The sequence below is a fragment of the Taudactylus pleione genome, unplaced genomic scaffold (genome assembly GCF_031769625.1).
Source record: "Taudactylus pleione unplaced genomic scaffold, aTauple2 ptg000290l, whole genome shotgun sequence".
NCBI lineage: Eukaryota > Metazoa > Chordata > Amphibia > Anura > Myobatrachidae > Taudactylus > Taudactylus pleione.
In genome coordinates this window covers 4,565,249-4,637,337 of record NW_028284692.1, presented here as the reverse complement: position 1 = coordinate 4,637,337, position 72,089 = coordinate 4,565,249, and the positions used below count along the sequence as shown (strand labels likewise).

Genomic DNA, 72,089 nt, shown 5'->3' with positions numbered 1-72,089 from the left:
CACCCCTGATGGACAGAGCACCCCCTGGACAACACTACAGCACCTCTTTAGGACTGGGACACTGCACAGGACTTTGGAGTGGACACAGCCCCTATGGAGAACTGACTGCACAACACAGTCCAGCCAGCCCCTATGGACTTTGAAGTAGTGGACACAGCCCCTATTAACAACAGCAGCACAGCACAACACAGCCAGCCCCTATGGACTTTGAAGTAGTGGACAACAGCAGCACTACACTACACTACACTACACAGCCCTAACTCCCACCCTCCCTCTTCACTGTCCACAGCCGAGTGAGAAAATGGCGCCGACGTGGGTACCTTATATAGGATCCAAAACCCGCGAGACTCGGAAGGCGGGAAGATGACGTTTTGCCTCGATTTCAGAATCCGAGTCAGGCGGGAAAAGTCGAGCCTGACTCGGATCGGACTCGGATCGGGGGGGCTCGGGGGGGTTCGGATTTCAGAAATCCGAACCCGCTCACCCCTAATATAGACAGGTGTATGCCTTTCAAAATCATGTTCAATCAACTGAATTTACCATAGGTGGACTCCAATTAAGCTGCAGGAACAGCTCAAGGATGATCGGTGGAAACAGGATGCACCTGAGCTCAATTTGGAGCTTCATGGCAAAGACTGTGAATACTTATGTACATGTGATTTCTTAGGTTTTTTTTTAAATTAAATTTGCAAAAAAACTTTTACATGGGGTATTGTGTGTAGAATTTTGAGGACAAAAATTTATTTATTCCATTTTGGAATAAGGCTGTAACATAACAAAATGTGCAAAAAGTGAAGCGCTGTGAATACTTTCCGGATGCACTTGTATATTTGTTTATAACACTGGCTATCCATTTCTTCTAACTGTCCTGAATTAGGTTGGACAGTAAGGGCTACGCCCCTCTGTCACAATCAGGACAAAGGCTGGAAGGTTGAAATGTATGTCTTGTTCACTGCTGCGGATTTGAAATGGCCCTCTTAGAGAATGGGACGTGTGGGGTCCCACTCATTGGAAGCATTAGTCAATCTCCTGTTGCTTGTGACCATGTCTCCACAATGCATGACTAAATGCATGCTCCTATTCCCAGTGGCGTCCCTCCCTGCACTGACACCTGGTACAGGAAGGGCTAGAGTGTGCGCGGCAAAGCTGCTTGCCGACAAAATGGGGGCGCAACCTCCTTGGTAGGGGTGTGGCCTCACGGGAAGGGGGCATGGCCCAGAGAACCACAAACCGGCGTTCTTCTCACTCGGGTGGGGGGGAGATTTGCTCTGGGAAAAATTCTACGCAGCGCATGAGCCAGTGAGAATGGGATGGGCGCTTGGAGACTACACTTGGGGCACCTCCCCTCTTGAACTGCCCCTGAATATACTGCTTTACCTCTGTGCCACCTAGCTTTTTTTAATAACCTTTACCACCAATGCTAAAATGTTAAATTAATATATGTTTACTCACAGCACTAAAGAGGGTTTATGTATTGTAATTCTGCACAAAATGTGGATTATATATTATTGTTGAGATTCTCCAACCAGTCCCAATGGTTTCTAATTTTTCACTATGCTGTAAAACAATGAATAATGGTTTTATTAGCAGTGTATATATAATTGGTGATAGTTTTGCTAAATTAAGCTAGGATCATTCAGTACTAACAAAGAGATATCACCATATGAGACCAAGTAATATAGATGGTAAGTGTTATTGTTGTAACTTAGTGATTCTCAATCATTTTTTCACAAGGTAGCCCCTGGCATCCCATTTTTATTATTTGTACCCAAACATTTCTTATGGATATACTGTAATTGCTCTTATAAGAAAACTTTAGGCGTCACTATTAGGGGTGAGCGGGTTCGGATTTCTGAAATCCGAACCCCCCGAGCCCCCCCGATCCGAGTCCGATCCGAGTCAGGCTCGACTTTTCCCGCCTGACTCGGATCTGAAATCGAGGCAAAACGTCATCATCCCGCCTTCCGAGTCTCGCGGGTTTTGGATCCTATATAAGGTACCCGCGTCGGCGCCATTTTCTCACTCGGCTGTGGACAGTGAAGAGGGAGGGTGGGAGTTAGGGCTGTCTAGTGTAGTGTAGTGTAGTGCTGCTGTTGTCCACTACTTCAAAGTCCATAGGGGCTGGCTGTGTTGTGCTGTGCTGCTGTTGTTAATAGGGGCTGTGTCCACTACTTCAAAGTCCATAGGGGCTGGCTGGACTGTGTTGTGCAGTCAGTTCTCCATAGGGGCTGTGTCCACTCCAAAGTCCTGTGCAGTGTCCCAGTCCTAAAGGAGTGCTGTAGTGTTGTCCAGGGGGTGCTCTGTCCATCAGGGGTGCTCCCCCCAAGTGCTAAAAAAATAATATATTTTCTGTGTTTGTGAATTGTGTGCGCAGTAGCCGCACGTGCATCAACAAAGTAGTGCCAAGCGTGCGCCTGTGTCATAAGTAAAGGGCCGGCTGGCTTGACCGTTAAGGGTGCTGTAACCCCTGAAAGTACACTCCAGTCCAAACCAAAAAAAAAATTATTTTCTGTGTTTGTGAATTGTGTGCGCAGTAGCCGCACGTGCATCAACAAAGTAGTGCCAAGCGTGCGCCTGTGTCATAAGTAAAGGGCCGACTGGCTTGACCGTTAAGGGTGCTGTAACCCCCGAAAGTACACTCCAGTCCAAACCAAAAAAAAAATTATTTTCTGTGTTTGTGAATTGTGTGCGCAGTAGCCGCACGTGCATCAACAAAGTAGTGCCAAGCGTGCACCTGTGTCATAAGTAAAGGGCCGGCTGGCTTGACCGTTAAGGGTGCTGTAACCCCCGAAAGTACACTCCAGTCCAAACCAAAAAAAAAATTATTTTCTGTGTTTGTGAATTGTGTGCGCAGTAGCCGCACGTGCATCAACAAAGTAGTGCCAAGCGTGCGCCTGTGTCATAAGTAAAGGGCCGGCTGGCTTGACCGTTAAGGGTGCTGTAACCCCGAAAGTACACTCCAGTCCAAACCAAAAAAAAATTATTTTCTGTGTTTAGCCGCACGTATATATCAAATCGATATAACATAAATGGAGGACCAAACTTTCTCCGATAAAAATAAAATAGAGAAGGATCAAGAACCACTTCCTCCTAGTGCTGAAGCTGCTGCCACTAGTCATGACATAGACGATAACATGCCATCAACGTCGTCTGCCAAGGCCGATGCCCAATGTCATAGTAGAGGGCACATACAATCCCAAATGGCAAAGTTCAGGAAAATGACCTTGAAAAAGACATTTAAATCAGCTGAAGAGAAACGTAAACTTGCCAATATGCCATTTACGACACGGAGTGGCAAGGAACGGCTAAGGTCGATCCCTAGTATGTTCATGACTAGTGGTTCAGCTTCACATGACGATGGAAGCCCTCCTCCCACTAAAAAAATCAAAAGAGTTAAGCTGGCAAAAGCACAGCGAAGAACTGTGCTTTCTAAGAAGATATCACAAATCCCCAAGGAGAGTCCAAGTGTGGTGGTGGTTGCGATGCCTGACCTTCCCAGCACTGGACGGGAAGAGGTGGCTCTTTCCACCATTTGCATGCCCCCTGCAAGTGCTGAAAGGAGCACCCACAGTCCACTTGCTGATATGCAAATTGAAGATGTCACTGTTGAAGTACAACAGGATGAGGATACTGGTGTAGCTGGCACTGAGGAGGAAGTTGGCGAGGAGGATTCTGATGGTGATGTGGTTTGTTTAAATCAGGCTCCGGGGGAGACAGTTGTTGTCCGTGGGATGAAAAAGCCCATCACGGTCAGCCTGGGCAGAAGACCAAACATTCCACCTCTTTGGTCTGGCAATATTTCTATCCAAATCCGGACAACAACTGTCTTGCCATATGTACCATATGTAAAGGTGAAATAAGTAGGGGTAGGGACGTCAACCACCTAGGAACATCCTCCCTTATACGGCACCTGCAGCGCGTTCATAAAAAGTTACTGTCAAGTTCAGAAACTTTGGCTAAGACCGTAAGCAGTCCAGGGACACCTAAATCCCGTTGTCCTGTTGTATCCAAGCGCCTGCAAACCACACCGTCAACTCCCTCCTCGTCAATTTCCTCCTTAGTCAGGATCGGAAGTAGTCCTGCAGGCCATGTCACTGGCATGACTGACTCTCCTATCCGGGATTCCTCTGGAGGATCCTGCATTGCTACGCCTACTGCTGCCGCTGCTGCTGTTGCTGCTGCTGGGAGTCGTTCATCATCCCAGAGAGGAAGTAGGAACACCACTACTTTTACTAAACAATTGACCCTCCAACAGTCCTTAGCGAGGAGGATGAAGTATGACAGCAGTCATCCTGAAGCAAAACGTATAACTGAGGCCTTGACTGCTATGTTGGTGTTAGACGTGCGTCCGGTATCCGCCATTAGTGCAGTGGGATTTAGACAATTGATGGAGGTAGTGTGTCCCCGGTTCCAAATCCCGTCTAGATTCCACTTCACTAGGCAGGCGATACCGAGACTGTACAGAAACGTCAGAAAAAGTGTCCTCAGTGTCCTGAAAAATGCCGTTGTACACAATGTCCACTTAACCACGGACATGTGGACAAGTGGAACAGGGCAGACTAAGGACTATATGACTGTGACAGCCCACTGGGTAGATGTATCACCTTACGCAGCAACAGCAGCAGCGTCACCAGTAGCAGCATCTCAGAAACGCCAGCTCGTTACAAGGCAGGCTACGCTGTGTATCACCGGTTTCAGTAAGAGGCACACCGCCGACAACCTCTTAGAGAAACTGAGGGAAATCATCGCCCAGTGGCTTACCCCACTTAGACTCTCCTGGGGATTTGTGATATCTGACAACGCCACCAATATTGTGCGGGCATTACATCTGGGCAAATTCCAGCACGTCCCATGTTTTGCTCACACAATAAACTTGGTGGTGCAGAATTTTCTGAAAAGCGACAGGGGCGTGCAGGAGACGCTTTGGGTGGCCCGAAAAATTTCTGGCCACTTTCGCCATTCAGCGACTGCGTGCCGAAGACTGGAGCGCCAGCAAACACTCTTGAACCTGCCCCGCCATCACCTGAAGCAAGAGGTTGTGACGCGGTGGAACTCAACCCTCTATATGCTTCAGAGGATGGAGGAGCAGCAAAAGGCCCTACAAGCCTATACATCCACCTATGACATAGGCAAAGGAGGGGGTATGCACCTGACTCAAGCGCAGTGGAGAATGATTTCCGTGTTGTGCAAGGTTCTCCAGCCCTTCGAACTTGCCACACGTGAAGTCAGTTCAGACACTGCCAGCTTGAGTCAGGTCATTCCCCTCATCAGGCTTTTGCAGAAGCAGCTGGAGAAAGTGAAGGAGGAGCTAAGACGGAGCGATTCCGCTCGGCATGTGGGACTTGTGGATGAAGCCCTTCATTCGCTTTGCCAGGATTCCAGGGTGGTCAATCTGTTGAAATCAGACCACTACGTTTTGGCCACCGTGCTCGATCCTAGGTTTAAAGCCTATGTGGTGTCTCTCTTTCCGGCCGACACAAGCCTGCAGAGGTGCAAAGACCTGCTGGTGAACACACTGTCAGCTGAAGCGGAACGTGACACGTCAACGGCTCCTTCTTCATTTTCTCCTGCAACTGGGGCTGCCAGGAAAAAACTTAGGTATCCTAAGCAACCCGCTGGCGGTGATGCAGGGCAGGCAGGACCAAGTTTGGACATCTGGTCCGGACTGAAGGACCTGGCAACAATTTCTGACATGTCTACTGTCACTGCATATGATACTGTCACCATTGACAGAATGGTGGAGGATTACATCGGTGACAGCATCCAAGTAAGCATGGCAGACAGTCCATACCTGTACTGGCAGGAAAAAGAGGCAATTTGGAGGCCCCTGTACAAACTGGCTCTATTTTACCTGAGTTGCCCCCCCTCCAGTGTGTACTCCGAAAGAGTGTTTAGTGCAGCCGGGAACCTTGTCAGCGAAAGGCGTAGGAGGTTGCTTCCACAGAATGTGGAGAAGATGATGTTCATCAAAATGAATTATCAGCTCTTCCAGGGAGACCAGCCTCCAGAAGGTACAGAGGGACCTGTGGTGGTGGATTCAAGTGGGGACGAGTTAATACTTTGTGAGGATGAGGATGTACACACTGAAGAGGGTGAGGAAACGGTGGATGAGGAGGATGAGGATGACATCTTGCCTCCATAGAGCCAGTTTGTGCAGGGACACATTAATTGCCAGCTTGTTTTGTGGGGGCCCAAACGAACCAATCATTTCAGCCACAGTTGTGTGGCAGACCCTGGCGCTGAAATGATTGGTTTGTTAAAGTGTGCATGTCCTGTTTATACAACATAAGGGTGGGTGGGAGGGCCCAAGGACAATTCCATCTTGCACCTCTTTTTTTTCTTTGCATTATGTACAGTTTGGGGCCTAGTTTTTCAAACTGCCATCCTGTCTGCCACTGCAGTTTCACGCCTAGATGGGTCACGTGTTTGTGCCGCCCACTCGTGTCGCTTAGCATAGTCATCCAGCTACCTCGGTGCAACGTTTTGGACATAAAAACACTATTGTGAGGTGTGAGGTGTTCAGAATAGACTGGAAATGAGTGGAAATTAAGGTTATTGAGGTTAATAATAGCATAGGAGCAGAAAAACCTACAAATTCTGTGATTTTAGCTGTTTTTATGCTTTTTTTAAAAAAAATACAGATCCAAAACACAAAACCCAGAACCCAAAACACGGAAGGGTGGTTTTGGCAAAACCAATCCAGATCCAAAACACGAAGAAAGATCCAGATCCAAAACCAAAACACAAAACACGAAAAGTGGCCGGTGCACACCCCTAGTCACTATATATGAAAGCAAAAAAATGTGCTAAGAACAAGATTTTTTTACAAAATATGTCACAAGAACACATTATACAAATATATTTCTCACATATTACAAAATATAACTTGTCTAATAACTACAAGCCACATAAGCTTTCTTGGTATTTTTGTAACAGGCAATGGGGCAGATGTACTGTATTAAGTCCTGGAAAGTGATACAGTAAATTGGAGAGTGATAAAGTAATAACCAAACAGCTCCTAACTGTCACTTTTCAAACACAGCCTGTAACATGACAGTAGCAGTGGCGTCACTCACCTTGGAAAGGATAGTAGTGCTACACCGCGCGCCGGTAAAATGGCTGCCCCAATCCACGTTTTAGTGACTCCGGGGGTCCCGGAGTTGCGTACTGCCCCCAGGGACCAGTCTGTGTGCAGTGCCGGCTCCCTCATTGTGTTATGAACTGAGTGCTACACGTAATGCTACAGTGCAGCACCTGGCTCCTGTCACTGAGGAGGAGTCGGCACTTTGGTGTCACCCCTCGGCGGGTGACACCCAGGTGCAGCCCCCACCCCGCTTATGATGCCAATGGTTAGGAGCTGAGTATCTGGTAGTTTATCACTTTCCAATATATCACTTTCTGCAGCTTAATACATCACCCCCAATATCATAGACTTATTTCATAGTCACATGACCTGCATTATGGGCATGATCCAGAAGTGCACTCAGTCGCCACCGCAGCTGCAGCTTTTTGTGGTGACAATATGTAAATGCTAGTTTCTGCCTTTCCCTTATGCTCCTGAATGTGCAAGCCCTGAAACACCCATATTCAGCATTGCCCCATGGTGTAGCACTGCCGTTGATTCAAGATGTTCCACCATCGGTGCACCATCGCATGAAACATCAACACTTGCACCTGCCATAAGGCAGGTGCAGTTTCTCCATCTGAACATGGCCTCTATGGCTGCGGCTCTGCATATGAGAATGCAGCCACTATCACTGATACGTCAGCAACACTCCCTTCGCACAATTTTTTTTGTGTGTACACTTCAGGGCACCTCACAGTCACCACCCAGGAACAGCCACGGTATTCCTTCGCTATCTCTGTTACTAGCATTCCCATTAGCAACAGCGCACTTGTGCATACACACATGGTATCGCATGCGCCATAGGGGTTTTCAGAATATTTTGCGATGCACTGTAGCAAATGATTACTCAACTACATGAATATCGGCATTGCATGAACTTAGCATGCACCACTGATCAGGTCCTATGAGTGCTGTGTCAGAAATGATCTGGATTTCACTAATCCAGATAATCTCTTTTATACAGGAAACACCAGTGATCACTGTGATGTGTGTGGGTAGAGATCTCTAGGACACTGCTTTCCCTATGTGTCTACTTATAACCTGGATGTCTCCTGCCCTACCATTACAGAATATGTGTTGCAAAACCCCTGAACATCACAGCAAGTACCCAAGGTTGTAAACCACTGGTCTAACTGATTACTTCATACATTTTATTGAGTTTCTTCCCTCACATTGTACCAGCATGTCAAATGGATGCTATGCTTTCTGGCACTGATTTCATTTTTAAAAAAATATTTTATATAGCACCAACATATATCATTGTGCTTTACAATTGGGAACCCAGCAATAAAACAAGACTGGGTATTAACAGACAGTGGCAGTGGCTTCCCGTTGGAAGCGCTCCCTGCTAATCACATGCTGGGCAGGCAGTACTAGTGGGAGGTGTATTCTTCACCTGGGAATACCAGTCCGGACTGTGATAACAGACACACTTCAAATGGGAAGCCAAAACCTACTGTTACCGCAGCAATATCCGTCTTCTAAGGGCTGCAGCTTATGCAGTCACTAGAAGCTTGCTTCTTGTTTTGTGTGCATGTGCATATTTACAGACCCCCCAATGAAATGGAAGTAGGAGACAGCTGGAAAGAACACAAGTAAATTTTATTTGAACTGGGTTGAGAGAAGGTAATTAGTTAGAATAGCTTAGGGATGTTAAATGGGTGATTCTAGAATTTGATGGTAAACTCCAAAATCTGTACTTATTCTATTTCTAACTGATAAAAGCAGTATAGTTATCGTCTTTTCTTCATAGGGGTTTATAAACCCAGTAAAACGTATTTTGGCCTGCTGTCCTTTATTTAAATTGTGTAATGTTTCTTTTTCTCTTTTTACAGATATTGCTGACATTTGATACCCAGCTGAAGTACTTATTTTTGTTTTGTTTTTTGTTGACATATAATACAGGAAAAAAGGATGGAAAAAAAGATTTGTTTGTGCATCTTTTCTTACTATAACAAAATGTCTTCATTTTCTAAAGTATATAATTTATTTTAAAACCAAAATTAATGCTCCTGGTGCCTATGTTTTATATCAGTTGAAAATCTATAGTCACAATTAAAAATATATATATATTATATATATATATATATATATATATAAATATTTAATGTATATAGTATATATTACATTTTAAGCTGCAAGTCCTCAATACAGGGGTTTTGTGAATACCCATAGGTTAACCTATAAAGAGAAATTGTTTAGAACTGAGGGGACTGCGCTCATTTTCTTCAACAATTATGAGATGGAAGAAAATTGAATATAGCAATCACAAACTCCGTTATATAAAATAATTTCTTCACAATAAATAATAAGACTTATATACATATACCTAATGAAATATGCAAATATATATGCAATAAAATTTGTGATAAGAAAAAAATGGTAAGACTATAGTAAATCCAAGAGGATATTGGAACCTACATACACATAATGATAGTAAAAATGATAAATATTTCCTTATGTGTGCACACATCACTAAAGCATGTAATATTTTGTGATCACTGTTAGCTTGACAATAAATAATCCAATTATAAGTTCCACATCCGAATCCTGTTGGACTAAAAAAAAAATCGGGCAAGCAAAAATATATCAGGAGAATGTTTCCAAAGGTACCTGTAGTGTCCGTGGAGTGACAAATGTGATATGACACTCCGCCAGCTGGTATCGGATCTGGCTTACTATATCTCCAAAGCAGCCACCGGAGCTGAGTAGACACTGCACCGGCAAATCCTTTGTCTCCAGTGCTCAACGGCTAGTGGTGCCGCACTACTGACACTGACACCTGTAGTATCCGTGGAGTGACAAATGTAATAGGGCACTCCGCCGGCTGATGTCGGATCTGGCTTACTGTGTCTCCAATGCAGTTGCTGGAGCTGGGTAGACGCTGCTCCAGCAAGTCCCATGTCTCCCGTGCTCAACACTTGTAATGGCGCACTGCTGACACTAGCGCCTGTGAATTGATCCAGCCAGCTGATGGACGTATTTTCATCCTCTTAGGCCACTTGATATTAGGTGCTCCTTTTAACATGCTTGTCCCATACAATAATAGTATCAGCCAGTGGGTCCCCTGACACCCCTATATAATGGGGGCTTTCTCAAAGAGGGATATAGGGGCGAAACACGTCAGAGGACCCCCTGGTTGATACTATTATTGTATGAGACACGCACGGCCATTTTCTGGTATTTTGAGCAGCGCTGAGAGACCAGACGCGGGACCGTGGAGAGGTAAGTTTTAGATAATATGGGTGCACCCATTATAGATATGCCTTTGTTGGGTATAGCATGTGGCAGAGATCCCAGATCATCTCATTAACGAGGAAAAAGCCAGTAATAATATCACTGTTATTTCATACCATACTCAGGGTGCTGTTATGATGCATGAAGATAGTGATCTCTATGAGAATGCTTACCCTGTGTATCTAAATAACTATTTGTCTTTAGATGGAGCTTGGTGCCTGACAACATTCAAAATACTATTTCAAACAGCCAAAATGTATGTGTGTGAGTGCTTAAAAATATAAGGTGTGTTAAGAGTATAAATGACTATGAATATTTTAAATTTATTGATCACATAATAAGTGTGGAGCAGGTATCAGCATAATTCCTATCCAACTGGTAAAGCGTTAAATGAAAGGCTGTGATGTAAATTAAAATACCCAGAAAGATATTCTCCTGAATAAAAGGGGGTTATTTGCATATTGTCCGTAGAGTATAGCTTAAAAATTTCCCTAAGCTGCAAAGATGCAGGTGTTGGAGAACAACGTTCATTGAGCATAGGTAAATTTACCTTGCTTTATGGGTGCTTGTATTAACACACCTCAAAGCTGCACTGCAGCAGATTATACTGTAGTGTATGACTGTATTCACAACCTACATTTAGAGCTTGACACATTTTGCACTTTAGGTCAGGGACGTCTTTAGAAAGGAGGGGGCCCGTGTACATTTCCCGTCCAGGGCCCCCTCCTCTCTTCTCGGCGGCCAACAGCTGACTGACGCGGCTGGCCGGCCACCAGAGAATTAGTAGACTCTGGGCACTAGAATGTGCCCGGAGTCTACTGCGCATGCGTGAAATGCCGGAAAAATGGCACTGCACCCATTATAGTGGTCCTGCTTCAAGTGTATGCATAGTTGCAGACACATTTTGGTTAAAAAAAAGCATACTTACGTGTGTATGTTTAGTCACGCATATCTTAAGTTATGTCCAACTCAAGGACAACAGTATCTCTGCTGTATGTCAGACACAAAATAGAGGAAAAAGTAGCAAGATTGAGGAAATAGTACAGTATGCAGTTTGTGTAAAAAGAAAAAAAAAAGACAGGTCCGATACGAGTGACCCTCGCCATAAATCATTATGCTTTATCTGCGACTTTATACCAATTCCTTTGCACAAATAACCTAATTCTAGATACATCTACACTAAGGACCTGATGGATCACTATGCTTCTAGAAAGCACGCACCACAGTTGCTAATATCAGCGGTGAAATGCAAATGTTTGCAATCACATTGCGATCGCAGCCTGACATAAGGACGTCCACTTCCTCTTCCCTACATCCATGGACTTGGGCAATATAGCGAAATAATCGGTAACATTGGACCCATACGCACAATTAAGGCAGGTCAGACCTCACTCAGGAATTGCTTACTTCAGCACATGCTATGAGGCCTCAAGCTGAGTATGGTATTGCAGTGGATAATTTATACACGCCCATGCAACGGTGTTGCAACTAGGGATGTGCAGGCTCGGATAGGTTCGAGTTTGCACGTGGTGTTCGGATTTTTCCCTCCAAAAAAACGGAACTCAGAAAGAGGCAAAACGTCATCTTGCACGGACGAACATCGTCCAGGAATATGATGTTCGTCCGTGCAAGATGACGTTTTGCCTCTTTCTGAGTTCCGTTTTTTTGGAGGGAAAAATCCGAACACCACGTGCAAACTCGAACCTATCCGAGCCTGCACATCCCTAGTTGCAACGCACTGGCATGCCTGTGTTCGCCTGACCACCCCTGTCACCACCCACAAACGGCACTTCCTGTCAATCAATGTGCTCTGGGTCTGCGTAGCCTCTGCAAATGCAGTTCCCATCGCAATTGCTATGCGCAATGCAAATTAATTGACCGATTGCGTGCGTCTTTGCTACTGCGATCCTTGCTGAATCAGGCCCTAAATGCGTACTAAGAGCCTGATTCACTACAGATTGCAGTTGGGTATGCTAATGCAATTACGCACGCAGTTCAACTGCAATAGTATGCTAATCCATTGCGATCCATATCCCGTCGCAGCACTACACAGGGACGCCCACTTTACCTTACACACATACGTACTATTTAGCAAGACTGCAAAACCATCAGTACAATCGAGTACCATCGCAGCCTCACGCACACTTGCACAATCTCTGACCTTACTCAGAAATTGCTGACTTCATCACACGCTATGAGACCTCAGGCTTTGTAGGCCATCGCAGTGGCTAATTTATGCACGCCCCAGCAACGGTGTCCGAACGCACTTGGACGCCTGCGTTTTGCTGACCACTTCCCCGTCACCTCCCCCAAATGGCACTTCCAGTCAATCACTCTGTGATGGGTCTACGATCGCAGCCCCGATCACAGCGGCCAGTTCGCGCATGCGCAGAATGAAACAATCGCCCGATTGCGTGTGTAATCGCAGTTGTGTACAGTAGTGAATCAAGCCATAAGACACAAAATTAAGGAAAAGGTACCAAATTGAGGAAAAGGTATGCATCACAGGAATCACTACCGTAGGTCACGCCAGGTGTCTTGCTCCATGTGACGCAAAAAGGATATGTGTATATGAGGACACATCTGTAGTATAATGTAATGAAATGTCCTCTACAAAGAAAAAATAGTGTATTGCAAAAGTGCATTTTTACATGTATCGCACCATGTTATTGGGGCCTACACTTGTTTTCTTTCAGTCATTACAGAACTTTATTATAAAAGATTCTTTTCTCTAGTGTCAGGATGAGACATTTCCTTTTTATCCCAATTGAACATAGGCCAAACACGCCTGGATTGCAGAGGTGTAACTAGGGTGGATTGCGCCCAGGGCACATAAATCCATGGCACACTGAAAACTTCTGGCTGAATTCTAATAATGGTGCTGAAATAAACACACACCGAATACAAATATTAGGCTACAACCCTGAAGCTTTAGGGTTTTTGATATAGTGAAATTGCTACAAGCTTAGCTGAAATGTTAGGCCATACAAAAATTGTCATCTGCTATATTAGTCTGTCACCATCTTCATAGGATTTTCAAATCCAAACTGAAGACGTTAGTAAGGCCAAGTACAAATGTTAGAGGTAGTTAAAGTGAAAGCTAAATATATTATTTTAATTTTAAATATATATGCATACACACATTGGGCCTGATTCATACTCGCCTACCCTCCCGATTTGGTCGGGAGCCTCCCGAAAATCGGGTGCCTCTCCCGACTTCCCAGGAAGGCAGGCAAGCCTCCCGGCTGCCGCAAACCCCTCCTAAGCCCCCGCAATTACAGGTAAAACCCGCGCAGCGGGGGGGACGGTGACGCGATTACGGAATCGCATAATTTTGGCCCCGCCCCCTGCTTCACACTGCCTGTAATATCAGCAGTGTGTAGTGGGGGTGGGGCCAAAATGGTGCGATTGCGTGGCTCCGCCCCCACCGCGCCCGCAAACACTTGTCGTCTGGCCGGCCCCGCCCCCGTTTGCTGGCCACCCCCACCCAGTTATGCCGATCCGGCTGCTCCCTCCCGGAAGGGGCAGCCAGATAGTCGGCAAGTATGGCCTGATTCTGAGGTGGAAGCATACTTGCCTATTCCCCCAGAACAGCCGGAACGCTCCTGAAAATTAGGTGGCACTCCCACCCCCCCTGGTAGAGTGGGCAAGTCTCTGGAGCCTGGTCATGCCTGCCCCCACTTCCCGCGTGGGCGGTCTGGATGACCTTTGACGCTATTCACTGCATAGGTGGGTCCTTCCCAGGTGTACAAGTGTGCATCTGAATGTCCAAGGGCTGAGAAGCCCCACTATGAGCATCTTTGAATATGCGTCTGAGTTTGCAATCACTTCAGTGACACGACCGCAACACTCCCATGACACACCCATAAGGTGGACCATCTCCGTGCGTCCTCTTAGGTACCTCCACGTAACCTCCCTTTAGACATTACTGAGACCGTGCCTCTCAATCACAACTGTGACTGTGCGCATGGACTCTGGCCCTCATTCAGAGGTGGTCGCTAGGGCGCGATCGATCGTATCATAAAAGAGCAAGAAAATGCAAATCATGCGCAAAATCGCAGCGCACATCGTAAGCGAGTAAACTCCCATCACAATGAAAACACACCTCCTGAGTCTCGTAAAGGGGTGAGCGAGGACTACAGTCGCAGAAATTTGTCGGTCGCTGGCGCCAAGCTATGTGACCATCGTGGTTTTTTGGCAGAGTCAAGTTTCCACATCTGCACTTTCGATGGTTCTTTTGCCTATTTCGATGCGGATGCAAGCAGCGTGCAATTGCTTTGGTTTTTTTTGTCTTTTCTTCTAATGTAAATTTAGCATGTGTTTTTGGATGTTTGGTTTAAGAAATCTGGCTATGGGCTTTATTATTAAAAAAAAAAAAAAGCATGCTGGGATGTGTAGTACCACAAACCTAAAAAAATATAAAAAAACATCTCCAAAAACATGTATTTAGCATTTGAACCAAAAAAAGGGAATTATGACTATTAATTGTATTTTAAATGGTTTTGCAAACAAATGTAATATAAATATCACATACCGAGACCAACCAAATGTAATGTCCTTTTAAAAAGAAAAAAAAGTCAATTAACGCAACCACTTTGCTAATATACATTGCAATGACAAACACCTGTTACTTTGTTAATTGACTCCAGACATCGGCAGAGGCAGAAACCATCGCCTGCAGTCGCAGTGCTTGAGGTAGACCCTGGGCTCACTCAAGCACTACGAGAAGTAGCATCTTAAAGGCTGCGGTATGACGTGTGCGATGACCCGCACACGCCTTTAAATCTCTCTTTTTACGACAGACACGCCTGCGTTCGCTGCGCCACGCCCCCGTTCACATGCACCTTCCCGTTACCACCCATAAACAGAACTATCTGTCAATCAGAGCTACGACCAAGTAGTGACTGATGACAGACTCCATTTAGCTCGCAAGAACTGGCTTGTGCACGAGCAATGACGACTACACGCATGCTCACATGACAAAAAAAATCGCTCGTTGCGATCGACCGTGCCCTAGCAACCACCTCTGAATGAGGTCCTCTGTGCGCATGGACTCTGGGTGCATGGACTCTGTGGACGGTAATGCGTACGCAGCCGCGCATTCCCACACTCGCAGGTGTGAAAATATGCTAATGTTAGCAAAGATCACCCGAGCATAAAGACGCCCACTGCTGCCTTCATACTATAAATATCGGTAACATCATTTTACCCTTGTGGCAGGTCTGACCTGTCGCAGCCTAGGGAGCTCTTCTGCCACGCAGGGCTGCATATTCACTTGCAGTGGCTAATTTATGCACGCCCACGTAATGGCGTTCAAACGCCAAGGCACGCCTGTGTTTCCTTAACCACCCCCCGTCAACACCCCCAAATGGTCACTTCCTGTCAATCAATCTGCAATGGGCCTTCATGGTCTGCAGCCTCGGATGGCGATTGCTGCGGGATCGCAGAGCTGCCTTCGCGCACTGCAATGCATGCACGATGGCAAAAAATCGCTCAGTCAGTGTGCGAATTGCAATAGCATCCACCTCTGAATCAGGCCCTCTTGGTGCATGGACTCTGGGTGCATGGACTCTGTGCGGATGAACTCTGGCCCTGATTCAGACCCGCTCGCAGCTGCTGGCCGCTCGCTGGGTCTTGGGCGTTTTCTTTTTATTTATTCTTTTGTTCTCTGGTCGCTCGCAAAGCTGTGGGAGACCACCCACAGCTTGTGCGAGTGGCCAGGAGACCATTGCGATAATCGCGACCATCGGCCTTGCGATGAGATCCTGTGGTAGGGTCTAGGCTGCCGCAAGGCTGAGTGGATTCCCTGCTCAAATAGAGCAGGAAGTCCACTACTGACATCAGTAGTGATGTCAGTAAGGCCTGCTAACAAACGCCAGGTGTTTCTAAGGGAACGCCTGCGTTTGTCTGGCCATCCCCCTTACCCGCCCACAAAATGGGGCGAGCTGTCACTCACCATCGACAGCCGTCCAGTCTTGTTGCGGCGCATGCGCAGGGCACAATCATCAGGCTGCTTGCGAGCGGCTCTGAATCAGGGCCTCTGTGCGCATGGACTCTTGCCCTGATTCAGACCCGCTCGCTGCCGGAGGCAGCTCGCAGGTCTGAAGGGGTTTTTGTCTTTTTTTTGGGACCGGCCCCCTGGCCGCTCGCTAAGCTGTGGGTGACCACCCACAGCTTTTGCGAGCGGCCAGGTGATGGTCGCGATCATCGGGCTTGCGACGAGAACCTTGTGGTATAGTCTCGTCTGCCGCAAGCCCCAGTGAGCTTCCTGCTCTAATAGAGCCGGAAGCTCACTACTGACATCACTGGTGATGTCAGTGGGGCCACCCACAAACAGCCTACAAAACGGGGCGAGCTGTCAACATCGACAGCCGCCCCGTTTTGCTGCGAGCCCCGGAGCGAGTGATTTCTTTCTACGCTCCGGGGCTCGCACGTGCGCACTGCCCGGCCATCGACCTGCTTGCGAGTGCATAGCGCTTGCGAGCGGGTCTGAATCAGGCCCACTGTACGCATGGACTCTGAGTGCATGGACTCTGGGCGCATGGGCAGCGTGACTTAGATGCATGCAACAACTACACATTTCCATTCCAGGTCATCTTGTATTCCTGAAACAACATTTACAAGTCTCCTGTTTCCATTATTGGAAACTCTGGGCCTGATTCAGAGTTGGGAATAGAGTGTGCAGAGAGATTTAGATTTGGGAGGGAGGTGTCCAAACTGACATCTAAATTGTAGAGTAATAATAAAGCTGTGCAGTATTTGTGGGCTACATGTAAAAGCAGCCAGTATTTACACTACATGCAAAAAAAAATGTGTATTTACACCCCTTGCATTGCAACATGGTTTGTCCAGGTACACAGTTAAGTGCTATCTCTCTCTCTATTCCCAACTCTGAATCAGGCCCTCTATCTGCTTTTATCAAACACCACCTACTCCAATATCCCAGAAAAAATAGAGAATTTAACAATTATTTACATCCAGAAAGACTCTTACGGTAATTCTATCGGCACACCTGCGCCTATGACTCATACCTGCGCACCTGCAACTATGAGATAATTATCTTTCTACTAGAACATACCATTGCCTTACGGTAATACTGAATGGTTACCTTTTCTTCTGTGTATATTGATATATTATCATAATATAATAAATACACAATAATTTATTTTAAATAAAAATATTAACTAATTATTAACTACTGGTTTAGTATTCTATGACCATTTGTGGTGTTACTCATAAACGAAGGCCAAAGAGAGCTGAGGATTGTCCATCAGTGCCAGCCAGCACAAGCCCATCCACTATTTTGTATAAGCCTCTTTCTAGAGGAAGCATTTCTGTATTCAATGCTCTATTTGTGGTTACCTAGAATATTTACCACAATAACACATTCATCTTAAGCTTAGTGTCATTATATAATAAATAATAACATAACGTAGATTCTGAAAACACCTGTAGTTTCCCTCTATTCATTAATGGGCTAACCTTCCTGTCCCTGTAGCTTTACACTGAATAGTTGCATAATGAAATGACTTAATTTCATAGCACAAAGCAGTAATGTTGACAGTGTTATTTTATAAATACCTTCTAGCATAACAAGGTTTTTATCCAAATGTAACTGCCAGTAAAATTAGACAAAAGGTGTGTATGAATATTCGCATTGTTGGCTCCAGTGCAAAGAGAGGAGAATCCTCTCTAGCAATGATGCTGGTGGGGCATAATCCAAAATAAAAAGAATTATGCAATGGATTTATTACATAATAAACAATTTAATAGAATATTGAGCAAATACATACCTCCCAACATGACCCTCTCCAGGAGGGACACAATGCTCTGGTCCTGGACTTCCCTAGTAAGAGGTGGGGCTGCAGCGCAGTTCAAAATTCAAATAGGGGAGCCACACCAACTGTCATTTCACTCGCTGCCCAACATCACTGGCTGGGACTCACTGGCAGTTGGTGTGACTCCCCTATTTGAATTTTGGACTGTTCTGCAGCCCCACCTCTGGAGCCATCACCAATCATAAATTACCAGGGAAGTCCAGCACCAGAGCATCGTGTCCCTCCTGTAGAGGGTCATGTTGGGAGGTATGCAAACATTGTATTTTTCCTAAAACTAATCCTTAAAAAGTACTGCTAATTTATTCATATGTTTTTCATTTATAATAAATTTAGTTTAAGAGACCTAGCATGAACTGCGTGTTTCAGCGCTAGGCTTCTTAGCTCAGAAATTGTTTGAGCATAACATTACCCCCATCTTTATACTGCATGCAGACCACAAGCTGCTCTTAGAGGCAGAATGTGAGTGTGCATACAGTATTTGGGGGTCTATTTACTAAGCAGTGTTAGGAGACAGAGTGAAAAGTGATAAGAAAGTGATAAGGGTGCCAGCCAATCAGCTCCCAGCTGTCATTTTTCAAACACAGCCTGAGATGACAGTTGGGAGCTGAGAGGCTGGCACCTTATCACTTTCTTATCACTTTTCACTCTGTCTCCTAACACTGCTTAGTAAATAGACCCCTTGCTGACTTAAACGTCAACGCACTTCACTTTTGCATTCAAAGGGGTATATTTACTAAAGTGCAGGTTTTAGAATAGAAGTGGAGATGTTGCCAATAGCAACCAATCAAATCCTACTTAACATTTATCTAGCACCTTATAGAAGATAAGAACACCGTAAAGCAGCTGCAATCTGACTGAGCCTGGTTAAACCCTGAGGTTGTAGCTAGAGATGAGCGGTTCGGATTCTGTGGAATCCGAACCGCTCCGAACATTGGGGATCCGAGTCCACCCGAACCCTGTTCGGGTGTTCACCGCCTGACTCGGATCCCCGTTCGGGGCCGAACGGCGGCCGCCTGATGTCGGATTCTCACTAGAGAATCCGACATCAGGTCTCCTCGCGTGTAGGGCAGAGCGCAGTGATAGCGCTCTGCCCTACACAGACACAGACACACAGCCGCCAGCGCCAGCTGTGTGTTTGTTACAGCAGCCAATGAGAGTCACACAGACTCTCATTGGCTGCTGCACGGAGGGAGCCGGCTGGAGCTCACACATGAGCTCCGTCTTCCGGCTCCCTCCTCAGCGTGTGACAGAGCGGACGGCGCGGGAGCGGGGATACAGGTAAGTTTTATTTTTTTTATTTTTTTACTTGTCAAAGGTCCGGGGGCGCTACTGGGGGGGGGGGTCTGCACTACTGGGGGGGTCTGCTACTGGGGGGGGCTATACTACTGGGGGGGCCATACTACAGAGGGGCCTGCTACTGGGGGGGCTATACTACTGGGGGGGGTCTGCACTACTGGGGGGGGTCTGCTACTGGGGGAGGCAATACTACTGGGGGGGCCATACTACAGAGGGGCCTGCTACTGGGGGGGGCTATACTACTGGGGGGGGGTCTGCTACTGGGGGGGGCCATACTACTGGGGGGGATCTGCACTATTGGGGGGCCATACTACAGAGGGGCCTGCTACTGGGGGGGGGGGCTATACTACTGGGGGGGTCTGCACTACTGGGGGGGGTCTGCTACTGGGCAGGGCTATACTACTGGGGGGGCCATACTACAGAGGGGCCTGCTACTGGGGGGGGCTATACTACTGGGGGGGGTCTGCTACTGGGGGGGCCATACTACTGAGGGGCCTGCTACTGGGGGGGGCCATACTACTGGGGGGGCCTACTACAGGGGGGGCCATACTACAGGGGGGGCCCATACTACAGGGGGGGCTACTACTGGAGCAGCCTACTACTGGGGGGGCCTGCTACTGGGGCAGCCTACTACTGGGGGAGCCATACTACTGGGGGGGCATACTACTGGGTGGCATGCTAATGGGGGACATACTACTGGGGGGGCCTGCTAATGGGGGACATACTACTGGGGGGGCCTGCTAATGGGGGGCATACTACTGGGGAGCATTCAACTGGGGGCACTGCATAGTGGACCGTACTACTAAGGGGACTGCATAGGGGGCACCACTGCTGGGGGACATTGTGTAAGGGACACCGCTACTGTGGGCATTGTGTAAAAGGGTCACTACTGTGGGCATTGTGTAAAAGGGGCACTACTGTGTGTCGTAACATAAATAAGAGACACTACTTTATGGTGTAATGTGAATCAGGCCCTATGTGCGGTGTAATGCTAATAAGATTGTGCACTGTGACTCCTAGGGCCGTAGCCCACTTTGTAAACAAGTACTGTGACTCTGCTGGCCGTACCCCACTGGGTGGGTGCACTACTTTTCATTTCTGCCACTGCTGTGTGGCAATGTGTCATAGATGTGCTTTATACTGTGGTGTCTGTGTCGTTGTGCCGCTGCTTTGTCGCTTAGTAACCAGTCAGCTCACTGCAACCTTTGGCCAATAATGTTGAAAACAATATTATAAGCTGTGATATGGTCTAAATTGACTGGAAATTAATGTTATTGAGGTTAATAATACTCTAGGAAGAAAAAAAAGACCAATTTATGTGATTTTAGCTTTTTTTGTCAATTTTTGTAAAAAAATCCAAATCCAAATCCAAATCCAAATCCAAAGCCAGTCACCGCAGTTTGGCAAATCCAAATCCAAATCCAAAGCCGGACGACGAATTAGAACCAAATCCAAATCCAAATCCGGCAAAAATGGTCCGGCGCACATCCCTAGTTGTAGCACAGGGTACCTTTAAGAATTATGTGTTTTTGGTGTCAGGCATTTAGAGGTAGCCTATAGGGTTCTTGGGGGGTATGTCTTTGTTCTAATATTAGGACTGGAAAATCAGGAAATCAGAAATTTCCAGCCCAGGAGTCAGGGAAGTAGTCTGTGTTATTCATTGTATATTCAGTGCATATTTCTTGCTTCTTGATTTTCATTTTTCATTTTCAATCTCTATTCCTTCTCCTCTTGCCTCCTTAGGGGCCTATTCATCAACACTAAAATAACGTTTTTAAGGACATTTTCCTTAAATAACGTTATTTTGGTATTCATGAACAGACTTAACACAGGAGATATCACAGATATCTCCTTGCTAAGTCCCCCTGCGTTAATTTCCACACTCCCCATACATTAGTATGGGGATGTGGAAATTATGGTATTCATCAAATTCCGAAAATTATCAATTTTCGGAATTTGATGCAGTTACTATTCGCCACTGTGAGGTGGCGAATAGCAGAATCCACTAACCTGTATCAGCGTGTGCAGGTCCCCCGACGAGTCCCTCCGGCGCTCTGCTCCGTCCTCAGGCTCCGGAGGCTGGTCTGTCATGTGTGCTCCCCAGCAGAGCACAAGAAAGTTTAGAAAAAGAAAAAAACATTTTTTTTTTTTTTCTAATCTGTCATGTGGTCTGCAGGGAAACCACATGACCAGCAGGACGGAGCCGGAGGCTGCTGCGCGGACAGGTAAGTCGGGGGGAAGGTGAGCGGAGGGGGTGGGGGGGGGGGGAAACTTACCGCATCTGTAGGCAGTGCTGCGCATGCGCTGGTTTTACAGATGTAACAGCGCATGCGCAGCACTGTTTCCAGATGCGATAAGGTAGTGTAGAGAGGGAAAAGTATCTATTTCCCGAAAAGCTGTCATCGCAAAAATTACAGCTTTTCGGAATAGATACTTATGGAGAGGTGGAATGATGAATTCCACCTATATTAGCTAGAACTCCATGAGAGTTCTAAAGCTAATTATCTCCATTGAATTTTTACGTTTAATGAATAGGCCCCTTAGTCTGCTGTTATTTCATCCTGTCATAGTTTTTCCACTCATTTGATTTACTGCTACCTTTATTTTTTCTCTTTCCCTCTCTCTTTCCTTTACTCCTTTCTTTTGTCTCTTCCTTCCTTGCTATTATCCCTTCAACATGCCCCACCGTCCCCAAGCTAAACAGCCCTCCCGCTTGGCTTCTGCTGCCAGAGCAGGGCCCGAGGACAGCTGCGCGGCAAGCGGTCACTTGTGGGACATGGGTAGTGACCGCAGCGCCGGGGTCGGAGGCAGCTTCAGTGGCCGCGGCTCCCGGCGGTGTTCAGCTGCAGCTCGCCCCTTCTTGCTGCCTTCTAATAAGAGACGCAGCCCGTGCGGCGGCTGCGGACACCTCTCAGTCACCTGCCATGAACATGGCTGCAGGGTAGGCAGTACTTCTGCTCTACCCTGAAATCAGTGCAGGGCCAGGGCCACCCCTGGCGGCTTGGTTGCCGCTTACTACGGCCGCGGTCAGGAGGGGGTGGGGCTAAACAGCCAGCTAATACTGTTCCTGGGGACTTCGGGGAGGTGAGGGTGCGTGGCACTGCGGTGCTTGACTGTAGTGGGTGCTTACAGGCACCTGTGAAGCAGCCTGGTGTTCAGGCTGGCTCCATTTTGCAGGGGCGGCCTGCTGCTGCTCTGCAGACTGGTGTGATGGCTTCCCACAGCCAGCTAGGTCACACTGCCCCTTTATATAGTGTAGTTGCTGGGTGATCGGCATTTGCGCAGGGGCGGATGTTGCCGGGAAATACATCCGTCCCTCCATTGCTGCAGCGTGTCAAGCATGCACGTTTGCGTCAATCTCGTATTTTTCCCAGGCGGCTTTCATTAGGTACTATTGCACCTATAGCACAACAGGTTCCGTCAGCTCCCGCAGCCTCAAATGCCGCAAATACAGGGGTCTCCTCTACGTTGCCACCTTCCCTACCTACGGTGACCCCGGACCCGCTGGCAACCACTAATGCGTTGGTGGCTTTGGCAGGTGCTTTAACGCCATTGTTGGCAGCACAGACAGTGGCGGCGTCTAGGTCACCACAGCTTCGCAGTTGACTGCACAGTTACAGGAAGCTTTAGCCCCTCTGACAGGACAGCTTCTGTGCGCTTTAGGTTTGCATGATTTTACAGGTCCCACCACTGCGTCGCCAGCTTTCACCCCTTCAGCTGTGAATGTAGTAGCAGATTCTGTGCCTGTTATTCCTCTTCCATTCTCTGCAGGTGTTGCTGTTGGCATGACATCCAGTGACCAGATAGCTGACGCAGTGGTGCAGGCGGGCGGTGACCCATCTGGGACTTCAAGTAAGTCAGTAGTGGGGACGGCTATGGCTAAAGCAACTAGTTCTTCTTCCTCCACGTCTTCTGATGATGCATCCTCTGCTCCTGAGGCTGCGCCCAGATGAGTGAAGCGGGCGAGACGTACAGTAAGTCTCGCCGTAGGTCCCACAGGTCTCGTAAGTTCAGCTCGTACTCGACTAGCAGTTCGGCGGCAGATACACAGCCTAAAGGGGGTGTTGTACATTGTGACACTACAGCTATATTGCACGACTTGCATAGGTGTGTGTGGGATCGTATTATTAAAGGGAAATATGTAGATGTTTTCGCACTCACTTCCAAGTCCAAGAAAGAACTTAGAGCGGCTAAGCGAAAAGGGGGCATTGGGGAAGAAGCTTTTCGGTCTTATACTAATTGGCTTGTGGGGAAGTATACATTTTTTGCCTTCTATTTAAATACTAGACCGGACGGGCACCCTAATGTTCTTAAATTTTTGCACATGATTCATGGGATGTCTCGTCTCAATAAAGGGCCCATGTGGCATATTTATGATGAAGAATTTCGGAAGAAAAAAATCAGTATTGCTCATCATAGAGTTTGGGTGCTAGGATGTTGTGGTTTGGCTGGAGTTTACACAGCCATCTTCGGGATACGCGCCCTTGGCAGCAGCATGTAAGGCCCCGGTTAGCACTCGCTTCCCGATCAGAGGTGGGCAGGGTCGTTGTTATGCTTTCAAAGGGTCTTTCTGCAAACTTGGTATGCGGTGTCGCTTTCGGCACGTTTGCCTCTGTTGCGGGGGACAGCATTCAGCAATAACTTGCAGCAGGGCCAGTGTAGAAACCCCTTCTGGTGAAGCTAAGTAAGGCACTATCCCCGATCCGCATCGCACATATCGTCAGGTACCCCTTGGAATTTGCGGCCCGCTTTTGAATTGCCTCACGTAGTTCATGAAAAAGTTTTAAAGGAGGTTGAGTTAGGGCAGATGTCCGGCCCTTTTACTTTGCCTCCTTTGGCGGACTTTGTGCTTTCTCCATTCGGTGTGGTTCCAAAGAAGGCACAGGGTAAATACCAGCTGATCCAGCATCTTTCTTTCCCCTACGTCGGCTCTGTCAATGACGCCATCCCAGAGGAATTGGCTAGTGTAAAGTATCAGTCTTTTGACGATGCGATTGACCTGGTTCGTTCTTTCGGTGGCACGGCTTTACTTGCGAAGATAAATGTTGAGTCAGCTTTCCATCTTTTGCCCCTACATCTGGATTATTTCCATTTTATGTTTTATGGGGTTTCAGTTGGAGGGGGAGTACATCATACACAAATGTTTGCCTATGAGGTGTTTCATCTCCTGTTCCTTTTTCAAATGTTTTAGCACATTCTTACATTGTTGCATTTCTGCCGGCACGGTGGAAATGGGTCTGGTTCACTACCTGGACGATTGCCTCTGTATTGGCCCGGTGGGCATCCCCCGGTGTGGGCGTTTGCTATTTTCGGTGCAGGCATTGTTTGCGGAGCTAGGTGTCCCCATTGCGCATGACAAAATAGAGTGTTGCTATTGGCTTCCAGCTGATAAAGTGGAGAAGTTGAGGGTGGCCATTGCATCAGGGCTGCAGGAAGGGAAGGTGATGTTGTGTCAGGCGCAATCTCTTTTAGGGCTATTTAATTTCACTTGTAGGTTAATTCCTATGGGTAGAGTCTTCTGTCGCAAATTGGAAAGAGTCACGTCGGGTGTGCGTAAACCACATAATTTCCTATGCCTGACGCAGAAATAAAACATGATCTGCGTGTCTGGTCCGTTTTTCTGTCTGATTTTAATGGGGTTAGTATTTGGCCGCAGCTAAAGCGCAGCTGTAGGGACTTACAGCTTTTTACAGATGCCGCATGATCATCTGGTTTCGGGGCTTACTTAGACGGGCCGTGGTGTGCTGCTCCTTGGCCGGCGGCATGGGTCGGGGTAGGTTTGACCAGTAACTTACTCCTGCTTGAGCTTTTCCCGATCAAAGTGGCTATGGAGCTTTGGGGTGACCGTCTCCGTAATTCTAGCATAGTATTTTGATGCGACAATCTTGGCGTAGTTCAGGCTGTTAACCATCAGCGAGCGTCTTCCTTGCTGGTTCTGTGGTTGCTTGCTAGGCTAGTTTTGCGTTGTTTAGTCTGCATTGTCAATTTTCAAGCTAAGCATGTCCCTGGAGTCGTTAATACCATTGCGGATGCGCTTTCTAGGTTTCACTGGGTCAAATTTAGAGAGCTGGCACTATAGGCAGCACTGGTAGGTGATGATAGTCCTACTTATGTCTGGCAGGTCATCAGGCTGGACTGGAGGAATTAGCAAGGTGATCTGTTGCTTCTGGTACTTTACGTGCATATGAAGATGCTTGGCATGTCTGGGAACAGTATTGCCTTTCGCCTGGGAACACAGGTAGGAGGTAGTATCAATTGATGCACTGTTTTAACTGGTCCTATTTTGATGCGCGTCGTTCCTTGTCAGCTGTGTGCAAATGGTTGGCAGGGGTGGCATTCTTCTCTAGCTTGCTTGGATGGCCTGATTCCACATGGAGTTTTGTAGTAGCTAGGGCGCTTAAGGGATGGGCAAGGGCCAGGCCGGTTCGAGAATATCGTCAGCATCCCATTGATATTAATTTGTTGCCACATCTATTAACGGCAGTTGGAGGTGTGTGTTACTTGACATTTGAGGTTTGTTTGTTTAAATTAGCCTTTGCAATGGCTTTTCACGGCGCATTTTGGGTTAGTGGCGTGATGCTGCGTTGGCTCTTCTTCATCGGGACGTATTGTGCGTTGGTGATTTTCTGTTGTGCTAAATACGTTGTTCCGAGACTGACCAGAATGGCGGGGTCATTGGATATATTTGAGGAAATGTCTGGACAGCGGGATCTGCCTGGTGTCTTTAGCGCATGCATATTTGGATTGGCGTCCTGCGCATGGAGTGGAGCGGCTTGTGCATGCAGATGGATCCCCAGTTACTAAGTAGTACCAATTTGGTCAGGTCATATGGCACTCATTCATTTCGAATTGGAGCTTCCTCTTCTGCCGCGCCCTCCGGGTTTTCACCATCAGAGAAATCTGTGGTTTTTCGTCGTTATGTGCGACTGGGTAAGGTGATTGCTAGCGCTTTTTCAGCATGCTAACCAGAGGTTTAGACTACTCGCTTTTTAGGGGTCTGGAAGGATTTTGAAATTTTCCTGCGGAGGCATCACAATCATCCTCTTATTTGTAACCAATACATTAGACTTAAGTGCTTTCTACTATATACTTTGATGGTTTTCACCATCAGAGAAATCTGTGGTTTTTCGTCGTTATGTGCGACCGGGTAAGGTGATTGCTAACGCTTTTTCAGCATGCTAACCAGAGGTTTAGACTACTCGCTTTTTAGGGGTCTGGAAGGATTTTTAATTTTTCCTGCGGAGGCATCAAGTAAAGTTAATATACAAATATAGAAAAGCTCCTAGAAGGTTTTTATTTTTTTTTACCTCCAGTCTGGTTTCCATGCTTGTGTTTGTCACTAGCATTGTTATTGTTGTCTTTATGTTCATTTTGTGAATGTGGTTCCTGTGTGCGGATGGTGTGGAAGGGTGTGATGCAGGTTTCAAACAGTTTTATTTACAAATTTTATTTTATTATGATTTTACAGGATTGTACGATGAAAGGTCTATATGGATTATTGGCCACTCATTCATTTATTGGGCTGCAAAATCAGCTGCAGCGCATGACTCTCGTTCTTTTGCTTCTGTACATAGCATCAGGTGGTTAGGCTTTCGGGGGATGCTATGGCATGAATCGAAAGGGCGCCTGTTGTCTGCTGTACCAATGTTTGGTCTCCCTAAGGTGTTGATTGTGCACCTGGGTGGCAATGATCTAGGGAAATGTTCATCTTTGGCCCTCAAGTGGGCTCTTGTGCGCGATTTTGGATTTGTTACATCAGGAATGGCCTTTTTGTACTTTGCGATAATTCCTCACCGTAATTGGCGTTCCAGGTGATGGAGGAGGCAAGGCAGAAAGTGAATTCCACAGTGGCCCGGTTTATGTTGTCGGTGGGTGGCAGAGTTGTGGTCCATAGCAAGATTTGGTTTAAGGATGGGCATTTGCTTAGGCCTGACGGAGTACATTTGACAAACATCGGTCTGTTTATGTTTGTAGAGGATTTGATTGAGGTGCTGGTGGAGTTGATTTAGTTTGTTTTGGTGGTGGGCAGCGGCTTTAGTGGCCTCGCTTTGGCGGAGAGAACGGTAGTGTGCTTTTTATTTGTTATTTAGTTAGATGGGTGCGCTCGCCTTATTTAGGTATTTATTTATGATTTAGAAATCGTTCCTACAGGAAAATTACACAGTCCGTCCAGGCTTGCTTTGCTGGAGAGTTGAACACCAACAAGTGATGGGTTTGGTCTGCATATGTTTGTGGGAGTGTCCGTTCTTTGTTGTCCGCCATCATACTAACTTTAAGTTCATAACAATTAATTTCAATTGGCAATACCTAATTCGATGTTTAATTCAATAATCAATAATTTAATAATTAATAATCTCATGTCAAAATAAAATTTGACCTTATTTTGATTCCAACTCCAGTTGTCTGTGTGTTTATTTTAGATAAGTTGTCGTGAGAAGTTTTGAAGGTGCAATACGGATATCAACCATTAGGGAGTTTATAGCTAGAATCTATCTGATTGGTTGTTATGAGCAACATCTCTACTTCTAAAAACCCACACTTTTGTAAATATACTCCAAAGTCACTGGACGTAATACAGTAAACTGCAATTTAGATGCTACCTATGTAACTCAATGCTGACTTCCAGTGACAGGCAGCAAAGTGTAAGCCGTTTTCCATGTAAAACAATTGTGTGCTTTGGGTGTCAGAAGTCGAGTTAGTTTGACATCATTAGCCCTATATAATCCATGTTTGTGAATAGTATAATTTGATAGGTTTGGGAAGATGATAGGTGAAGGAGGTTGGGCAAGTGTAGTAGTGGGTTGAGTTATTGGCATTTGGTTCTAATTGATGCCTGAATGATATGTCTTTGTGTCTGAGTGTGCCTAGTTGTTTAGTTTTGTTTTAAGGTACATTTTTGTGCTTGTCTTTTGTTTCTGCTAGTGTGTCCTGTTCAATTTATGTGTGAGTACCGTATACCAATATCTGTTTGTTGTGTCTTTATTTTTTCTGTGTTAATTGTTGTTAGTGTTTTAAAGTTATAATGGAGAATTGGGGGAGAGCTGCTGGTGAGTTTATCGAGGAGAAAGAGGTAGTTGGAGAACCCCAAAAGTTAACGGAGGAGAGTGAACAGAGGGCTGAGGAGGGATGAAATTAGTATGCAGTTGCACCTAGCAAAGTCAAGTCATGGAGTAATATTAGATTTACATTTGAGGAAAATGTTCCCTTGTCAGTAGCATTATGCCATTGTATGTATGTCCATATCCTGGGCACTCAGACTGAGGCCCTGATCCAGAGCCGGACGCTCTGACAGAGCACTCGCTCTGAATCAGGGCCGTCCCTCCTACCTTTTAGAGCGGCCTCCTGGCCGCTCGCATAGCTGTTGGTGACCACCCACAGCTATAGCGAGTGGCCAAAATGATGGTCGCGATGGTCAAGATCATCGCGACCATTGGGCTTGCGACGAGATCCTTGCGGTAGGGTCTCGCTGCCGCAAGCCCTGGAGTGCTTTTGGCTCTATCAGAGCCAAAAGCACTCTCACTGATATCACTAGTGATGTCAGTGGGGCCGGCCCCAGACGGTGGCCGTTTCCATGGGAACGCTTCCGTCTGGGTAGCCACGCCCCCGGCACACCCACAAAAGGGGGCGTGCTGTCAATCACCATCAACAGCACGCCCCCTTTGGTGCGAGACCCATAACAACGGCTTGGCCGTCATTATTCGGGTCTCACGCATGCGTAGTGTTCACTTTAGCTCCGGCGCGAGGCAGGGCGCCGGAGCTAGAGAGGGCATGTTAGTGCGCGCGCTGCAGGCGCGCCTGCGGCCAAGAAAGGGGCGTGGTCATCAAAAAGGGGGTGTGTCTATAAAATGCGTCCCCTTTTCGTCACTCTTGGGGGCGTGCCCGGCACTTATGGACACGCCGGGCAGCCCCCAAGCCCTGCAGACAGGGAGAATAGATGCCGGGCGCATGCGCCCGGCGTCTATTCTCCGGCGGTGACCGGGTCACCGCACATTTCTTCACCCGCGGGACACTGCAACCCGCGGGTGAAGACAGTTCCCGCAGGCTGTTAGGGCAGGGAGCTTTTTGCCCTCCTTCAGGAGGGCAGGGCGCTTTTTGCCTTCCAGAAAGAGGGCAGGGCGCCGCGCCCCGCTAAAACAGCCTAGCGGGAACGCTACATGCGCACGGAGCTGCCTCCGTCGTGCGCATGCGCACTTGGGCAACATCGAACCACTTGCGAGCACTCAGCGCTCGCGAGTGGGTCTGAATCAGGCCCTGAGAGTGAGGAGCACACTAAGATAAATCTCAAATGAGCTATCCAAAATACAGCCACACACAACGGAGATTGCCTGTGGCTATTACATCAGGCGACTTCTATTTTTCACATTTAAAAAATTCAGGGTGGTAACTAGCACAGTTTTGCATTCTCCCTTTAGGATCCAAAGTAATCAAGAAACAATACGCCACATTGTACATCTACAGAAGAATAATAGAATAAGCTGTACAATTCGCAGAGGTGTACAAAAGGTCTTTGCTTAAAATCACAGGAAGAAAGTGTTACCTGATAGATGCCATTTCAGGGGTTCCTTCTCCCAAATTTCTCCAGTTCAAAACCTCTTTTGCAGGTTATTGTGAAGAAGATCTTACATCTAATCCCCTTCTCAGCAGTGGCAGGATACACCAAAGCAAGAAATGCAGCCAAACCCCCGAAAATGCCTTTTTCGGGGGTTTGACCGCATATCTCATATGCTCCAAGCCCTGGAATGCGATGCATTCTGGGGCTTGGATGTGGTGGGTAACGCCATCTTCACCCTATAGAAGCCTATGAGCTTCTCTTCACAGAAGGATCCTTCCCAGCACCCCCTATGGCGCGTGTGTCATTCTGTGCATGTGCAGAATGACACCAAAGGGACTTCTTGGTCATAGACCCAGAAATCCTTCACTGGCAAAGGACAGCTCTTACCGAGAGAGCTGTCATTTGCGTTTTTTGTCATGCATAGTGGTGTAATTAACGCCTGTATGCATGCAAAGAGTGGCCTGATGCATTTCATCCCGAATGCGATGCGTCATGCATGCCACCCCAGTACTTTTCACATGAGCTGCATCAGTGCACCTAAACACTTTTTTCCCCAACAGCGTGGGGTTGTGGCTGTCAGTACATGTATTTCAAGTAGTTGCTGCAGTGTATAGCCATTGTCTAGATCAGGGGTGTCAAACTCATGGCCATCCAGCTCCTGTGGGACTACATATCCCAGCATGGACATAAAGGAACTTTTTATATTATTTGCCGGCAAAAGACCTACACAATAATTCCGGCTCTCAGAAGGAAGTTTGAAACAAGGGTATGGACTTTGAGAAGTATATAATTAATATCAAGTGCTTACTGGACATAAAGGAACTTTTTCTATCATTTACCGGGATACAATATGTGCTTTTTCAACTGGATTTTCCGAGTTGCATTTCTTACATCAATATTTTTAATTTTATTTTTATTTATATGTTTTTTCAATTTGATACACTTCCCACCCTTCCTGACAATCATCCCCTCCCTCCCCCCCTGATGTTTCTTTGTTGTAGATACTCATGAGCTAATCAGTATATTAATTTGTACCTTTTAAACAATTGACTGAATAAATCTCTACTGATTTTGTATTCAAACCAAGACTTTGGGCTCTATTTATTAACATTTTTTTTACTAAAATAAAGTGAAAAAGGGTATTTTCACACCCTTTTCACTTTATTTTAGTATCACCTATAGTTATTACAGGGCAATTGGAGTATAATTCGTAAAATTCTACTCCAACCCCTAAGTATCACTTATTTTTAGTAATCAGATCGCATTCCCCATAATTGTAATGGGAAATGTGATCTGGCCAAAGTTACTAAAAATAAATAGTGAAAAAATACCGGGGAAAGCTCTGTGATAATAACGCCACCTGTAGGTGGCATTATCCAGGGTCTCCCCCGGTTACCGGACTCCTGCTTCTCGATCGTGGGGGTGGGGCTTAGCGCCAGGGGCGAGCATAATGCCAGGGGGGTAGCAGCGGCGGCCGGTCGGTGCATGCGCGGGCACTTCGTCACGGTATTTTATACCGTGACTAGTGTGCGGAGGGGATTTGCAGACACAGAGCTTTCTCGCAAGCTCTGTCCCGGCAAGGGGATTTGTAGTAAATCCCTGTGATATTGCCTGAATCGCAATGCGAATTCGGTCGCTAATATCACATTACAATCTGCATTCAAAATGCGGATTGTAGTAAATAGAGCCCTATATATCATATTCATTACACACCTATCATTTAGTCATAACTATTACAGTATTACAACTTCTGTTGCCATCATTAATGGGATTACTACAGCACACACAATTCATAGGTGAGCGCTAGCTGTCTTGAATTTTGTATATGTGCTCTGCCACAGTAATAGCATGCCGTTATAGCAAAACTGTGTCAGTGCATGCTGGGAAGTGTAGTTACACTGCAGCTGGATGGCTACAAGTTTGACACCACTGGTCTAGACGGACAACAAGTACCATAACTACTAACTCCAGTGAAACAAGTAGCAATCCTATAGGTCACTAGTAAGAATGAATGTCTTCCCTCTGACCCAGTGCATGTGCCTCACTTGCCTCACCCTTGTTATGCCATTGCCCTATTATTAATTGCCCTGTATTAATTTACATATTCAACTAGGAGTCATTAGAGCACAATCTTATCTCCTCCATTTTTGATTAGTTGTTATACCAATTGCTTACCAATACATTAGACTTAAGTGCTTTCTACTATATACTTAATAGCTTTACATGTTTTGATTTTCAGCAATTACTCCCTAAACTAGAAAGCATGGACTACACTTGTGGTCACCAACACGTCACTCACGAGCTACCGGTGGCTTGTGGCCGCAATCCAGGTAGCTCAGGGACAGGGGCAGCACAGCGTTAGCTCGCCAACGGGACATGGGCAGCATAGCGGCAGCTCGCCAACGGGAACGGGGGCAGCACAGCGGCAGCTCGCTGACAGGGACAGGGGAAGCACAGTGGCAGCTCGCCTAATGGCGACCGGGGCACCACAGCGCCAGTCCGCCTTACGGCGACGGGGGCAGCACAGCGGCAGCTCGTTTTACGGCTATGAGGGCAGCATGGCGGTACCTCGCCTTAGGGCACTGAGTCATGGCATGTAAGCCGCACATAGGATGTCATACGCGGCGCGGCAGCAATGCATGACATTCACTGCCAGCAGGCTTGCCACTGATCACGTGTAAGAGCAGCGCTGACAGTGTATATAAGAGCAGCGCTGAATCTTGGAAAAATGTGTGTGCCAGTCATCTCATTAAAAATGGCCTGTTCTTATTTGCAACTTGCATCTATGGAGCCTATTTATAAGGCTTTGGATGGAGGTAAAGTAAAGCAAATGGAGTTAAAGTCCCAGACAACCAGCTCCCAACTGTCATGTCACAGGCTGTGTTTGACAAGTTAGGCAGCTTGGAGCTGATTGGCTGGTACTTTATCTCTGTTCACTTTATCTCCATCAAAAGCTTAGTAAATAGACCCCTTTATCACTGTATTAATACATGCATTGTTGCTTTTCAATTAAAAATTTGGTTATTAGACAGATTTTTACTATCAATAATAAAATGTGACTCTTCAAGACATATCATTTATCTCAAGTAGCTTCCACCCCAATCAAGGTTGGAGACCACTGGGCTACACTATATAAGCCACCAAATTCTGTTTGGTAGCACATACTCCTGATAAATTAAGTAATCAATCTAAATAGAAACTGAGAAACAGATATATCATTCCATAAAATATTATCACATTTATTGCATATAAAAATTCATATAAGAAAATGCATAAATATTGGGACATTGACAGAATTTTCATATTTTGGCCTCTATTCAACACCACAATGGCTTTGAAATGAAACAAACAAGATGTGCTTTAACTGCAGACTTTCAGATTTAATTTGAAGGTAATTACATCCAAATCAGGTGAACGGTGTAGGAATTACAACGGTTTCTATATGTGCCTCCCACTTTTTAAGGGGCCAAAAGTAATGGGACTATCAACTCAAAAGCTATTTCATGGACAGGTGTGGGCTATTCTCTCGTTATTTCATTATCAATTAAGCAGGTAAAAGGTCTGCAGTTGATTCTAGGTGTGACATTTGCATTTGGAATCAGTTGCTGCCGACTCTCAATATGAGATCCAAAGAGCTGTCACTATCAGTGAAGGAAGCGATCATTAGGCTGAAAAATCAAAACAAACCCATCAGAGAGATAGCAAAAATATTAGGTGTGGCCAAATCAACTGTTTGGAACATTCTTAAAAAGAAAGAACGCACCGGAGAGATCAGCAACACCAAAAGACCTGGAAGACCACGGAAAATAACTGTGGTGGATGACAGAAGAATTATTTCTCTGGTGAAGAAAAACCCCTTCACAACAGGTGGCCAAATCAAGAACACTCTCCAGGAGGTAGGTGTATATGTGTCAAAGTCAACAATCAAGAGAAGACTTCACAAGAGTGAATATAGAGGGTTCACCACAAGATGTAAACCATTTTTTGAGCCACAAAAACATGAAGACCAGATTAGAGTTTGCCAAACAACATCTAAAAAAGCCATTACAGTTCTGGAACAACATCCTATGGACAGATGAGACAAAGATCAACTTGTACCAGAGTGAACTGCTCATGAGCCAAAACATACCACCTCATCAGTGAAGCATGGTGGTGGTAGTGTCATGGTGTGGGCATGTATGGCTGCCAATGGAACTGCTTCCCTTGTATTTATTGATGATGTGACTGCTGACAAAAGCAGCAGAATGAATTCTGAAGTGTTTCGGGCAATATTATATGCTCATATTCAGTCAAATGCTTCAGAACTCATTGGATGGCCTTTCACAGTGCAGATGGACAATGACCTGAAGCATACTGCAAAAGCAACCAAAGAGTTTTTTAAGGCTAAAAAGTGGAATGTTATGCAATGGCCAAGTCAATCCCCTGACCTGAATCCGATTGAGCATGCATTTCACTTGATGAAGACAAAACTGAAGGGAAAATGCCCCCAAAACAAGCAGGAACTGAAGACATTTGCAGTAGAGGCCTGGCAGAGCATCACCAGGGATGAAACCCAGCGTCTAGTGATGTCTATGCATTCCAGTCTTCAGGGTGTAATTGCCTGCAAAGGATTTGCAAAAAAGTATTAAAAAGTGAAAGTTAGATTTAGGATTGTTTAGTTTGTCCCATTACTTTTGGCCCCTTAAAAAGTGGGAGGCACATATAGAAACCGTTGTAATTCCTACACCGTTCACCTGATTTGGATGTAATTACCTTCAAATTAAATCTGAAAGTCTGCAGTTAAAGCGCATCTTGTTTGTTTCATTTCAAAGCCATTGTGGTGGCGAATAGAGGCCAAAATATGAAAATTCTGTCAATGTCCCAATATTTATGCACCTGACTGTATATATAAAAAAGAGCTATTGTATGGTCATATATATGAGGGTTATTCAAAAAGTAATGCCTAAGTGCTCACAACTAAAATTTTATTATAGATACAGATTTGAAAATTTGCAGTAAAATACTTTGAAGTCTTAGTAACAGAATGATTCTACACAAAATATTCACCAGCTGCCCTCAAACATTTTCTCCACCTCTCAACCCAAGTTGTGAATCCACTTTGGAAGAATTCCAGTGGTTGGTGTTTGACCCAGGAACGTATGACGATTTTAAAAAACTATGTCTCCAAAATGTTGACCCCGGAGACAGTATTTCAGAAAACCAAACAGATGAAAGTCAGAAGGGGCCAAATCAGGACTCTATGGTGGATGTGGCATTATTGCCCACCCCATTTTGGCAATGGCCGCAGATGTTGACATCGAAGTGTGAGATCTGGCATTGTTGTGGTGTAAGATGACATTTGACAGTGGAATTGTTGACCTTTTTTTGTGGATGGCTTCTTTCAGCTTCTTAAGTATAATAATGTATCGATCACTGTTGAATGATTGGTTTGGTTCCAAGTAATCAATGAGAATAACCCCTCGGCAATCCCAGAAGAATGTGGCCATAACTTTGTTTATGGATCACTGTGATTTAAACTTTTTTGGCCTAGGTGAACTTGGGTGTTTCCATTGCTTTGATTGGGCCTTTTTTTCTGGGTCATAAAGGAATACCCAGGTCTCATCTCCTGTAAGGACATTTTCCAAAAACGTCTCATAGTTGGCTTCAAAGTTAGTCAAAAGGTCATTGCACACTTCCACCCTCTGGACCTTATGATTCCTGGTTAATTGCTTTGGAACCCATTTTGTACACACAATATCCCAAATCATTGATTAGTGTTTCTACAGTGCCATGGCTACATTCCAGTTCATCACTGATATCTCTGATGGTCACACAATGGTCTTTCTGAATCATGGCATCGACTTTGTGTCAGTTCTCTGCTGTCACTGCAGTTGATGGTCTGCCACCACGAGGTTTGTCGCACATGGACAATTCTCCCGATTGAAAAAACTGTTAAGCGATCGGACATTTAATATTCAAACGGAATTCGAGACGGGGAGCAGAGAGATGGGAGAAGAGGGAGAGAAAGGCAGGGAAAGAGCATGAGAGAGAGATAGAGAGAGACGGGAACAACGTCAGAGGGAGAGAAACAAACAGGATGAGAGAGGGTGACAAACAGCGAGATAGAGGGGAATAAGGGGAAGGCAAATGGGAAGGGGAGAGAGAGAGAAAAGTCCATAATATTAGAATGTTATAATCAACAACCAGATCCTCGATCTTTGTCACATATTTTTAAATACAAAGAAATACAAAATACCCCTACAAATCTGTTTTTTACTTCTTTAAAAATCCAATAGAAATCTTCTTTTATGCAGTCCTCCAAACAGAAATGACTAATGCGAAAGCTGAACTGATGGCCACAACTTGATATAAAACAGTCACAATAGCAGTGAATAAAGTAGGGGGACATGTCATCAAGAAGCAGCTTGCTGGTGCTATTAGTGTCATCATCATCATCCCATAACTTTACACCAGGCAACCAGTAATCACAATGAATAGGTCTCCTAAAAGGCACATATGTTGTTCACGCAGGTCTAATTATGTTGCATCTCTGGGGCATAAGTCTAGGTATGGATGCATTATGCTGTACATATGCAATACTGACACCCCAAATGATGTCCTATGTGAGCATTCCTATAGAAAGCTTTTATATTATAATGTGTTAATGATGATGCAACCCCAAGCTAATGCTGCTTAAGTATCTAATTTTTTAAATATCCATTTCCTTAATAAGACACTGTTCCTAGTTCACTTATATTTTGGTTACTGCTATATGCTGCTCCCATTGTTTAATTCATGCTGGTGCTATTGACTTCCAAGCCGTACTAATAATACAGTCATTTTTCTCCCTGGTTCTAGTCCAAAGACAAACATTCCTTCAATAAAAGACTGTTTCCTAGTTCACATATGTTTAGGTAACTATTAGATGCTGTTTAAGTGCTGTGGTAGATAGAAGTACAAGCACTTCATCAATTTTTATAAACCTGTATATTAGGCGCTCTAAATCACAAGTCCCTGAGTTAAGATTGAAGCGTTTATAATGTCATATTGACAGAATGTGTAAATCAGATACAGACACACAGTATAAATAAGGAAAAAGAGGAAGCTGATCTCAGAACAAGGGACCCAAACTTAAATTCTGAATAGACATTCTGATGCACAATAATCAAAAATACCAAATACCAATAGAAGCAGGATCAGAACTACAGAGACACCCAGGTCCGGGCATACCCCAAAACACTGTGCGGAATAAAACAATTACCATAGAGTTCATATTTTTAATCCAAAACTTTACATCACAGAGATAGCGGAACAGTGGGAACCCTGATAGACTCCTAAATGGTGTGATACATAAATCTTCTACAGCCCAGCATTACAGGTGAAGTCCTGTTTTGGAGACTGAAATCAAATTTCTACATAGACAGATACGTCTTATTCCAGAATAACAGGTAAGATGCTGATTGTGACAGAGTGACATATGATTAATCATTGTCGAAATGTCTCTAGAGTCATTACATTTACAGTCACAGCTGCTTGGCCAATTTTCTTTCATTTGTTTGTACAAGAGAGCATGCTGTAATATTTATACAGTATTATCACAAGTATTTAAGAACTTTTATATTGGGAACTTCTTTTTGTGTTTAATAAGTTACCATCAAAACTACATATGCGTTATACAGAGTTTAAATATAGATTTCCATTTATAGCTGCTAGAGTCTCTGTGGTGTTCAGTTGATGCTTAGTGCATAGGAAACGTGAGGGTGGCACCAGGAAAATGCTGTACAGATATACTAAGATGGCAGTACCTGGTGGCCCCCTGTAGCCTGACCCTGTGAGCAGAAACTCCAGCATTGCAAAATCTTTCCAGTGACACATATCACAGTCAGAGGCTGCAACAAACCTATCAATCTATATCATGTCCCAACGATGACACAAACGTTTCTCACCTTACAGAGGAATATACACCGCTCTCACAAGCTGCTTACTACTGCACACACTGACACAACACATCTAGCATGCTCACCTCTTCAACTGTGCAGGAATGCTACTAGTTCATTTTACACAGGTGCAACTTATGCTCATTAGCCTTCTTAATTAAATAACACACAAAGCACACCCAGTTTTCTTTGTCATTGATGTTATATATCATTGCACATATTTCTATTCACTCTCACTATTCTGCATATCACATTGCTTTCTATACACAGGGCAGGCCTTCATTGTACACCTAGAATCACTATTATATTAGCGTATTATCTCCTAATTGGCACCATCAGATCTCTGTAAGCATAGCAATGATCTATGGGACCTACTTATTATAGTCTCTGTCTGCCACAGTTTTTTTCAAAGATAATTAATATATCATAGAAATATATGTTGTTGCCTGGCAGATTTTTTTTAAACTTCAACTACAATGCTACAATACATTTGTTATGACTATGATGCAGGGGTTCAGAGCAAGCAAACCTGGATTACAGCAAAATTCCAGATGAAAGAAGTGAGGAACATTTAAAGAACATGATCTAACAACATTATTTTCCAGGATCTGAATATGGGTGACATTGGTATTGATACCATTTCTCCAGTGGTTGCCACCTCCATGGAACCAGACAACAAGTTTGAGAAGATAAGTGTTGGTCAACATTCCTTGTTTACTGTTGAACCTGCTGTTTTGTGGAAGAAAGGGGGGCGCTTGCTCTCTGGGCTGATTGGTTTAAATGTTTTGCTGTTGGCTTCTGTGCTCGTTAGCAGTGCGGCCTTTTATGAGGTCGCAGTCGTTGAGCGGGAGGTGCTCTCTTTCCTGTGTGTCCTGATGGGTCTCAGCGGCTTTTGGATGGCTTTATACCTCCTTTGGACATCGAAAAAGGAACATGATATGAGCCTAAAAGACTCACATGCTGGTCCCATCTGGCTGAAAGGTAAGAAGGAAACTGAAATGAAGGCTGTACAAAGGATATGTTGTGAAAGAGATTAATAACACTGTAATGTGTATTTAATCAGTGCAGCCCAACTGATCATGGGGAGGTCTAATGGGGACGGGAATAATGGAGAGAGCCTGAGGTAGATGTATGTAAAGCAGGGAGAGTGGTGCTTGGGCAACACATCATTAATGGAACTTTATATATGAATATCTTATCAACTGTGGTATTTACTACATGGAATATTACATATATAGACATAATGCAAATGGGGGTTCAGGGAAGAAGCACAGGATATTATTATGGGACACAGCAATTAAATGTGGGAACACTAAGGAGATGTTTATTTAATAGTCATACTATAAAGGTGCCCACACACATAACGATGTCCTCACGATACGATTTTATGGCCAATTTCCTCATGAACTTTCACGGGAGCTCCCTTGCCGTCGTGATCACGATTTGGAGTTAAAAATGTCCAATCTGACTAAAGATCCATCTTGCAGCCAATGCATTGTATCCCAGATTGGCTAATCTGCCCTACAGCACGGCAGATCAGAAGATGCGATGTACGACGAGCGGGGACGCGCATCGTGCTCGTGAGTATAAACTCACGATTTGTACTTTTTTTACCCGATTCGTCGTCACGATTCGTCGAAATCAGCCAAATCGTGTAAAATATCGCTGTGTGTGTGGGCACCTTAAGTCTCTAACAGAAATAGCAATTTGTGTAATACATTTCTATTTGCCTTAAGAAATAGAAATGTCCAGAAATTAATAAATCTTATAAATTAGGTTTTGGAGCTATTTCTCTTTCTGAGTTTGAGAATATATATAAATAATTTAAATCTATTTGTTTAGGACAGAGGATCCTAAAAACAGATTCTATAACCCCACTTGCACATCTACTCTAGGAGGAAATCAACAAACAAATACCTGAAAATTACTATATAATGTGTAAAAGATGAGTTATGAATTTCAGGTTGGTTTAATTAAATCGAATTACACTGAGTGCTTGGAGCAAAACCTGCACCTCTGTGTTAGCTGAACTACACATGATGGGAGACCTTTACCTGGTGCCTGTCTCAAAAGAAAGATAATTCAAACTTTTTGCAAAGGCGGTGCTTTACTTCTAAAGAGTAACAAAGCAATATGTAAGGCAATTAAGGTAATAGTGCAAATTAATATTCAAATGTTACTACTTAAAAGAAAACATGTTTGAACAAAAAAATATAAATCTATAAGAGCATCAATGTAAAACTGTTCTTGTGGGATATCCTATACATCAGTGAGAGAGAGAGAGAGAGAGAGAGAATGAACACCAATTAGATGCATGCGCACCAGAACAAATTGCAGCCCCAGACCAAAACCAAAATAAATAGATCACCACCACATCCATAACAATGGAGCATAATGAAGGGATATGGTAAGAATCATAGGGCTCAATCCAATTAGCCGCGAAGAGTGCAAGTTGCCTATGGCATGGCGTTAAAACGCCGGCAACAGCACCTCATCCTGCTGCACAGCCGGCTCCCAGCCCGAATTCGCAAGATTTTGCTTGGAGGCCTATGGGACTGCGAGCACTTTTGTGTGAATACGGGCTGCCGTAAAGTGTGGCTATTGCCGCAGTGACTCGTACCTGCTAAAACATCGCAGCTAATTGGATCGTAAATCATAATATGATATAAAAAGAGATAAACAACAATAATAAACACTAATAATCACATCCATTGCTTATTATTGTTTATCTCTGTTTATATCAAATGGTGCTTTATGATTCTTACCATCTCCCTTCTTCTTCTCACCCATGAGTGTGTGTCTGTATTTTGTATAGGTGTGTTGGTATCAGGGAGGACCACTCACTTTATATGTCCTATATGCTATTTGGAGTAAATTCCCAGATAATATAGATGTGTTTTTAATTCATATATGGATAACATAAACAGGGAGCATGTATAGAGTGTAAAGTAATACAATGTGAGTTGGGTATGGGAGACCGGCAGTCGCGATACCAGCTGGCAAAAGACAGACAGCGGCATTCTGATGCTCAGAATCCCGACAGGGGCTAGGTAAGTATCCTAACCCTCTCCCCTTCACCCCCTAACCCTCCTTTCCTGCACCCTAACCCGGTTAGTGCCTAAAACTAACCCTCCTCACTCAGTGCCAAAACCTAACCCTCACCCGTGGTACCTAACCCTAACCCCCCTGTCCGAAGCCTAACCTTAACCTCCCGCGACCCAAAACCTAACGTTAAAATGTGGTGCCTAAACCTAAGCGGTTTACAGCTAACCTGGCCCGCTATACTTACGATCGGGATGCCGGCTGTCAGGATTCCGGTGTCGGCATTTGAACTGATGTTGGATTCCGGCGTCAGTGTTCTGTCCACGAGTTGGGATATTGACTAAATCCCTACAATGTACTGTATATCCATAGTACTGCCAAGAATTACCTAAACTGTTCTTTCTATGAGTAACTCGTAATTTAGTCTGTTAATCTCTAGAATCCCTTATAGCAAGATAATGAATACATTCTATTGCTTATATGAATGAAAAATGAATTGATATACAGATGGATAGATTGCCATAATCATCAGTGCGCAGTTGCACCAGACCTATTTTCCTATTATCCGTCTGAATACAAACATAATGACACTCACACAACTCTGCATAGTCCAGCATTCTGATGACACCGCCCTCTCAGATCTCACATGCGAATGCCCCATTATCACCCAGTAACATCCCTTCAGTCATTAGTGGAGATGAAAGTGAGTTGCGTACAACTCAGCATCACCTGTTGCATACGTTCAGCTCTGGAGTCAGCACTGATAGGGGGAGATAAAAAATGAGTTCATCACAAACTCAATAACCCGGGCGCTAAAATAAGAAAGCAATATTATAATTGTATAAAATGAATAAGAAATCTATAATACGCCGCTCCCCAATAAAGTAGTTCTGTTACTACTTAACAGTAAAAAGTTATCAGAAATAAATATACAAGAAGAGTAGAAATTACTACTCCACTTGAGGGTGCGCGATATTATAGATTAACTGAGACACAGATATATAAACTAGGGGTGAGCGGGTTCGGATTTCTGAAATCCGAACCCCCCCGATCCGAGTCCGATCCGAGTCAGGCTCGACTTTTCCCGCCTGACTCGGATCTGAAATCGAGGCAAAACGTCATCTTCCCGCCTTCCGAGTCTCGCGGGTTTTGGATCCTATATAAGGTACACACGTCGGCGCCATTTTCTCACTCGGCTGTGGACAGTGAAGAGGGAGGGTGGGAGTTAGGGCTGTGTAGTGTAGTGTAGTGTAGTGCTGCTGTTGTCCACTACTTCAAAGTCCATAGGGGCTGGCTGTGTTGTGCTGTGCTGCTGTTGTTAATAGGGGCTGTGTCCACTACTTCAAATTCCATAGGGGCTGGCTGGACTGTGTTGTGCAGTCAGTTCTCCATAGGGGCTGTGTCCACTCCAAAGTCCTGTGCAGTGTCCCAGTCCTAAAGGAGTGCTGTAGTGTTGTCCAGGGGGTGCTCTGTCCATCAGGGGTGCTCCCCCCAAGTGCTAAAAAAATAATATATTTTCTGTGTTTGTGAATTGTGTGCGCAGTAGCCGCACGTGCATCAACAAAGTAGTGCCAAGCGTGCGCCTGTGTCATAAGTAAAGGGCCGGCTGGCTTGACCGTTAAGGGTGCTGTAACCCCCAAAAGTACACTCCAGTCCAAACCAAAAAAAAAATTATTTTCTGTGTTTGTGAATTGTGTGCGCAGTAGCCGCACGTGCATCAACAAAGTAGTGCCAAGCGTGCGCCTGTGTCATAAGTAAAGGGCCGGCTGGCTTGACCGTTAAGGGTGCTGTAACCCCCGAAAGTACACTCCAGTCCAAACCAAAAAAAAAATTATTTTCTGTGTTTGTGAATTGTGTGCGCAGTAGCCGCACGTGCATCAACAAAGTAGTGCCAAGCGTGCGCCTGTGTCATAAGTAAAGGGCCGGCTGGCTTGACCGTTAAGGGTGCTGTAACCCCCGAAAGTACACTCCAGTCCAAACCAAAAAAAAAATTATTTTCTGTGTTTGTGAATTGTGTGCGCAGTAGCCGCACGTGCATCAACAAAGTAGTGCCAAGCGTGCGCCTGTGTCATAAGTAAAGGGCCGGCTGGCTTGACTGTTAAGGGTGCTGTAACCCCCGAAAGTACACTCCAGTCCAAACCAAAAAAAAAATTATTTTCTGTGTTTGTGAATTGTGTGCGCAGTAGCCGCACGTGCATCAACAAAGTAGTGCCAAGCGTGCGCCTGTGTCATAAGTAAAGGGCCGGCTGGCTTGACCGTTAAAGGGTGCTGTAACCCCCAAAGTACACTCCAGTCCAAACCAAAAAAAAAATTATTTTCTGTGTATGTGAATTGTGTGCGCAGTAGCCGCACGTGCATCAACAAAGTAGTGCCAAGCGTGCGCCTGTGTCATAAGTAAAGGGCCGGCTGGCTTGACCGTTAAGGGTGCTGTAACCCCCGAAAGTACACTCCAGTCCAAACCAAAAAAAAAATTATTTTCTGTGTTTGTGAATTGTGTGCGCAGTAGCCGCACGTGCATCAACAAAGTAGTGCCAAGCGTGCGCCTGTGTCATAAGTAAAGGGCCAGCTGGCTTGACCGTTAAAGGGTGCTGTAACCCCCGAAAGTACACTCCAGTCCAAACCAAAAAAAAATTATTTTCTGTGTTTGTGAATTGTGTGCGCAGTAGCCGCACGTGCATCAACAAAGTAGTGCCAAGAGTGCGCCTGTGTCATAAGTAAAGGGCCGGCTGGCTTGACCGTTAAGGGTGCTGTAACCCCCGAAAGTACACTCCAGTCCAAACCAAAAAAAAAATTATTTTCTGTGTTTGTGAATTGTGTGCGCAGTAGCCGCACGTGCATCAACAAAGTAGTGCCAAGCGTGCGCCTGTGTCATAAGTAAAGGGCCGGCTGGCTTGACCGTTAAGGGTGCTGTAACCCCCGAAAGTACACTCCAGTCCAAACCAAAAAAAAAATTATTTTCTGTGTTTGTGAATTGTGTGCGCAGTAGCCGCACGTGCATCAACAAAGTAGTGCCAAGCGTGCGCCTGTGTCATAAGTAAAGGGCCGGCTGGCTTGACCGTTAAGGGTGCTGTAACCCCCGAAAGTACACTCCAGTCCAAACCAAAAAAAAAATTATTTTCTGTGTTTGTGAATTGTGTGCGCAGTAGCCGCACGTGCATCAACAAAGTAGTGCCAAGCGTGCGCCTGTGTCATAAGTAAAGGGCCGGCTGGCTTGACCGTTAAAGGGTGCTGTAACCCCCAAAGTACACTCCAGTCCAAACCAAAAAAAAAATTATTTTCTGTGTTTGTGAATTGTGTGCGCAGTAGCCGCACGTGCATCAACAAAGTAGTGCCAAGCGTGCGCCTGTGTCATAAGTAAAGGGCCGGCTGGCTTGACCGTTAAGGGTGCTGTAACCCCCGAAAGTACACTCCAGTCCAAACCAAAAAAAAAATTATTTTCTGTGTTTGTGAATTGTGTGCGCAGTAGCCACACGTGCATCAACAAAGTAGTGCCAAGCGTGCGCCTGTGTCATAAGTAAAGGGCCGGCTGGCTTGACCGTTAAAGGGTGCTGTAACCCCCGAAAGTACACTCCAGTCCAAACCAAAAAAAAAATTATTTTCTGTGTTTGTGAATTGTGTGCGCAGTAGCCGCACGTGCATCAACAAAGTAGTGCCAAGAGTGCGCCTGTGTCATAAGTAAAGGGCCGGCTGGCTTGACCGTTAAAGGGTGCTGTAACCCCCGAAAGTACACTCCAGTCCAAACCAAAAAAAAATTATTTTCTGTGTTTGTGAATTGTGTGCGCAGTAGCCGCACGTGCATCAACAAAGTAGTGCCAAGAGTGCGCCTGTGTCATAAGTAAAGGGCCGGCTGGCTTGACCGTTAAAGGGTGCTGTAACCCACAAAGTACACTCCAGTCCAAACCAAAAAAAAAATTATTTTCTGTGTTTAGCCGCACGTATATATCAAATCGATATAACATAAATGGAGGACCAAACTTTCTCCGATAAAAATAAAATAGAGAAGGATCAAGAACCACTTCCTCCTAGTGCTGAAGCTGCTGCCACTAGTCATGACATAGACGATAACATGCCATCAACGTCGTCTGCCAAGGCCGATGCCCAATGTCATAGTAGAGGGCACATACAATCCCAAATGGCAAAGTTCAGGAAAATGACCTTGAAAAAGACATTTAAATCAGCTGAAGAGAAACGTAAACTTGCCAATATGCCATTTACGACACGGAGTGGCAAGGAACGGCTAAGGTCGATCCCTAGTATGTTCATGACTAGTGGTTCAGCTTCACATGACGATGGAAGCCCTCCTCCCACTAAAAAAATCAAAAGAGTTAAGCTGGCAAAAGCACAGCGAAGAACTGTGCTTTCTAAGAAGATATCACAAATCCCCAAGGAGAGTCCAAGTGTGGTGGTGGTTGCGATGCCTGACCTTCCCAGCACTGGACGGGAAGAGGTGGCTCTTTCCACCATTTGCATGCCCCCTGCAAGTGCTGAAAGGAGCACCCACAGTCCACTTGCTGATATGCAAATTGAAGATGTCACTGTTGAAGTACAACAGGATGAGGATACTGGTGTAGCTGGCGCTGAGGAGGAAGTTGGCGAGGAGGATTCTGATGGTGATGTGGTTTGTTTAAATCAGGCTCCGGGGGAGACAGTTGTTGTCCGTGGGATGAAAAAGCCCATCACGGTCATGCCTGGGCAGAAGACCAAACATTCCACCTCTTTGGTCTGGCAATATTTCTATCCAAATCCGGACAACAACTGTCTTGCCATATGTACCATATGTAAAGGTGAAATAAGTAGGGGTAGGGACGTCAACCACCTAGGAACATCCTCCCTTATACGGCACCTGCAGCGCGTTCATAAAAAGTTACTGTCAAGTTCAGAAACTTTGGCTAAGACCGTAAGCAGTCCAGGGACACCTAAATCCCGTTGTCCTGTTGTATCCAAGCGCCTGCAAACCACACCGTCAACTCCCTCCTCGTCAATTTCCTCCTTAGTCAGGATCGGAAGTAGTCCTGCAGGCCATGTCACTGGCATGACTGACTCTCCTATCCGGGATTCCTCTGGAGGATCCTGCATTGCTACGCCTACTGCTGCCGCTGCTGCTGTTGCTGCTGCTGGGAGTCGTTCATCATCCCAGAGAGGAAGTAGGAACACCACTCCTTTTACTAAACAATTGACCCTCCAACAGTCCTTAGCGAGGAGGATGAAGTATGACAGCAGTCATCCTGAAGCAAAACGTATAACTGAGGCCTTGACTGCTATGTTGGTGTTAGACGTGCGTCCGGTATCCGCCATTAGTGCAGTGGGATTTAGACAATTGATGGAGGTAGTGTGTCCCCGGTTCCAAATCCCGTCTAGATTCCACTTCACTAGGCAGGCGATACCGAGACTGTACAGAAACGTCAGAAAAAGTGTCCTCAGTGTCCTGAAAAATGCCGTTGTACACAATGTCCACTTAACCACGGACATGTGGACAAGTGGAACAGGGCAGACTAAGGACTATATGACTGTGACAGCCCACTGGGTAGATGTATCACCTTACGCAGCAACAGCAGCAGCGTCACCAGTAGCAGCATCTCAGAAACGCCAGCTCGTTACAAGGCAGGCTACGCTGTGTATCACCGGTTTCAGTAAGAGGCACACCGCCGACAACCTCTTAGAGAAACTGAGGGAAATCATCGCCCAGTGGCTTACCCCACTTAGACTCTCCTGGGGATTTGTGATATCTGACAACGCCACCAATATTGTGCGGGCATTACATCTGGGCAAATTCCAGCACGTCCCATGTTTTGCTCACACAATAAACTTGGTGGTGCAGAATTTTCTGAAAAGCGACAGGGGCGTGCAGGAGACGCTTTGGGTGGCCCGAAAAATTTCTGGCCACTTTCGCCATTCAGCAACTGCGTGCCGAAGACTGGAGCGCCAGCAAACACTCTTGAACCTGCCCCGCCATCACCTGAAGCAAGAGGTTGTGACGCGGTGGAACTCAACCCTCTATATGCTTCAGAGGATGGAGGAGCAGCAAAAGGCCATACAAGCCTATACATCCACCTATGACATAGGCAAAGGAGGGGGTATGCACCTGACTCAAGCGCAGTGGAGAATGATTTCCGTGTTGTGCAAGGTTCTCCAGCCCTTCGAACTTGCCACACGTGAAGTCAGTTCAGACACTGCCAGCTTGAGTCAGGTCATTCCCCTCATCAGGCTTTTGCAGAAGCAGCTGGAGAAAGTGAAGGAGGAGCTAAGACGGAGCGATTCCGCTCGGCATGTGGGACTTGTGGATGAAGCCCTTCATTCGCTTTGCCAGGATTCCAGGGTGGTCAATCTGTTGAAATCAGACCACTACGTTTTGGCCACCGTGCTCGATCCTAGGTTTAAAGCCTATGTGGTGTCTCTCTTTCCGGCCGACACAAGCCTGCAGAGGTGCAAAGACCTGCTGGTGAACACACTGTCAGCTGAAGCGGAACGTGACACGTCAACGGCTCCTTCTTCATTTTCTCCTGCAACTGGGGCTGCCAGGAAAAAACTTAGGTATCCTAAGCAACCCGCTGGCGGTGATGCAGGGCAGGCAGGACCAAGTTTGGACATCTGGTCCGGACTGAAGGACCTGGCAACAATTTCTGACATGTCTACTGTCACTGCATATGATACTGTCACCATTGACAGAATGGTGGAGGATTACATCGGTGACAGCATCCAAGTAGGCATGGCAGACAGTCCATACCTGTACTGGCAGGAAAAAGAGGCAATTTGGAGGCCCCTGTACAAACTGGCTCTATTTTACCTGAGTTGCCCCCCCTCCAGTGTGTACTCCGAAAGAGTGTTTAGTGCAGCCGGGAACCTTGTCAGCGAAAGGCGTAGGAGGTTGCTTCCACAGAATGTGGAGAAGATGATGTTCATCAAAATGAATTATCAGCTCTTCCAGGGAGACCAGCCTCCAGAAGGTACAGAGGGACCTGTGGTGGTGGATTCAAGTGGGGACGAGTTAATACTTTGTGAGGATGAGGATGTACACACTGAAGAGGGTGAGGAATCGGTGGATGAGGAGGATGAGGATGACATCTTGCCTCCATAGAGCCAGTTTGTGCAGGGACACATTAATTGCCAGCTTATTTTGTGGGGGCCCAAACGAACCAATCATTTCAGCCACAGTTGTGTGGCAGACCCTGGCGCTGAAATGATTGGTTTGTTAAAGTGTGCATGTCCTGTTTATACAACATAAGGGTGGGTGGGAGGGCCCAAGGACAATTCCATCTTGCACCTCTTTTTTTTCTTTGCATTATGTACAGTTTGGGGCCTAGTTTTTCAAACTGCCATCCTGTCTGCCACTGCAGTTTCACGCCTAGATGGGTCACGTGTTTGTGCCGCCCACTCGTGTCGCTTAGCATAGTCATCCAGCTACCTCGGTGCAACGTTTTGGACATAAAAACACTATTGTGAGGTGTGAGGTGTTCAGAATAGACTGGAAATGAGTGGAAATTAAGGTTATTGAGGTTAATAATAGCATAGGAGCAGAAAAACCTACAAATTCTGTGATTTTAGCTGTTTTTATGCTTTTTTTTAAAAAAATACAGATCCAAAACACAAAACCCAGAACCCAAAACACGGAAGGGTGGTTTTGGCAAAACCAATCCAGATCCAAAACACGAAGAAAGATCCAGATCCAAAACCAAAACACAAAACACGAAAAGTGGCCGGTGCACACCCCTAATATAAACAATCAGTATTTACTACTATATAAAATAAATTAAATACCTAGCATTCAGTCAGGCTTTTAAAAGCATACAGCACATAATTATAACAATTACATACACATGGTAAATAGAAAGGATATAATTCCTCAACGTCCTAAAATAATTCCACTTCACTAATACAAGGAGGCACAGGAAATTGTGTATCGGAAGACCAGTGTAAAAAGCAACTATTCATATTTTTACACTGGTCTTCCGATACACAATTTCCTGTGCCTCCTTGTATTAGTGAAGTGGGATGATTTTAGGATGTTGAGGAAATAGAACCTTTATATTCACTGTGTGTATGTATTATTGTTACAATTATGTGCTGTATGCTTTTAAAAGCCTGATTGAAAGCTAGGTATTTAATTTATTAGGGGGAGATGTACTAAGCCTTGGGAAGAGATAAGGTGGAGAGAGATAAAGTACAAACCAATCAGCTTCTGTCATGTTTCAAACACAGAGGTCTATTCATGAAGTTTTGTGTTACATTTCACATCATTTCGATGCGATATATAGCTTGGCTAAGTAGCAATTCATGTATACTTACCTTTTATGCAATGCAATCTGGTATCCAGGACTCCAGCGATGCAGACTTCTCCTGTGGTCCTCTGGATTCGGTAAGGCTCTCCCTTTCTGCGCATGTGCCGGCCACCGGGTCATCTCACATTAGTGCTACAGCTGGTGTGGGACAGTGTGAGGCAGTTAAGAGTAGAGATGAGCAGTTTGGGTTTACCATTCATCTCGGAAGGTTGTAACCCAGCATATGCATATGTTGAGTCACCTTACTAAGACATAGCAGTGGCAGTGGGGGCACCAGCAGTTAATACGTGGTGAACCGGCATATGCATATATCGGGTCACCTTACTAATGGTGGGAAGGGTAGGGCAGAGCAAGGGGGCACTGGGACAGCAGGGAGTCAGGAGGAGGTGACCCGGCATATACTTATGCCCTGGGCTCCTCTATTTGGCTGCTGTCACAGAAGTGGGTGGAGAGAACAGCAAGAAAGCAGGAAAACAGCTGTCTTCTCCGCTAACAAGCCTCCTTACGCCATCTTGAGATGGTGAATGTTTTTGGCGAAGCAAAACAGAAAGCTTAGCTTTCCATGCTTCTATCAATTGCTCTCCCCATACCAGTGTATGGGGAAGCGATATCCAGGGGCGCCGAGAGGGGGGGGGAGCGGGTACAGATTACCGGGGCCCGGGCTTCCTGAGGGGCCCGGCGGGGGCCTGGCGGGGGCCCGGGTCTTGCGCCGCTCCCCCTCCCTCACAGCAGCCCAGCACACAGCGTGTGCTGAGCTGCAGTGGAGACTGCTCGTGGCTGCTGAGCAGCAGCCACAGCAGTCTCCTATGCCTGTGGGGGGGAGCGATCACACTGATCGCGCTCCCCCTGGCTTTGAGCAGGGCTGAGGGGGCCCAGAGCGCCCCCCTCCCAGCTTGCAGCGCCACTTTGCGGCGCTGCAAATCTTTTTTTGGGGGGGAGGGGGTGTGGCCACGCCTCTTGCGATTAGACCACGCCCCCTATTACCCGGGCGATATCTACACTAATTAGGGGAACTGCTGGAGACATATGAGATATCTCCATGGTATCCCCTTCTCTGATTCGGAAGAAGCCGTGAAAAGCTGCTGTTATAACCAATAAAGGGCATTTCACTGCTACAGGAATAGACCCACAGCCTGTAAAATGACAGTTAGGAGCTTATAGGTTGGTACTTTAGCTCTCTCCACTTTATTTCTCTCCAAGGCGTAGTACATCTCCCCCTTAGAGAGCGTCTAAGATTTATACTCTCAAAACCAACTTGCATTCATATCTGTACTGGCCAAGTGTCTTTACAAGGTGCAATCAATTTACAAATAAGAGTAATAAGTGCAACAGGAGAAATATCCTTGCAGCCTGTACCTTTTAGCGCTTGCAATCTGAAATATACACCTGCTTTAGTACATTCTAAATGACACTTTACAATTACACATTTATCAAACATATAATGGAGAAGACAATTAGCACTTCTGTATTGCACAAATCCATCCAAGGTAACCTTATTCTTATTTTTATATTATCTGATTAGTGGGCCTGGCTGTCTTTGGCGTGTGCACAGTGGTTCTTGATGTATTGAAGATTGGGAAATCAGTCAGTCTGGTGCATTGCGAATCTCCTATCAAAATTGTCCATCCGGTCTTTCAGTGTCTGTTTGTGGGGATACAGGTCAGATTTCTGGAACTATACCTCCCAGCCTTTTCTCCTTATTGCCATGTGTCACATACATTTCATTTGTCTTTCTGTGTCTATAAAAATGTCAGAGTGGATTCCTACAGTATAGTGGGTTCATGTGAACTGTTCCATAGCATCCCTATATCTTGTTTGCTTTCCAGGGCAAAGCCACTGATAATGACTGATTTCTGGTTTTGGCGCTTGTTAAGTAGGTTATACAGCATAGGTACAGGTAGCAATGTACCCCTTAATCGGCATCCCCTTATCTGTGTTGCACTAACATAACTTACTGCAAGACCTTTGGGAAAAAAATTATAATGTTGATTAAGTATCTTTCATTATTGATAAGTCTGTTCCAAGACTATACCACTGGTTCTACCACTGTGTAAGCGAATCCACGAATTCACACAGCTTATCTCTGCCAGTCTGTGCCTTTTTGGTTAGAAAAACACCTCATTCCTAACACGCCATGATGCCAATGTGCTGTAGAGAGAGGACATAACAGATACTGTATATTCAGTGAAATTGTCAACACTAGTTGATTGATTCTGTACAAAATACATCTCAGTAATGCATAGCCTTGATCAATTGTATTTTAATTTCAAATAGCAGCCTTACTTAAGTATCCAACTGGCAGCGGGGGAAACTTTACACCGGAGCAATTCATCATTGCTCTGGTGCGGGGACAGCTATTCTGAAAAGCAGCTGTCCCCGTGATTAGTAGTGCAGCTACATATGTAGCTGTGTTACTTACCTCCTCCCCCCTAGGTCACGCATGCGCAAAGTCGCTGGGGAGGTAATGAGGAGGTGGTGGAGGGATCCGCTCGGATCCCTCTTTGCATTCCCAGAACTACTTCCCATAAGAAGGAGCGGGTATCCGAGAACAAGCGCCGTCTGAAGATGGCGCTTGTTCTCGCAAGGAAACTCCGAAAACTTTCCGTTTTCGGAGTTTGCTGAATATCAGATGGTCATATTCAGACCCCTGATAATGAATGGCCCGGTAACCTAAATATTAGTTTCCGCATGGTTACCGGGCCATTTATCATTTGATGACTAGGCCCCTGACTGTTTAAGCAAGACTGTAGAAAGCACTTTTACTAAATTGCTGGTCACAGACAAACTTTGATAAAAGTACTTTGTAACTAGAGATGAGCGAATTCATCTCTAGTTAACACATATCCAGTATTGCAGAGGAACAGGCAATGTATTTGAATTCCAAATTAGTGTTTGGTCATTTTATTATACATCAATTTTTGTTGTTCACATTTTTCATAATTTCCCTACTTTTCTGTCCCTTGCTTGTTGTCACTATGTAAATGTGCAGTTATTGAACCTGTTAATGCATTTCCCCTCACAGACATACTTCCTCTGGGTATCCTGTAAGAATTGTGTCCAGATTCACATGAATCTTACCAGGTATGGTGAGAAGTGGAGCAATAAATACAATGGATCATTAGTATTCTTCTTCCAGTAACAACAAAAACTCCTAATACATGAATTAAGTCACACCTTTATTTGGATAGACCATATTGCTGCAAGTTCCTTTTCTCTATTTTAAAATTGTAAGCACATCCTGAGCCAGTGGTTCCCAAACGTTTTAAAATCTTGGCGCCCTAGTATCAGCATTTTTTTTCACGGCACCCCTAAGCCAAAAGTTTGTTACTGAGAAATTCAGAAAAAAATGTAGTCAAGTAATAAAGTGAAATAAGTTGTGCTCACCTGTCGGGATGCAGTCAGTAAGCCGTCGGTCGAAATGCCGACCGCCGGTTTTCTGATTGTCTAATCCCGGCAGGGGTCTAATGAGAGGCATCGAAATCCTGATGCCTATCATGATCCCTACGCCAAGGAGCCCGACGCTGGGCATACCGAACGAAGGTTAGGTTAGGGGCTCCTGGGGGGAACTTAGGGTTAACCACCCCCCGCGGGAGGGTTAGGGTTAGGCTAGGGTAAGGGGGGGTTAGGGTTAGGCACCCCCTGGGAGGGTTAGGTTTGGGCTGCGGGAAAGGGGGGGTTAGGTTTAGGCACTTACAGGGGGGGTTAGGGTTGGGCACTTGGGGGGGAGGTTAGGGTTAGGCACCCCTAAGGGAGGGCTAGGGTTAGTGGGGGTTAGGGTTAGTAATAGTAAAAATACTCACCTGTCTGGATCTTCTGTTGACAGTCTTCCGGCGTAAGGATTTGATTTCATACCGATCCCTTGCCTGTCATCCTTAGGGTCAGCTATGTGGTGGTGGACAGGTTTGCACTTGTTTGTCCACATATTTAAATTTTATTGACCATAAATAATTTGATTTGGTGCTGGATCACCAACCTGAGGCACCCCTGCACGTGTCCCGAGGCCATGGCACACAGTTTCTGAACCACTGTCCTAAGCTGAATGTTCTTTCATTTGTACAGTACAAATTCTTGTTTATAGGGTTTGTGAGAATACTTTCCAACTAATCTTAATATAAATTCTCACTTGATAATCTACGTGTGTGTTCCAGATGTGGTCTCATGTTAACGCTCAGCACTAATTTAGCGATCTGGATGGCTGCTGTAACTGATGAATCTTTACATCAGACCCCAAGTACCCACAATTCATCCGGTGGTCACAGAATGGTGAGAGGTAAAAGTACTTATCATACACAAATGTCCACTTGGCAGCCTGTTGATAGTCTGTATTAGCTGAAAACCTTACTGCAGGGGTGGCCAAACCAGTCCGCAAGGACCCCTAACAGTTCATGTTTTCCAGACCACCTGTGGATCTATAGAATGTATCAATTAGAAATGAATACATCAATGTTTTAAAATGACTACATCTGAGCACCAGCTAGGAGGTCTGCAAAATGTGTAATGTTAGTGTCCCTCGAGGACTGGGTTGGCCACCCTTGCCTTACTGCATCTTTCCTGTAGTGTAGACCTTCATGGGCTTACTCACATTGCATTGGACTTTATAGGACATGATTGATGGCCACATGCTATATTGCCAGCTACTTGTACTAATGTCATATGTTCAAAACATGAACTAAAGATTTGCTCCATATACCTTGGAGTCACTTATGATGATACAGTGCCTCTTTTCAGGTTTATACGATACAGTGCCTCTTTTCAGGTTTATACGATACAGTGCTTCCTTTCAGGTTTATACGATACAGTGCCTCTTTTCAGGTTTATACGATACAGTGCCTCTTTTCAGGTTTTTATACAGTAGTTTTCAACTTGTAACATCAACAATGTTTGTGCCTTTTGGCTCCACCCTATTCAATTTGATCCTGCCTGAATTGTGCACAATTCTTAGTTCTAAATAAGGGCGTTGTTAACTTATGTATATGTGTATGGCAACTCAAGGTAGATAGGGCAAGCTTGATGGCATACTTTAATACATTTACAGGGGGATTTTGCTCCCACAAATTATCTTTTTATTCCATCTGAAGGGTGTTAAGTTAAACAACTAGCTAATTAACCAAAATAAAAACATATATAAATCTTTGTAATTACATTCCTTACCTGAAAGTACTATATAGTGGTGGATACCATATTTCCTAACTATTAGAATGCGTAATGCATTTTCACTGATTGCCACTGACACTAGAGATGGACTTGAAGAGTCAGGAGACTTAATTGGTATATGGTAAACTATAGGTAGGCAATTTCTTTAACTATAGATAGATAGATAGATAGATAGATAGATAGATAGATAGATAGAGAACTTACATTATACCATTTTCTATTCACTTGCAATAATCTTCCTTTTTTATTGCAGCTGGTGGAGCATCTGATGGCTGTAGCTGTACTACACATGTGTGTGACACCTTCCAGACAGGATACTTCTACTTGTACCCCTTTAATATTGAATATAGCCTTTTTGCTTCAGCCTTGTCTTACGTGATGTGGAAGAATGTGGGTCGTGTAATGAGCCAGGACTCCCACCACACACAGCACTCCTTTCGTCCACAAAGACTTTTTGTAGGGTTAGTCTTTGGCATAGGGATCCTTGTGTCTGGTCTTGCAGTCTTCATAGTTTATGAAATTGATGTTTCTTCAGAGAAGTCCAAAAAACAAGCGCTTGAAATGTTCTACATCTTTAATATCGTAGCCCTCGGCCTAATGTCTATTAGCTCTCTTGCTGGCTCCATAATCTTCAGGTTTGAGCGGAGGGACACAGACAACCACAAGAACCCCACAAGGAGTCTAGATGTTGGATTGCTGATAATAGCTGCCCTGGGAAAATACTCTATCTCATATTTCTCCATAATAGCCATTGTAGCCATCTCTCCTGGAAGGCTCATTGATACCCTGAATTTGGTGTACTCCCTCCTCATGATTGTGCAGCACACGCTGCAGAACACCTTTATAATAGAGGGGCTGCACAGAGAGCCTTTTCACAGTGGCCACTCAGATGATCACAACTCTGCACCCCTTAATGACAAATATGAAGTTTACATCAATCCAGCTGTTACGATCTCTCAGAGCAATCACTCAGGAGCTGAACATGAGCATGCGTTGGATCTCAACCATCACGGAACTCTGGCACACTCCAATGTAAGGAATACTTGGGCTGACTGGAGGAGGAAGACCCTAAAGGAGATCTCTATGTTCTTGCTTCTCTCTAACATCATTGTGAGTAAAACCTACAAATTAAAGGCAAATAGATTCAAACAGCTTAATTAACATTAGTTTACATAGCGCCAGCATACTGCACAAAGCATTACAATAAGGAACTACCACAGTAATAAATGAAAACAAGACTGGGCAGGGGCGTTTTAGCCACTTAACTGACAATTATTTTTTTTTTCTTAAACCGCTCCGAAATTGTCAGGGTTTTTATTTATGAGTGAATTAGGTGAGGAACATCTATTTCAACTTATCCAAAATGATTTCATTAAAAAAAAAGTTATTTTTTTTTTAAGATTTGTAAAAAAAAATAAAAAAAAATTAAAACATCGGAACATCAAAACCACCATCGGAACATCGGAAACAGCGCGACTTTCAGTTTGACACCAGTTTCAGGCACCTGGTACTTTAAGGGGGTGAGGGGGAGGTTAAGGTTTCTTATTCCAAGTGGCTGCTAATCTTGCAGCCACTGGGTTGGGGGTCCTGCTTTGCTGATCGATCAGCAGTGATCGGCAGCACAGCAGACACAGGGGGAGAGGGTGCAGGCAAGCAGAGGGACCGGAAGGTCCCTCTGAGAGGAGCAGCTGCAGGAAGATTCTCTTCCTGCAGCCGATCTCATGTTTATCTGACTGATCAAAATTTTGCGACCAGAGCAGATAAAGAACTGCCTAGGGTTGTCACAAAATTGTGCTGCCACCATTTTTCACATGATTTTTGCTGCTCTGCAGTGCCTGTTCAGCACTGTAAAGCAACACTACCGAGAGGTAAGTGTAAAACTATGGGTGCAGGGTGTGCGGTGTGGGCCTCCCTAAACCAAGGGGCCTGTGTGCCCCACAAACCCTGCACCCTTTATAGATACGCCACTGAGACTGAGTTTTACCAAACCAACAAAGAGGTAAAGGGCCCAGCTCCCAATGTATAACTTTGTTTGTGGTAGCCAGCTTTTTACACTAATGAGTTCAATCCTGATTATGTCAGGTTTGTGACAGGGCTAGAGCTATTGTGGTACCCTGGGCATTGTAGTGAGCACAGATAAGTTAGGTGTAGATGGTACCCTACAGCTGAGATGGCAGCTCCAGTGGATCTTCCTTCTTCTATGGCAATGATTCCACAAGCTTTATCCACCTCAGGCTGTAGCAGAGAGGCTAAACCCAAACACACACAGTAACATGACATAACATTACAGCCTTAATAAATTGAATAATCAAGTAGATTTATTAAAAGGGGGTAGGAAGACGTAGCTCCAGGGCAAGTCACTGTATGAAAATATTGATCACAATACCTACGACAACATAAAAAGGAATGTAGCAATTTCAATACAGTAGTTAGCAATACAGTAGCGAGTAGGCAATGGGCAATAACTCTTTGTAATAAACAGGCTTCCTTATCTTTGCTGCTGCAGCACCTCTTTGGCTATAACTAGGGAAATGGCAATTTGTTGGTTGTCTCAATAAACTGTACTTTAGTTTAAACAAAACATGGATATAAAGTAATAGCAGCACGGATTATTACTCATCAAATTTAGCAAAAACCTCACAGCTATTCAGGATTTACTCTAAATTCTACATAAAGTTCTGCTGCTGGAGTACTCTGTTGCTGCTCTATAACATGTATTTGTAATACCCAAGTGGTAATAGCATTAAAGCTTAGCATCTAATGCTGTTCTTTCCTGATTCTAGAGAGTATTAGCTTTGACTTTCCAATGATAAGGTACAATGAACACAGTTCCACTTGCAATATATCCCAATTACCTTCAGCACTGCAAAGTAGCAATAAATGAGTCCCAAAATGCTCTTTAATTCAGTAAGTATTCATACAAATGGCTGCTGACAAAACCAGGCAATGTTTCTCTAGTAGCTCAAACAAGATGATTATCACATTGCTTAGTCAAATTCAGTCTCACAAGTCAGGATTACACAGCAGCCTATTTGAAATATAGCAGATCTCAGTATCTCTTAGCAATAATTTGTATCTGTCGATAATTCCCAGTATCTCTTACGCATTCTCACATTAGCTCTGTAACAGATCTCAGTAGCTTTCAAACAGTTTTCAATAGCTCCTAAACAATTCTCAGTACCACAAGTGGTTTCCCATGCTACAGCCAATTACAGTAGCAAACTTTATGAAGAGTTGTTTTTATTTCCCATAGGATTACAATTTTCCTAATTTAACATATTTTTTTAATAACAATGAAGAATACCTTCTAAATGGTTAATCTAAATCTATGTGTAATTCAAAATACCAAGCCACTCTGTTTTAGTCCATGTGTGGTGTAAAAATGTAAATTTTTAAGTTGTGCAAATGTACTTACTTCTAACTCTAAGCCCTTTAAATATAAAGACTTCAGTTAAATAATTTAGTTCAGTTATACTTAATATTTGTTGTAAATTAATGACAAATTGAGCTTTACTTGCTTTTATTCTAATGTCATGTTGGAGTCTTAAAGACCAATATGTCGCAGAATTTAATGTAATCATGTTCAGCTTTGGTTAATGATCTGTCCTGGATTTGTATCCACTATCAGCATTTTCCTTTGACGTCACACGTGTGTGTACAAAGATAGCTACAAATTGAAGAAGATAAGTTCTGTCACGCTTAACACTTTTTTTAAACATTAGTTTTTATTAAAGTTTTTCACACACAAAAAAACAAACCATGGTATAGAAAAGGTAATCAAAAGGAAAAAGAGGGAAAGAGGAAGTAGAATGGCCAAGGCCATGGGTATGGGAACACAGAGCAATGGATAAAAAAACAAGCTTGGAGAGAGATAAAATTGTGAAAGATAAAGAACCAGCCAATCAGCTCCTGTGATTTTTCAAACACAGGGCCTGATTCAGCAAGGATTGCAGTTGCTAATACGCACGCAACAGGCCGATTGTTGCATACTGTGCATGCGTATGCATCACAGTTCGCGTGCGTGAGTACTCTTCGATCAGAACTGCGATCGCAGTGACTACATGATTGACAGGAAGTGACCATTTGTGGGTGGTGATGGGGGGTGGTCGGTGAAAAGCAGGCGTGCCAGTGTGTTTGAACGCCGTTGCATGGGAGTGCATAAATTAATCACTGTAATGCCCTAAGGTCTGACATTGTGCAAGTGTGCGTGAGCCTGCAATGGTACTTGATTGTTTCGCAGTCTTCCTAAACATTATGGATGTGTGTAAGGTAAAGTGGGCATCCTTATGTTGTGGTGCGAGGGAATAGCAATCGCAATGGTTTAGCATATTATTGCAGTTGAACTGCGTGTGTACTCGCAGCTGCGATTGTAATAGCGATTTGTAGTGAATCAGCGATGTACACTAACCCTGGTTAGAGCATATGTTCGACGTTATGGGGTCTGCGCATGCGCGGCCCTGCTCTGCGCATGTGCAGAACAGGTAATGTGATCTCGCTCGCAGACCCCCCCCAAGCCGCAATATAATTGATATGCTGCGGCGTTTGGTGAGCGGAGTGGGGACGTTCTGGGAGGTGCAAAGCAACGTTCTGCATTGATGGATGGAGATTTCCTGGCCTTGCAAGTGACTAGGACCCGGTCAGGCTGTGGTAAGCTTCAGCTTCCGCAGCCTGGTCAAAGGACCAAAAAAAGGTCGTGATGGTTGTGATGGTAATCCCAGGCTGCAACCTCAGTCGCAGCAAGGAGGTGCCTGTTTTCTACAGACACCTGCTGCATTAGCATTTTAGATTGACAGAATTGCACAGCCGCTTGTGTACTGCTCTGCAATTCCTTCCATCTCTGAATCAGGCCCTTTATCTCTTACAATTTTATCTCTCTCCAAAGGATGTAGTTGGCATCCCAGCATTCGGGATGCTGGTGCTTAGAATGCTGGCACCGGAATCCTGAACACAGTCAGAATTCTGGCGCCAGCACCCCAACTCTTGACATCCCAACCGTAAGTATTGGGGTTAGGGGTAGGGTAAGGTTTAGGGTTAGGCACTAGGGGGGGTTAGGCTTGGGGGGGAGGGTTAGGGATAGGCTGTGGGGGGTTAGGTTTAGGCTGCAGGGCGGAGTGTTAGGTTTAGGCTGTGGGGAGGGAGGGTTAGGTTTAGGGGTAGGGTACTTACTGGTATTGAATTGAATAGCGCCGGGAGGGAGCTCCCAGAGCTATTCAATTCAGTTCGCTGTTATGTCGGAGAATGACGGTTCTCGCAACTAAACAAGGGTGTTACGGCGCGAGAACCAGCATTCTCTGACTAAAGTGACGGGTGAGCGGCTGTTGTCTGGTGATCCACTAGGTAATATGATGTGGTTCCTTCTAGTACAGTACCCTGTGAGTGGTGCTACAGTATGTGCTTTGTGATATATGGAATACACCTTGTTAGTGACAACACCTTTTCATATGCAGCTATTATACATTTGGCAATGCAGGCAAAACAAAATGAATACAGCCAATATAATGTAGAAGAGATTAGTTAGAAAGGGATCATTACATACTTAACATAATAAATGTTCAATTGTATATTTTTTTGCACAAACAATAAATGGAAAACTAGGCTTATTATGAGAGGCACTGGGTCTGATTCAGCTTGGATGGCAGTTGCTAATATGCACGCAATCGGTTGATTGTTGTATTCTGCGCATGCATAACAGTGCTCGTGTTCAAACCTGTCACTGTAATTGGGACTGTGATCACAGAGGCTACGCAGACCCATCGCAGAGTGATTGATAGGAAGTGCCATTTGCAGGTGGTGACAAGGGGGTGGTCGGCCCAACGCAGGCATGCCAGTGTGTTCACTCGCCATTGCAGGGGTGTGCATGAATTATCCACTGTGATACGCAGTATGAGGTCTCATAGCGTGCGTGGCTGTTAGCAATTTCAGAGTAAGGTCAGGGCTTGTGCAAGTGTGTGTATGGTTCCGATGGTACTCGATAGTACCGATGGTTTCACTATTCTGCTAAGTATTACGGTTGTGAGTATGGTAAAGTGGGCGTCCTTATGTTGTGCTGAGTTTGCATTGCGATTGCAGTGGTTTGGCTTGCTATCGAAGTTGAACTGCGTGCGTACACAGTCTTGCGAACCGTAGTGAATCAGGCCCACTGTCCTTATGGAATATTTACGTTTTAAGTAATTATAACTGTGCAGTAAGAAGGACCATACACAAAGTATGCTGACACTACCACTAGGTTCTTATTGATTGTCTGTGCACCAAGACAGTGGTGGTCAGCTCTTTATCTGGTGGTGAACTTATTGTCTAGTATATTACAGGTAGTTATCTTGGTGTGCATATGGTCATGTTTTACTGTGGATTTTGGCATTAAGTATTTCTAGTTCTAACCTAACAATATCATATAGCAGAAATAATTGTCCATTATTGTCCCAGTTGTATTCATACTAGACTATAAATACTGCACAATCTCTCTATCTTCCCATTATAAGGTATTTTGAATTTGCTTGTTTACTTTGATAAAAACATAATTGTAATATAGTATCTCCAATTCGCCCATGACTATGAAGCGTCTAACATAATTGTCTCTTGCTCTCCTAGTTCTGGATCATTCCTGCCTTTGGTGCTCGTCCAGAGTTTGACAATGAACTGGAGTTGAAATTCTATGAGGAGCCAATGTGGGTGGCTATAGTAAACATTGGCCTCCCCTTTGGAATCTTCTACAGAATGCATGCTGTTGCCAGCCTTCTGGAGGTCTATGTAATATCTTAATACAAATGGAATACATTCAGAACAATGACATCAACATGAACTTTAATTATTTGATTGTGATTAAAAATAGTAACTCCATCTATTTTATTATTTCATGCTAGGAATTGTCCTTGCTCCCTTTATAACATTAGTTTGTATTTTCTGTTAAAATGAAGTTGTACATTGAATTATTTAATTGTAAGGGATTATCATACCTGAGGTAGAAAGTTAGCAAAACTTCCCCTCCCCCCAGGCTAGTACTCTGGTGGGGGCCCTCTTACTGGGTCCAAAATGCTACTTGAAATTCTAGGCAGCAACTCATGTAATCATGTGTCGTCTCTCATTTTATCAGCCAATTGTAGAGTTTTCTATTCAGGGAGTAAGTGTAGCTGTGAACCTCGCACAAGTATGAAAACCCCTTTAACTTGGATGAAAATATAATAATAAAAGATAACAAAAAAATATATATATTTTTTAAACCTGTGTGACGTGATGACTGTGTGTGTTTGTGTTCGTGTGTGTGTGTGTTTAAACAAAACATTTACAGGTTGAGTCTCCAATATCCAAATATTCCAATGTACGAAATATTCCGAAATACAGAATTTTTTGGGTTTGACTGAGATAATGAAATCGCTGAGGAAGCCTGAGAAGGGGTCTTGTGTAGTTTCATTAGTACAGTATATACATCATGATGCTATCCTGTGGGCAGGAAAATCAATTACCTGGACAGGACGGGCACACAAAAGCCCTTTCATCAATGTCATAGATGAATCGAGGATACTAATCTGGCACCCAACACAGCATCGGGTACTGAAACAGTTGTCTGATCATGAGCTGTAACTGACCATAAACAGGAATCAAAGATTTCACCATATTTTACCTATTTTTTTACTAAAAATGTATATTTCCAACACAGCTAGGAGCTTCCAAAATCCTAGAAAAATACCTGTAGTCTGTAGTCATATGGATTGAGAGAAATGAGGCATATAACAAATCACACATCCCCTGATCAGTCTTGCTTACACTCACTTATAATTTAAATACTAGAGATCAATGTAAACTTACCATATTTCATGTGGCTACTACACAGGGGAAATTACAGTTGTGTCCTCACTCGTCTTTGCTGCAATAGTGCCAAACAGCCTCTCTCAGTGCGCCTGGTCCCGTGAGACTCTGCTAGCGACGGGCAACTTTTGTGCATCTTTTTTGCTGAAATGCAGCTAAGTTACAATGTGATGCATCTAGGATGCACCAGGGGACTGTGGTGATTGATTTAATATGTGACTCTTGTATCTGTGTGCAACTGAGTCTCAAGCAGAATACAAAATGCTATGATGCAGCGGCCACAGCTTTTTCCCATGCCAAGCTCCGTTTACATTCTCAGTCGCACACAGATATACAAGATTTACATATTAAATTAATGAGCACAGTCTCCTTGCATTTTTTGGCAAAAGAAATGCAAAAAAGAAGCAGAGTTGCACGTGACCTGACGGCTCACTCATGCAGGGCATATTGCGCTGCATGGCGTATTGAGACTAGATGAGCAAGGACATATCTGTAAGTACAGTTATTTATATTTAGGTTAAAAGTTACATGGGCGATCCTGGTATATTTGCTGGGTTAATTAACTGATCAGACAGTCATCAGGAAATTGGTTATGACATCCCTACTACGGGGGAAGGGGGGCAGTTTTTTACAAAAGGTGTGGAAGCCTTTTGTTCTAGGTCAGACTTGGGGGATCAATGCTGAGTTGAAGCCTGGACCTGCATTTTCCTGACGTGCCCCCTGGCCCAGAAAAAGCCATGTGCAATTCTGTGTACATTTTTTTACAGGTTTGTTTTTGTAATCTGTAACTTTTTTATTTATTTATATCCTTATTGGAACTAAACATTGTACCTCCTTCTGTAAATAAAGTATTCCTTTATTAGTCTATTTTCATATATTCTCCAGAACCCAGTCCATGAAGAAGCTATTAGATCATTAAAGTTATGCTATAACTATTATTTTTTGCTAGAAGCAGGGGAGAGAACAACTAACTGAGTGGCAGTTTGTGTCACTAAGCCTGTGCATTTGTGATAGAAGGTTACTAGATCTCCTTTGTATTTTCCACGGGTGGTGACAGTAAAGAGACACGTATTGGATACGGGCAGAGTGATAGCATATTCATTGTATTATCTGCCCTCACTTCATCAGAATCTGGGGATCTGTATGATAGCAGTCCTGACGCTAGTATAGTACCAGTTAGGGTGACACTGTCAAATTGCTATAAGAGAGTATATAAGTGATCTAGTAGCATAAAGTTAGTCCTCTGCACTGCACTGAGTCACAATATAAGCCAGGCGTGAGCAAACTGATGGTGAGTTCCAAACATATTTTATTGTTTTTTGTTATTATATTTAATCTGCCTGACCTGGTCAGTGCCGAATCAGGGATACCTATTGGGGTTCCTGACACCAGTATCCATTGAACATGGATATGTCCTATGTACTTTTCCAGACTGCTTCTATCTGCTGCCTAAGGTAAAGTGTACAATACACCCCTGCACTACCACAAACCTTTTCAGGTGTGCACATTGTAAAACAAAGTCAAACATTAGCAGTAATCATTTATTGGATACACAAAGAGTACCGCATTGCCCTCACAGTTTTACCAACCTTGCCCCCCGGTGGATATACTTCCAGTTCCCCTACATGTATTACCCCCAGGGTATATACAACCGGTTTCTCTACATGGCATACCAACATTGCCCCAGTGGATAAACTCCCACTTCCTCTATATCTTATACCAGCATTGCCCCCAGTGGATTTATGCCCATATCCCCTACATGTTATACCATCATTGCCCCCGGATGTAGTCAAAAGATCGACAGTGATAATGTCGACATGAATAATGTTAACACAACAATGTCAACAGTTATGTTGACATTGTTAAAATGTCGACAAGCAACGTGTCAACATTGTCAGAATGTTATCAGGTGAATAGTCAATATTGTCAGAATGTTATCAGGTGAATAGTCAATATTGTCAGAATGTTATCAGGTGAATTGTCGACATTGACAGAATGTTGACATTTGGTTTAGGTTGCAGGGGGAAGTTAGGGTTAGGCTGCAGTTGGGGAGGGACGTTAGGGTTAGGCACTAGTGCACGTGTGGGCAATAAGCGGCCCTCCAGCTGCTGTAGAACTACACATTCCAGCATGCCTTACCACAGTATTGCTATTTGGCCATGCTGAAACTGTTACAGGGCATGCTGGGACATGTAATTTAACAGCAGATCGAGGGACTTTTATTGCCTACCCCTTCACAAGAGGGAGGGATAGAGTTAAGGGTTCCACAGTGACATACACTTCCCACCCTATACACGGCCCCTACACTACCCATCCTACACCCAGCCCTTACGCCACCCACCCTACTCACCATCCCCAGGGATAAACACTAACCCACCATGGGGGGGGCAATGTGTTTTATTGTGTTCTGTAGGGGCCAATGTGTTGTTTTTTTTGCGGGGGTCAATTATTTGTTTTTTTCCTATGGAGGGGGCAATGTTTTGGGTTTTTTTTCGTGTGAAGGCCAATGTACACACCAATAAATGTATTAGACATGTGTTGGGCATTCCTGGGTGCTTACAAGGGGTTGGCTAATCAGATGCAGGTGTAACGTAGTATGTGCGTGTTGCTGAAAGTGGTTGTGTATAGAGACACTGAATTGCACACATTGGAGGCCATACTCGGATGGACGTTCTGCACCTAACATAGGGCTGGTACAACCGATTGTGGCATATAAAGATGCACAAAGCATGATTGCAGCATCTGTAGGCACTGAAAGTGGGCGTCTCAGTTCTTGCATATTCAGATGCACAGATGTACACCAGGGAAGGACATTGTAGCAGCATTAGCATAAAGTTAAAGATGCAACTGTGTCCAACCCCATTAGGGCTGCTTCCATTAACTTCCCAGGCTGGTTTTCCATCCCAATCCGCCCCTGACTGTAATTGCTCTGTACTACAATGCCTGTGTCAGCTGCAAATACTACTTTGTTGTTAGGGGGGAGGGTTAGGATAAGGCTGTGGGGGAGGGAGGTTAGGTTAAGGCACTGGGGAGGGAGGTTAGGTTTAGACACTGGGAGAGGGAGGTTAGATTTAGGCACTGGGGGGAGGGTTAGGTTTAGGCTGTGGGGAGGGAGGGTTAGAGGTAGGGGAAGGAGAGTATACTTACCTACTTATGTTGGATGCCAGGATGCCGGCGTCAGGATTCTGACCGCCAGGATCCCAAGCGCCAGCATCCTGTACCCACCTATCTGCTTCTCACTGTACCCTGGGATGACCTAGCTAAAGATTTCCATAGATAGGTGGCTGAAAGTATACACAGACACCACTCCAATGAACACTGGGTTACACTGAGAAGAGCAACATCCCTCAGACTCCCCCTGTATCACACCGTTAATCCACATTATCCCCTCACTTAACAACTCCATGTAATTAATGCTCATTAACATCTTTCCTTTCTACATTCTTTAACTGCAATATTCTCTAACAGTTACTGCAGAATTAGGTAACTGTGAGGTTCTGTTTTTGTTGTGGGCCCGGGGTGGTGATAGGAGCAGACACTGAAGCAGGTTTAAATGAAAATGTGGAACTTTTAATGAGTGGTTTGGTAGACATGAATATGACAAAAAACTAAAGTCCAGATATAGCACTAGGTGCACTTGGGAGCAGTGGTGAAGTAATGGGAGAAAGTCCAGTTAGTGACCGGCAATGGAAAATGTCCAGGTGGTGACTGGTTAATAGAAAATGTCCAGGTGGTGACTGGCTAATAGAAAATGTCCAGGTAATGACTGGTTAATAGAGAAAATGTCCAGGTAATGACAGGCAGGGAAAATCTGGTGTAGTGGTCGAAATGAAGATTGCAGGCTGAGGAAGAATCATCCAGCAGAGTGTCAGTGGAGGCAAGGTGCAGGGTGAACAGCAGACTCAGGTACTCAGGCAAGGGGAAGGTAATGGAGGATGCAGGGTAGTCCAGTGGGATTGGAGCAGACAAGCAGGTAGGCAGGTAGCGTTTCACAGGAACAGGTGATGAGCACAGGGAACTCTCAGCTATGCTGAGAAACACATTGCACTGGCAATGAAGTGAGGCTCTGAACCTCCCTAAATACCAAGTGCTGTGCCGTGACTGGCCAGAAAGAGCATGTGACAAACCAGGATTGGGCGATTAGGTCACGTGACCAGAATCAAGATAGCGGCGCCCATGCCGGAGCGGAACGGAAGCACCACCAGGCCCAAAGTGACAACATGCCTGCACAGAACCACGCACAGCCAACACCCCTCGCCAAACACCAGCATCACCACCAGACGCCCCCCGCCATAGTGACCTCACAGGTAACACCCGTCGACCACCATGCCGAGAAACTCTGGTCGTGACAGTACCCCCCTTCCTTATGGGTGGCCTAAGGACACTCACCAGGCTTTTCCAGATGAGCAGTATGGAATCTCCTGACCGGGGCGGGAGCATGGATATCTCGGGCATCAGTCCAACAGCGTTTTTCCGGGCCGTAACCCTTCCAATCCAGAAGATATTGAAGTTGCCCTCTGTGGATATGAGAGACTTCAAATCAAATTCCACATCTCTTTCAGTCTGAATCCAAGGAGGAACAGGAAGAACTTTATGAAATTTGTTCAGGATCAAGGGTTTGAGTAGGGAAATATGAAAAGAATTGGGGACTTTTAGGTAAGGAGGTAACTGAAGGCGATAAGCTACAGGATTGATCACTTCGATAATTTAGAAGGGCCTGATGAAACACGTGGCGAATTTCATCGAAGCCACTCTGAGACGTATATTCCGAGTGGATAGCCAGACTTGGTCTTCAATTTGCATGCGTGGTACCTTCCTACGTTTCCTGTCTGCCTGAAATTTGTAACGAGAGGATACTTTCTCCAAGTCAGTACGTACTTGAGTGCATATAGATACAAATCTCCATATAGTGTCTTCCATGGCAGGCACATCAAAAACAGGCAGGCTTTAAAACTGGGGAACCCGAGGATGAAGACCCTAGACTACTTGGAATGAAGTTTGATTTGTAGACGAATGGTAAGAGGCATCATGCGCAAATTCAGCCCAGGGCAGTAAATCAGACCAGTTGTTTTGAGAAGATGTCATGAAGATCCTTAGGAAGGTCTCAAGGTCCTGATTAACCCTCTCTGTAGATCTGTTGCTTTGTGGATAATAGACTGTGGAGAAGTTTAATTTAATTTGCAGAACAGAACATAGCGCTCTCCAGAATTTTGCCACAAATTGAGCACCACAATCTGAGACTATTTCGGCAGGAAGTCCATGGAGACTATTTCGGCAGGAAGTCCATATGTTGGACGAACAAGTGAGCCAAATCAGGAGCAGTCGGCAGCTTCTTTAAAAGTACATAATGGACCATTTTCGAGAATCAATCTACCACAACCCAGATGGTGGTGTAACCCAGAGAATTTGGTAAATATGTGACGAAATCCATGGAGAGATGTGTCGAAGGATGTGATGGAATAGGCAGGGGTAACAACTCTCCAGCTGGGGCCTGATGTGAAGATTTATGCTGAGCACAAGAGGTACCTGAAGAAATGAACTCCATCACATCAGACTTCATAAATGGCCACCAGTAGCCCCTTCTTAGAAGTTCCAGAGTCTTCCGAGTACCTGAGTGACCTGCAAAATGAGAGGAATGAGCCCAAGTGAGGAGCTGCTTCCTTAATTCCGGGGTCACGAAGGTTTTCCCAGTACGAGGTTGTAATTGTATGCTGGCAAACACTCTTGATTCCAGTACCCGGACACTACATATGGTCTCTTAATTGTCGCTACAGAGGAGGGACCTGGACAGAGCATCTGCTTTCTGGTTTAGAGCTCCAGCTCGGACAGTCAGGGTAAACTGGAATCGAGCGAAGAAGATTGCCCATCGGGCTAGACGGGGGCTCACACACTGAATATTCTTAAGGAAGAGGAGATTCCTATGGTCTGTGAGGACGGTAAATGGAAATTTGGCCCCTTCCAGAAGGTATCTCCACTCTTTTAATGCCAGCTTTACTGCCAGGTGTTCTTGTTCAACTATAGCATAGTTTCTTTCGGCGGGAGTAAACTTCTTGGAGAAAAAGCCACAAGGGTGGTTTCGGTTGTCTTCATACCGCTGGGATAGAACTGCTCCCACAGCTTCAGATGATACATCTACCTCCAACAGGAAGGGCCTATCCAGATCTGGTTGTCTTAGAACCGGAACTGAAATAAACGCTTGTTTCAGAAGTTGGAAGACAGTCTCTGCTTCTGGTGACCATAGGGCTGGATTAGCACCTTTATGGGTCAGGGCCGTAATTGGAGCCATCAAAGAAGAAAATCCCTTGATAAAATGCCTGTAGTAGTTGGCGAATCCAAGTAGTCTCTGGATGGCTTTCAGGGATTGAGGTCGAGACCAGTCCAAGATTGCCTGCACCTTTTTAGAGTTCATTTCTAGACGAGAGCCAGAAATTAAGTAGTCAAGGAATGGCACACTGGGTACATCAAAAATGCATTTCTCCAATTTACAATAGAGGCAATTCCTTCTCAGACAGGACAGTACTTCCTTCACATGCTTGTGATGTTCTTCTACCGAAGATGAAAAATTAATATATCGTCCAAATAGACAACAACTGATACGTTAAGTAAGTCCCAGAAAATTAATTAACAAAATCCTGAAAGACAGCAGGGGCATTACACAATCCGAAAGGCATCACGAGATATTCAAAATGTCCATCTCTGGTATTAAAAGTGGTCTTCCACTCATCACCTGTGCGGATACGAATGAGGATATAGGCCCCACTCAGATCTAATTTAGAGAATATGATGGATCCCTTGATGCTATCGAATAGCTCAGTGATTAGCGGAAGCGGATATCGATTTTTGACTGTTATGTTGTTGAGGCCCCGATAATCAATACAAGGTCTTAGACCACCATCTTTTTTGGCCACAAAAAAGAACCCCGCTCCGGCAGGAGAGGTGGAGGGATGAATAAATCCTTCCTCTAAATTCTCCTGGATGTATTCTGACATTGCTTTGGTCTCAGACAAGGAAAGAGGATAGGTGCGGCCCTGGGGTGGCATCTTGTTGGGCAATAAATCAATTGGACAATCCCATTCTCTGTGAGGAGGTAAGATATTAGCATGTTGCTCAGAAAAGACATCAGTGTACTCCTGGTACTCTCTAGGGATAGCTGGAGGAACTAATGAAACTGTTTTCCTTGCAGGTCGAATCTTGGGAAGACAGGATTTTTGGCAATCAACCCCCCATGAGAGGATTTGCATAGAACACCAGTCTATTTTGGGATTGTGCTGGCGTAACCAGGGTAGTCCTAAAATAATTTCTTGGGAGGCCTCGGGTGTCACCAGGAATTTCAGAGACTCGGAATGGAGTGCTCCAATACGTACTAGTATTGGTTGAGTTTCGTGGGTGACGATTCCGTTAGCCAGAGGACAACCCTTTATAGCTGTCAAGGAAATCGCATGATTGAGGGATTTGCATGGGATCTGAAATTTGTTAATAGATACAGCAGAAGCGAGGACAGGTTTAGGCTTGAGATCTAGGGCTAAGATTTATACAAAATCTTTAGAGTTTGAGGAGGGGCTCATTACTCCTAACTTGCAGTCCTCAGTGGCAGTTAGGATCGGGCGTTTCCCGATTTACGGGAACAGGAGACCACCAGGTGACCCAAATCTCCACAGTATAGGCAGAGGATTTTCTAAATCCTTCTCTGATTCTCTTTGGAGAGATGGGTATGGTTCACCTGCATAGGCTCTTCTTCCATAGGAGGAGGGGATGGACAGGTGGGTAAGGAAGGGGTAGATGACCTTTGTCGACTGGTTCTGTGCTTTTCAGCCTGACATTCTCTGAAGCGTAGGTCGATCTTGTTACAGAGTGAAATCATATCGTTTAGATTGGTAGGAAGCTCACGGGTTACTAAATCATCCTTTAGTTGGTCAGACAGTCCATGCCAGAAGGCTGCGGTAAGGGCTTCCTCATTCCACTTGAGCTCAGATGCTAAAATCTGAAATTTTACGGCATACTGGCTGACACCAGGGGTGACACCAAGGTGCAGGCTTCCCCTCAGTGACAGGAGGTGGGTATTGCACTGTAACATCACGTGCAGCACTCGGCTCCTGTCACTGAGATTGAGCCTGCGCTGCCCGCACCTCCGGCACCCCCCATTGATAACGAAGTAGTAAGCACCAGTGGGTTCGGGACGCAAAGCCACGCCCCTTTTCCCGAGGCCACGCCTCCTCCAACGAGATCACGCCCCCTTTCCGGCGGAGCGCCCGGCTCTGCCACGCTCAAGGCATCCCTCCCTGTACCGTGTGTCACCTCGGGGAGGGACACCACTGATTTTAGTTTTTGCAGTGGGAAAGTTATCAGGCTGTAAGGTGAAATATATATCGCACTGATTCAGAAACCCCCACCAGAGTTTAGGGTTGCCGTCAAATTTGCTGGGCATAGGAAGGTGTAAGCGAGGAGATGTCCTGTTACCAGTATTCCCAGGTGCAGGAGAGAGCATAGGGACTATTACTATTAGGATAAGGAGGTTTGCACATTATCCTGTCTTTTAGACATTTCCTGTAAAAATTGAGCCATTTGATGCTGCATGGTTTCCAGGTTTTAAAAACGGCCAGCAATGCACCGGAATAAATCTACTCCAGACTCCTGTTCCGCAGCCGGGTCCATGGAGCCAGTGCAAACTGTGAGGTTCTGGTTTTGTTGTGGGCCCGGGGTGGTGATAGGAGCAGACACTGAAGCAGGTTTAAATGAAAATGTGGAACTTTTAATGAGTGGTTTGGTAGACATGAATATGACAAAAAACTAAAGTCCAGATATAGCACTAGGTGCACTTGGGAGCAGTGGTGAAGTAATGGGAGAAAGTCCAGTTAGTGACCGGCAATGGAAAATGTCCAGGTGGTGACTGGTTAATAGAAAATGTCCAGGTTGTGGCAGACAATGGGAACTGTTCAGGTAATGACTGGTTAATAGAGAAAATTTCCAGGTAATGACAGGCAGGGAAAATCTGGTGTAGTGGTTGAAATGAAGAATGCAGGCTGAGGAAGAATCATCCAGCAGAGTGTCAGTGGAGGCAAGGTGCAGGGTGAACAGTAGACTCAGGTACTCAGGCAAGGGGAAGGTAATGGAGGATGCAGGGTAGCCCAGCGGGGTTGGAGCAGACAAGCAGGTAGGCAGGTAGCGTTTCACAGGAATAGGTGGTGAGCACAGGGAACTCTCTCTCAGCTATGCTGAGAAACACGTTGCACTGGCAATGAAGTGAGGCTCTGAACCTCCCTAAATACCAAGTGCTGTGCCGTGACTGGCCAGAGAGAGCATGTGACAAACCAGGATTGGGCGATTAGGTCACGTGACCAGAGGCAAGATGGCGGTGTCCATGCCAGAGCGGAACAGAAGTACCACCAGGCCTCAGCAGCCCAAAGTGACAACATGCCCGCACAGAACCACGTACAGCCAACTCCCCTCGCCAAACACCAGCATCACCGCCAGACGCCCCCCGCCATAGTAACCTCACAGGTAACACCCGTCGACCACCATGCCGAGAAACTCTGGTCGTGACAGTAACATGATATATCACCAAATCCAAGTCCCTTTATTGGCTCCATTTACTAACGAACGAAAATACCAGCGGCAATTTTCGTTTAGTATCACTGTGATACAAATAAAAATGCCACTAGTATTTATTAATACTTAACTCTCCGGTGAGGTCCCGCAAAGTCCTTGTCCTCAGCGAGGTCCTCCACTGGGTTACTGGCAGCCTAACAATGCCAGCAACAGGGCTCCAGTGTTATACGCATGCACGACAGTCCATCTACGCATGTGCATGACACAGGGACCCCGCAGTACCTGGAAGGCTTCGCTGAAGCT

General features: G+C 45.1%; 1 protein-coding gene across 1 annotated transcript; it reads left to right on the top strand.

The window, feature by feature from the left end:
* Window positions 1–38,579: 38,579 nt before the first annotated feature.
* On the top strand, window positions 38,580–61,196 carry LOC148511840 (proton channel OTOP2-like). The gene is made up of 6 exons (XM_088482701.1): window positions 38,580–38,946; window positions 50,806–50,942; window positions 52,306–52,364; window positions 53,432–53,553; window positions 54,691–55,547; window positions 61,026–61,196. The coding sequence occupies exons 1-6, from the start codon at window positions 38,580–38,582 to the stop codon at window positions 61,194–61,196; spliced, it is 1,713 nt and encodes a 570-aa protein (XP_088338827.1).
* Window positions 61,197–72,089: the final 10,893 nt, after the last annotated feature.

Bases quoted from the DNA above. Each gene is read 5' to 3' on its own strand.
- LOC148511840 (XM_088482701.1), top strand. From the start codon at position 38,580: ATGGGTGACATTGGTATTGATACCATTTCTCCAGTGGTTGCCACCTCC. The intron at 38,947-50,805 runs GTAAGAAGGAAA...TTATCTGATTAG, and splicing joins TGGTCCCATCTGGCTGAAAG to TGGGCCTGGCTGTCTTTGGC. The intron at 50,943-52,305 runs GTCAGATTTCTG...TTCCCCTCACAG, and splicing joins GTCTGTTTGTGGGGATACAG to ACATACTTCCTCTGGGTATC.